General features: G+C 37.3%; 3 protein-coding genes across 4 annotated transcripts; 2 read left to right on the forward strand and 1 right to left on the reverse strand.

Annotated features, from left to right (window-relative positions):
* Positions 1-13,877: 13,877 nt before the first annotated feature.
* On the forward strand, positions 13,878-16,648 carry LOC145050573 (uncharacterized). The gene is made up of 4 exons (XM_078998800.1): positions 13,878-14,183; positions 14,273-14,620; positions 14,688-14,692; positions 16,594-16,648. The coding sequence occupies exons 1-4, from the start codon at positions 13,878-13,880 to the stop codon at positions 16,646-16,648; spliced, it is 714 nt and encodes a 237-aa protein (XP_078854926.1).
* A 9,556-nt stretch (positions 16,649-26,204) lies between these two features.
* LOC145051679 (guanine nucleotide-binding protein subunit gamma 3-like) lies at positions 26,205-27,778 on the forward strand. Of its 2 annotated transcripts, none has more exons than XM_078999534.1 (5): positions 26,205-26,517; positions 26,949-27,001; positions 27,068-27,112; positions 27,199-27,243; positions 27,513-27,778. In XM_078999534.1, the coding sequence occupies exons 1-5, from the start codon at positions 26,440-26,442 to the stop codon at positions 27,709-27,711; spliced, it is 420 nt and encodes a 139-aa protein (XP_078855660.1). In that variant the 5' UTR covers positions 26,205-26,439; the 3' UTR covers positions 27,712-27,778. The 2 variants fall into 2 exon arrangements, with proteins under 2 accessions (XP_078855660.1, XP_078855659.1); XM_078999533.1 differs by having other exon boundaries at positions 26,208-26,547.
* Positions 27,779-56,357: 28,579 nt separating this feature from the next.
* On the reverse strand, positions 56,358-58,099 carry LOC145051680 (flavanone 3-dioxygenase 3-like). The gene is made up of 3 exons (XM_078999535.1): positions 57,784-58,099; positions 57,237-57,484; positions 56,358-57,159 (listed from the first exon to the last, which is right to left on the reverse strand). The coding sequence occupies exons 1-3, from the start codon at positions 58,027-58,029 to the stop codon at positions 56,583-56,585; spliced, it is 1,071 nt and encodes a 356-aa protein (XP_078855661.1). The 5' UTR covers positions 58,030-58,099; the 3' UTR covers positions 56,358-56,582.
* Between the last annotated feature and the right edge of the window lie 13,990 nt (positions 58,100-72,089).

Consider the following 72,089-nt stretch of genomic DNA (forward strand, 5'->3'; position numbering starts at 1 on the left):
CTAGGTATTTTCGGCCCTCCCTAATAAGGGTGATCTAAGGGCCCAAAACCACAACTATCAAATAATTTCAAAACAGCCCCTGCACTTTTAATCCGTTCCTTTAATCCCGAAATTAATTCCAAATTAATTTCTGATTAAATATTAATTAATAATATGATTTCTAATTAATATATTATCCTTATAATATATTAATAAATCAATTTTATACACCAATTTATTATTTTAAAAAATAAACTTAGCCTCTATCTCCAATAGTCATCTTGTCTAGTTGCCAGTGTGAAGGCAACCCAAAAGGATCATGCTACTATCAAATTCAGTACATACCAATTGTAGTCATGGGCTCAGACACCTAATCCAAAAGTCACCCACTTGGATAAGTCTAATAAATATAATTGCAAGTATGACTTCAGAATCTGATCAACAATCATAGCTCTCAAAAGTCGTTGTCGAACTTTGACCTAGTCAATGATGCGTCCTTTAGATAAGGGATCATATAATCCTCCGTTATGCAAGATATCATGTAGAAAAGGACATAGAACATAATCATTCTCATTATCCAACAATTTGTTTCCCGATTTCTTATTTGTTTTTAATTGAACACGTCAATTCAGTCTTGACTGGGCCCGACACATAAGTCAACACAAAATCATCGAGGGGCCCAAGATATCACTTTTACCCTTTGAGATAAAAGGAATAGATAAACTTTGAATTATATTCTTGTACTATTTACTCATCAAATCTTACACAACAATATGTTATATAACATCAAGTTACTGATGTGTTTACGCATTATCAATGCACAACCAACTCATAAACAATAAATCTTATATCTTGGTTTAAAGATTATATGATATTATCGTCTCACAATTACTCATGATAAATTCCATGAAGTAATTCAAATGAGCGGGTGTAACGCTCGTGTTTATGAGCTAAGCATTAATGATGATGTAATAGTCTAGGTCAACCATTGTAACTTTTTGAAGTAATAAAGATGAATTATTTGAGTATTATGTGAATTTATATGCTTTATACTTAATTATGATAATATAATAAATTAAGAATGAAATAAGCATCAAAAATAAAATGTTAGATAAACTCGATATCTATGAAGAAAGTTGTAGTAGCCGTAACAAGGATTCCGAAGATATAAAGAACGCCAAAATCCGAGTTATAACGAAGAAATTATGGTCTGTCAAAGTTTTACGACAGAATCGACACGACGCTGTGTGACGTAAAAAGTGAATTTATGATAAAGTGTTTTTAGCCTTATCGATCTAAAACAAAAGCCGTAGTGTTCGATAAATTGAGAGCATGCATAAGAAGAATGTCCAAATCTAACTTCATACGAGGAAGTTATAAATTTTCTAAGATTTGGCATATCAGTGTGCAGCCCGAAATTCGAATTATAGATCAAGCGATTTTTAGCGGACACAACCTAAACGAGAATCAAAGATCTCGTCAATAGTAGTTCAACGGTAAAAAGACAGACAAAAACGGACGTCGTATGAAGAAGTTATGGATTTTTAAGGGACTTTTCCTGTCCAGGTCTGTTAAAAATACAACTTTAAAAATAAAGTCAAAATTAGCTGACAGAGTCTAAAATAAAGTTGTAGAGCACAATTTACCAACCACTACTAGAAAAACAGCCTTTTACGACGCTCATTGCGCGTCGTAAAAGGCTCAGATGACGCGCAAATGCGCGTCAAGGAAGGCCCTGTCATAAAGAGAGACGACGCGCTTTTGCGCGTCGTCTATAGATGACACGCATTTACGACGCTCATTTACGACATGCAATTACGACGCGCGCTTACGACACGCAATGCGTATCAAGGAAGGCCCTGTCATAAAGGAAGACGACACACATTCGCGTGTCGTAACCTTACGACGCGCATGTTAATGACACGTAATGCGTATCAAGAATCCCCTGTCAAGAAAGGCCATGTCATAAATGAAGATGACACACATTTTTGCGTATCATAATTTTAAATGTTTAAAAAAAATATTATTTATAGATTTACTTATTTTCACGTTAAATTTGTATTTAATGTTTCATAATAAAAATAAAATACTATATACAAAAAATACAATCCATTGCATAAAATTTGATGTCATACAATTCTATTTCTTACTATATATAAATTTGCATTCATCTAATCTACTTTGTGTTTCGTACTAACAATTGAAATGAAGAATGCAACACTTGCATTTGCAGCATCTTATCTCTTTCAACTTGAGCTTTCTTTTCCTCTTCTAACTCTAGAGCTATTCGCTTTCATCAACTCTGTAACACAACACAAAATCACTTGTCATTTTCATTCTACTTTTAAAATTAATTCTTATTAGGACATTCTACTTTTAAACCTACCAATCTAGCAAATTTTTGATCAAAGAATATAATTTATAATTTTTTTATGGAAATTATATTGCTATTTCTTGAATATAAGATGAAAACAAAGAGCATTGCATTATAAATACAAACCTTGCAGTTGTTATCATATTACTTACAAATGTGAAGAAGTAATCTTGTAGTTGTTCTATTAATTTGCTCTATAAGATCTGGCACTGAACCAACCTGATCATATTTTGAGAAATATGCTTCAGTTTTTGTTTTCACCAACAACATCAACAATCTCATCTCCCCCAGACACCACATCAAAAAAAAATATTCAGTTCCCAAATTTCCACACACCAATATGTATCCAACTTATAAATAATTAAACAACAAAAACAACACCCATAAACATCAAAATCCAAAAGGAAGACCAAAGCAAACCCAAATCAGTACTAAAAATACTGAGCAAATGCATGGGATGAAAAAATATTAACCTTAACAATACGATGCACCAACCAGCAAAGTCAAACCCAATTATACCAATGTCATCATAATACAAACCAATTTTCACGGGTACAATTAGGTATACTTATCAGAAGTATTTTTACCTTCGATTTTAAAAATAAAATATAATATTATTTTTGGATCAATTTACACAAACCTCATGAGTCTCGGTGGTAAACTCAAAGTTGGGCCCTTCAACAATGGCATCAATAGGGAATGCTTCTTGGCAAAATCCACAGTAGATACACTTTGCCATGTCAATATCATACCTACAATATGATTCACTCAATAAGAGAAAGATAGATAGAGAGAGAGAGTGTGTGTATGGTTTAACCTCGTTGTTCTACGGCTCCCATCTTCTCTCTCCTCAGCTTCAATAGTAATAGCTTGAGCTGGACACATCTAAAACACCAATAATAAAACAATTAAGAAAAAGTTGAATCAATCATTCCACAAGTAAAAAAATTACATCGGAATCAAAACGCTGCAAAGGGCTTATGGAATCAGCTCATTTCATTTGTGGTGCGAACAATAGCTTGGAATGCAGCTTTGCTGTTTTTTCCAGCAATACCCCCGAGAATCAGTAAAGGTGATGTCACCAAACTCTATATCAAAACAATCACAACAATTGAACTAAAGGGTAGTGCAACTGTGGTTGTGTATGCGATTGCAACCGTGTTTAGGAAGCAGAGGGTGGTGGCAGAGTAAAGCATCATACCGATGTATACAGAATAAAGGTTCCAAATACTTGAATCCTAGCAATGGTCCTCTTGAACATCCAGTCACAAACCTGGAAGAAATATTATAAAATTAAAAGCAAGCTAAAATTTTTAACTTGTAAGCAATATAGTATAAAAAAAGATTAATATGTCAAAGAATCCAAACTTACTTCAAAAACTTGTGTTGATTTTCCAATGAGAAGCTCTTGAGAATCTCCTAAAACATGTCAATGACATAATGCTCCTGTAAAGAAGAACACAATTACCATGTATATGTAGCTCAGTAGCAAGATAACAAGACTAGTGAGTTGGACATATTAGATGAACAAAAAATACAATTTCATCCTTGTTTAAAAAAATAAAAAAATAAAATAAAATTTTGAACTTACACGATGATAGCCACCAGCATAATTTGTGTTAGACCTTAAGTCATCTACATCGAATCCATCAACAGAACCTGATATGAGAAGCTGCAAAAACACACACACACACACACACACACACACACACATATATATATATATATATATATATATATATATATATGTACACTTAAAAGCAAGATTATGATATTACACTAAAAGAGGGAATAACAGATTTAAACTGAATGCTTAATTGATGCTACACTAAAGGAAGGATCTGAAAACCTGGAGTTCATTTTCATTAATCATGTCAATCTAATCTTTCTATATAAGTTGTTGAAATCCCCTTAAGAAATGAGAGCTTTGTAGACGAATCTGAAAACAGGTGATGCATAATATTACAACAAACTCCTTTATGCACAATAAGGAATGACAAAAATACCCTCATTTTCATCATTGAAAGTTAAGGAAAGACATAAAACCTGAGTATTGAGGCGATGATTGGCAACAAGATGAATAAATGTGATGACATTATCATTCACAACTCGTATATTCTTGCCACCTGGAATCAGCTCTTCTAATGTTTGCTCACCAAATTCATTATTAACAATAACAAAGTACAACTCCAACTCAGATAAATCACCCTCGTATCACTGCACATGACATTTAAAAAAAAAAGTTATATAAAAAGTTCAAGATAATCTTAACACAAGGAATTAAAAAGTTCAGATGATCTGTCATTTGACAAAAAGTTCATATTTTCTTATGTAAAGCTAAATAAAAGAGTCAAATGCAAGAAATAGCAATGAAATCTAATTTTTGTTTTTTTATTACAGCATCCTAATTTCATTTCTTTGTACTTTAAAAAATATAAAGCAGTTTTCACTTTTATAACTGAGTATGTTTTTTAAAGTACAATGTCTTTATAAGAAAAAAAATTAAAGTGTAGCACCTGTAATATAAAGAAATGAGAATAATATGATATATTTCTTGCATTTAGCCCAATAAAGAAAGCCACAAACCTTTAAAAATATATTATCAACCTTCAACAATGGAGTTGTGCCCACTGCCAGAAGTGGTAATAGCTCAAAAAATGCAGTGTACCTGTTAATTGTTATGTTAGCACACAAACAGAATATGTTTCAGAACACAACAAGGGCAGAATGGGAAAATTAAGAAATTATGAGGAAAATGGTTGGAGAAAGAAGTAAACATGCTTACTAAAATAAATGATTAATAATTAAGTGAAGCAAACGAAGTAAGAAGAAATAGGTAAATGAGGAAGGAACTTGAAATTACGCTTAGAATGCTTACAAGGAAAGAATTCTAAAGGCTTTAAGTAGTATAAAGAAAGTGCAGGGCATCCATAGGAGAATTTTCTGTGACAAATACGTGGAAAAAGACTCATAAGCATCACTGGTAGCTGAAATCAAGATCCATAAACATTTTAATAAATATATTTTTTGTATGTACTTTTTGTAATCTAATTTAATTCCTTGTAATTTTCTTCCTGTATTTTCTAAACTTTTGGGTTGTTCCTATTTTGCCCCTTTCAACCTCTTGCTATCATTGTAGTTTGTAACTTCATGATTGTCTATCAAAGTAGCACCACTTTGTCTTGTTTTACACAAATTGCAAAAGTAAGAATGTTAGATTTAAGAATTAAAGAACACTCCAGATGTTAAAAACTTAAAATGCATACCTTAATATCATGAAATGTTTCTTGTACTTATTGAAAATTTCAGTGTCATTACCAAATCCGAAATCAGAATAAGCCCTCACTATCTCTAACCTCTTTCCTTTAAGTCCACCAGATTTTAGGTGCTTTAGATAATCACCATGGGGGATATACTTTGAAGCTTTTCATGTTGCAACTTCATCATTTTTATCAAAACCCACAATTAGGGATGAGCATATGGACCGGGGAACCGGCCGGAACCAGAACCGGAACCGGTCGGGCCGGGACTGATACTATAATTTCGTCAATTTTTGGAACCGGGACCCGGTAAGAACCGGTCGTTGGAACCGGCCCAAAACCGGGAACCGGGCCGGATAGTCTTTAACAAAAAACCATGCATTTTTCATATTTTATTTTCTGTTTTACATACTATTCTTTTTCTGAGTTTATGCAATATAAAATGGTATCATATAAAGAAATAAAAACAAGTCAAAAAGTATTTAAATCTAAAACTAATTTAAACCATACGAAAGAAAAAAAAAAGTATTACAGAGAAATTATGGGGCAAATTAAACACATACAGGAAAACAACCCTCATTTTGCATGTTGAGGACCTCAATAGAGAAATTGTCCTCCTTTACATTAGAAATTTGTGTGTAATATATGTTTTTTTTGGAGATGAGTGTTGTCATCCGTTAAATTAAAAATAATACTAATTTAAAATAAGTTTATGAAACAAAACATGAGAATAAATTATGAAATTCTATGTTGCATACCAATCATCGACGTTTGTATTTAAGTGGGTATTGGGTAATATATTTGTCAAAAATCTATAGACCATTTATGAAACAATTAGTGAAAAAAAATGTGTACTAAACCAACAAAAACCGAGTATAAACCGAATCCGTAACCCAAAAATACATTGCTATTTCTCGAAGCCGGTTCCAAAATCGAAAACCCGGCAAAAACCGGACCCGGAACCAGAACCGGTAGAACCGCCGGGCCGGTTCGGTTCTTGATTTTGGCCGAAGCCAGTTCCCGGGTCGGGTCCAGGTCGGGCCGGTTCCGGCCGGTTCGGTCCATTTGCTCATGCCTACCCACAATGGCATCAAGGACATAAACAACATCAGTTACAGTCCTACATATTGGTCTATCAAGAGGGACAAAAACTGTTAGTAAAATCATTAAATCACCAGGACAAAAACTGTTAGTAAAATCATTAAATCCCAACAACAGAGTTAGCACATGAAGGACATAAGATTGATCCATCTGTTTCTGTACCCAGTGATACAGTTACCATGCTTGTTGCAACTGCTATAGTTGATCCAGTGCTTGAACCACATGGATCGTGGGTTGCTACATATGGATTCTGCACAAAATTCAACAACTTTTTCAAAGACGCATATACTCAAACACCTGGTGTGCTATAATGTTTTGATGGCAAAAAGTTATCATATGTGCAGTAAAACAATCAAATGACCATAAGTACTAAAGAAAGCTGAAGGTGGGAACCTACAATTGCTTGTTTAGTTTTGGCATTCCAACCACTGGGTGTAGTGGAGCTTCAGAAAAAGCCCACTCACTCAAGCTTGCTTTCCCGAGTATAATTGCCCCTGATTCTCTCAACTTCTACTGGGAAAGACGACATTAGAACCCTAGAATTGAGAAAAATGTGAGACCTTTGAGGTTTTTTTCGGAGAAGGAGACTTGGTTGAGATGGAGACGCCATGGATGGGAGAAAGGGGGGGGGGGTTCTAGAGAGCGATTGTAGAGGAAGATTACGGCATCATAGGCCAACAACCACCAGATCTCTTTCTCTCTTCTCGTTTTGGTGCTGGCGAGCTATTGTTGGCGATCCCTTTGGTGCAAGCGAAGGGGAGGTGTTTAGCGCCCTTGACGACCGGTGGCGACATCCACGGCGGTGACAGATACCAAATTGACAAAGGTGAGGTTTTGGAGAGGCATACAGTTGGTAGCCTGCGTATAGTTTGAAGCTCAAAACTCAGAAAGACAAAAGGAGAAGGGGAGAAAATAGTGAATCGATGGTGGTGAATGGTGATTAACGCTGATGATGTATAGTGGGCTGATTACTGGTGATGATTAACGAATTATTGGGAGAAACTCCACCAGCCATAAGGAAAACCCACCACCAAGTCTTCCGTCTCAATGTGATGTCAGGTTGACCGGAACCAAGCAAGAAGGCAGCTTTCATCAGAAAACGAAGTCATTTCGTAAATCACATTATATATATATATAGAGAGAGAGATTAGGGTTTTTTGGGTATTAGAGATTTTGTGATATTGCGATTTTGTTGTGGGAGGAAAGAGGATTGGTGATGATACTAGGGTTTTTTTGGGTATTAGAGTGAGAGAGATAGAAAAGAACAATGGAAATAAGGTGGATAACAATGGTGGCCTTTCAAAATTTTGGGATTTTCATTTCCCCCGGCTGCAAAAGAAGAGAACGCGCCTTTCATTATAAAAATATAAAGCGACATTTCTAGATGACGCCCATCTTTAAATAAGTGCCCTCCGTGTTTTTAATTTATTTTTGTTGGACATTAATTTTAAGGCACGCACAAAAGCGTGTCCATTATCCTTCAAATTCTAGAAGATATGACATTATTTTTAGGGCGCACGCTTTTGCGTATCGTAAATCACCGTGTGTCATTGTTTGCGCGTCATTAAAGGGCTATTTTCTAGTAGTGAACGCGTGGATATAAAGAATGTCGAAAATAAAGCTCGTATGCGAAAGTTATGAATTTTTGAAGTTCGAGGCACACATTATGAAGCTTATCTGAAGGAACCCCCCGCGCAGAAGATTACGCCTCGCGTTCGCGTGCTTGGCCTCGGAAGCTCCACGTCGCCCCAGTAGGCTTCGGACACGTATCCACCAGAACACACTGCGTTCCTCCGAGGAACGCGCTGCATAGACCAGGCCAGTTTCCCTATAAAATAGATGCAAGGCTGCCCGAATTTCTTTGCAATTTCCCTCTTTCTTTCACTCTGTTAGGGTTGAAGTCTTGTTGTAAGGAGTCGAAGTGTGTACTGTATTTCGTATGTAATATATTTACTAAGTCATTTTCATGTTCGAAGCGTCTTAGACTTAGTATTTTTTGTACTCTTAGTTTCCTATAAATAGGGACTGAACATAGAGTTAGAAGAAAAGTTTTTCCTGAATGTTGTCTAATTTTTTTCTCTTGTTCATTTGAGAGTAATAAGAGCTGAAACCGGATTCTATTTACATTCCGTGTTCTTAATTGATCTTTTACTTGTTTAACTCTGATTCTATTCGATTTCTTGTTACAATCCCTTTTCAATTGGTATCAGAGCAGGAACCAAACTGCAATGATCTGATTTTCATTTTGAATCATTTGTTTTTGAGTCATTTCTCGTCTCAAAAAGTTTCCGCGCTTTGGTTCTAAAAATCTCGTCTGATCTACAGATTTGATTAGATTCTGCATTTGAGTTGTATGATCGAGTGATCGATTACAAGCTTCTGATCAATTCATTTGATCAAATTTCAAATGCATCAAGTTTTCTAAATTTTCTCGTTTGTTCATCAATGGTGAACTTCAACTTGAATACAATGACTTCTTATTCTCATCTACTTGGATCATCAACAAAAATTCCAATGTTGATTCCAGAGTATTACGATCAATGGGCGAATTGTATGGAAGACTATCTGAATGGACTGGATGAGGAATTATGGAATTGCATCAAAGGAACAGTCCAACCTCCAACAAATGTTCAGAACATTGGTTCATCTACAACAACTTCTGTTGTTGAAAATCAATCCACAAGGCTGGAAAACAATGAGAAACATTGTATGAGAGAGTTGAGAGGTGTATTGCCACCTGTTTTTTACAACTACATCCGTGGTTGTAAAACTACTAAGGATATCTGGATCACTCTCAAGGAGAAGTATCAAGGGAGTGAGAAGATGAAGATCAATTCATTTAAGCAATGTTTGGTAGAGCTGAAAGAGTTCAGACAAAAGGAAAATGAAACAATTGAAAGTTATTATGATCGTCTGAATGAGCTGATTTACCGATGCAATAGGTATGGAATCACAAGGTCCTTAATGGAGTTCAATCTTACTTTTTTCATGGGACTTCATAAGGAGTGGAGGAGTGTGAGTATGATGATCAAAAATCAACGAAGTTTCGACTGTTCATCTCTAAATGATGTGTACAATCAGTTGAAAACACACAAAAGTGAAGTTTTAGAAATGATGGAAGAGGCGAAACAGGGCATAGGAGGACCTCTAGCTCTGGTTTCTAAAGTGTCTGTGGTGGAGACTGTTGAAAAAGAGGGTTCGGATGAAGAAGGTTTTCTCATGAACTCTGATGATAAAGCTATCGCTTGTTACTCGAACAATCAAGTTAAAAAAAATTCAAGAAGCCTTTTAATCCCAAAGGGAAGCAAAGTGATGGAAAAGGAAGCTTTGTGAAGTCTGGTGTGGATGAGAAGAAGAAATTCGAAAAGATTGAGAAGAATGATGAAAAAGGGAAAGAGTCCAAGACAGAGAAGAAACTGAAAGGTGATTCTGGAATAGATTGTCACTATTGCTACGGGGCCAATCATCTTGTGAATGATTATATGCTTCGTAAGAAAGATGAGAAGAAGAATAAAGTGAAGGACGAAGCGTACTACCCTGAGAAGCTTGAAGAGGTTCGTCCGAAGGCTAAGGGGATGTCGCTTGTGGCAAGAGGAGAAAATGAAGATGATGGTACTTATTAGATCTGATCATCTGGATCTGATGATGAAGAGATGAGGCATCCCACTCATGGTTCCATGTTTGCTAAGTTTGAGGATGGAGGAGAAGAAGTGACTGGTCGATGCTTCATGACGAAGTCAAGTGACAAATCTCCAATGACAACAAAGGTACGTTCTATTCTTGAGTCATTTAACATTCCTTTACAAGCATATGATTATGAAATAATTGCTTTTGATGATATTGTTGCTTACTTTGATGCTATTGTTGTGTCTGCTAGTAACGAAACAAAGAAACTTAATAATCAACTACTAGAGACACAAAAGTTACTTGACACGAAACAAAGCAGAGTAGAGTATCTAGAATTACAATTAAAGAATGTTAATACTAATAGAGAAAATCTAGATAAGGATGTTAGGATGTTACTTGCTCAACGAAACATCTATTGTAATTCAACTAAGCGGTTGTATGCAAAATTAACTGTTTTACATCATTCATCTGAGATTAGAAAAGAACAACATCGTAAGTTGTTACCTTTTCTTGTCTATGAGAGAGAAAAAGTTGACATCATCTTGTATGATTGTGAAAATACCATAGTTGATTTTAACAAAGTGCTAGATGATAGATATGCTTATGGTATTCTTAAGATAGATGAATTTCTAAATGTTGATGAACTTATTGAAATTGTGAATGAAAGTTTGACAAAAGATGAACAAGTGAAATTTTTGAAAAGAACTGAACATTCGAAACTTGACTCTCAATTCACTTTTGCTGATATTGATGATAACTCGGATAATATTAGTGAAATCGGTGAAATTGAAGAAGAGGAAAGTATTGATTGCTCTCAGTTAGCTATCATTAATGTCACATCTAAGATCAAAGGTAAAGAAATTGTTAATGATTTGATAGTTGAGGATGACATTGGAAAACCCTCTACTTCAAATGTTTGTGACTTTGATGATGTGGAGATACGAGACAGTCAAACAGATAGTAGTGATGATGAGGAGGACGAAGTCAAAGTTTCGTGTAATAATAAGTCAGAAAAGAATGTTTCTAATGAAACATTCATTCCAAGAGTTGTTGTTGAACAAGTTTATGGAGGAACTGAAAAGTTTAACAAAATGATGAATGAAAAAGGTGCTCACTATTTGGAAACTAATATTGTCGTGTATCCAAATTTTACATGCACAGATGAAGTAGTTTTTCCAAATCAAGTATTTGTCACTACTGGGAATGCTGAGAACATCAAGCCAGAGTTTAACAAATTAATTGAAGAAGACAAAAAAAGAACGACAGACGAATGATTCTTTTCGAATCAAAGCATTGTTGAAAACAACCTAACCAAGAATTTGTATGTTTTTCAAAGACAAAAATCAACACGAAAATGGGTTGTAAAATCGGAAAAAGAAAAAGAAGTTTTCAAACAAGAAACTGTTGAGACATCTCAAGTTGTAAAATTGAATTCACCAGAATATAAAACACTTATTGAAAATTTTTCAAAAGAAAACGGAGTTTCAAAAATAAAAGCACGAAAAGCAATTTTTTTGGCAAGTAGTGTTAAACGAAAAACAAACATTCAGATCAACAACGAAAACGAAAAATCCCACTCTATCAAAATCCAAAGTTTTGTCTAATTCACGATAACGAAAAATCAACAATTTTTCAAATTTAAACTCATCAATGATTTCTCAAACAACAAATCATCAAGAGACGTTTTTCAAAAGAAAACCACAAATACTTCTTATCATTATGCAACAAATGTAATAGACTCATTTCCTTCAACTAAGCATAAAAGTGATACAAACCAAAAGGTTGAAAATGTTCGAAAGATTGTCAAATCTCAAAACTTTAAAACAAGTCACAACCTTGTGAATGTTCGAAAATATGACAATGTTCAAAAATCAACACATTCTCAAACTAATGTCAAATTCAATCCACAAAAACCTAATTTTCCAAATCCATCAGTTCATAAAGCAACAAAGGTTATGAACTCAAAAGGTACTTCGGACTTGAAATCAATCAATCATTGGCTTGAAGGACAAGGGAAAAAGTTTTAAGTAGGAAAGTTTTCTCAACAACAGATTCGAAATACTTATGAAGAGTATTTGAATGAATCTTCAACACAAAGTTCATCTTCTCAAGATTCGAATATTCCAGTTTAGAGATGGAAACCAATCAACAAAGTTACACAAATTGAGAAGCCTAAGGTGGAATCAAATGAAAGTCCAAAACTATTGAAAAATTATGTTTCAATATCTTTAACTGATGATGTTGACTTAATTGATAGTGTAAAAACAAAAGTTTGAACTTGGGCTTTGAGTTTGAAATTTCATTCTTTGTTTCAAGCTAATAACCACGGACCCAAAAAACCTTGGGTACCTAAATTCTTTACTTAAATACAGGTATTGTGTGACGAGCAATATGATGAGAAATGGTATATTGATAGTGGTTGCTCTCGTCACATGACTAGAAGAAAGGAGAATTTAAGAGATTTTCGAAGTCTTGAAAATGCTAGAGTGGTGAAATTTGGAAATAATCATAAATGTCAAGTCAAAGGTTATGGCAAAGTAACAAATGGCCAATTCACAGTAAATCGAGTTGCTTATGTGGAAGGTCTTCAACATAATTTGATAAGTGTTTCGAAACTTGTTGTGGGCACTGGGAATCAAAAGTTGAAACGAATGAAGTGTTGTTAAAGTCGAAAAGATATGGAGATATGTTCACACTAGATATCAAACCAATTGTAGGCAAACCATATGTGTGTCTACTTTCGAAAGCTTCAAATGATGTCAGCTGGTTATCGCATAGGCGTTTACTACATCTTAATTTTCGAAAATTGAATAAGCTGGTTACAAAAGACTTAGTTCGTGGTTTATCTGTATTGAGATTTGACAATGATACTCTTTGTGCAGCTTGCGAACAAGGAAAACAACATCGTAAAAGACATCCAATCGTCATAGATTCAAAAATTATTGAACTGTTGGAACTTCTTCACATTGATCTTTGTGGACCATCAACTGTTGACACACTCAACAAGAAATGGTATATTTTGGTTATTATTGATGATTTTTCACGATTCACTTTGGTATATTTTCTCAGGTTAAAATTTGAAGTTGCTCAAACAATGATCAAATTTATCAAGAAAATAGAGATGAGTCTGAAAAAGAATGTTCGAAGAATCAAAAGTGATAATGGGTCTGAGTTTAAGAATAATGTGTTGGATTCGTTTCTAACGGAAAAATGGATTTCGCATAATTTCTCATCACCATATACACCTCAATAAAATGGTGTTGTCAAAAGGAGAAATAGATCATTGTGTGAAAAGGCAAGAACAATGTTGACATATGAGAATCTTCCTCAGTACCTATGGGCTGAAGTTGTATCAACAACATGCTTTACTCAGAATCGATCGTTTATTCATAGAAGATTTAATATCACTCCATATGAAATAATAAAAAATCGAAAACCTAATGTAAAATTCTTCCATGTTTGGTTGCAGGTGCTTCATTATGAATCTCAAAGATAATCTTTCAAAATTTCAAGCTACAGCTGATGAAGGAATATTTATGGGATATTCGAACAATTCGGTTGCATATAGAGTGTTAAAAAAACGAACACGAAAAATTGAAGAAATGTTTAATCTTACTTTTGATGACTATTATGTCAAACAAGTGGAAAGACAGTTTGAACAAAAACCAATTCTTAATGAATCAAATAATCAAACTAAAGATAATAACTCAATCGATTTTGATTATGATTTAATTTTTGGTGTCCCAGACAGGGTGGTTGATGCTGAAGTTAATGCTGATGATAATCAAATACCGAATCCTCGATACATACTGAAGATTCAACTTCGGATACTGTTACAAATGGTGAAAGAATGCTAAAGGTCTGACTGATGCCTTCTCTCCAACAGATGCTTCAATCAATGTGAAGTCTAAATAATTGTTTGGAATGGAAGTATACAAATATAACTTCAGGTGTTGAGGGGGAGCATCCTTTCGAGGGGGAGAAGAGTAGTATGAATGATAACTTCGAAGGGGAGCATCAAGATGATAATTATGTTGAAGGGGAGCATAATGAAACAGATACAATAAATCTTGATCAAAATGATGAATTTCATGAAATTAATGATAATATTTCTATTGCAGGATATGAAAATGAAGATATGTATGAAGATACACTATTGGAATTTGATCCAGCATATCCGCCACTTGAGAAATGGACGAAAAATCATCCAAAAGAGCAAGTTATAGGAAATCCACAAGATGGAGTTTTAACAAGAGCTCAAGTTCATGCGAAAAATGAGGTAATCAATATGAATCAAGAATTATGTTTGTTTAATGTTTTTATTTCTAAAATTGAGGTAAATACAGTTAAGGTTGCTATGGAACACTCAGATTGGGTTGTTGCAATGCAATCTGAACTTGCTGAATTCAAACGAAATAAGGTTTGGAGATTGATTCCAAAACCAAAAGACGTTTCGATTGTCGGGTTAAAATGGATTTTCAAAAGCAAAACCGACAAAAGAAGGCAATATCATTCGAAATAAAGCTAGGCTTGTAGTTAAAGGTTATTCGCAACAAGAAGGTATCGACTATGAAGAAACCTTTGCCCCTGTCGCAAGACTTGAGGCTGTTCGTATATTTTTAGCCTATGCAGATCATAAAGACTTTGATGTTTATCAAATGGATGTCAAATGTGCATTCTTGAATGGAGAGCTTGAAGAAACTGTGTATGTTGAACAACCACCAGGTTTTATTAACGAAGAATTTCCTAATCATGTGTACATCTTAGATAAGGATGTTTATGGGTTAAAACAAGCACCGAGAGCATGGTATGCAACACTTACCAATTTCTTTAAACAGTCAAAATTTAAAAGGATCAACTGACCCCACATTATTTCGTAAGAAAGTTGGGAATCATCTAATGCTTGTTCAAATTTATGTTGACGATATTATTTTTGGCTCTACTGACCCAGCTTTGTCTAGTGAATTTGAGAGTTTGATGAAATGAGCATGATGGGTAAAATCAACAATTTTCTTGGGTTAAATATTCGTCAAAGCAGAGAATGAATTTTCATTAACCAAGAAAAATATACGAAGAGTTTGCTTGAGAAGTTTGGAATGACGAATAGCACGAAGCTAAGAGTGCCAATGGCAGTTGGAACGAAATTAACACCTTCGTTAGATACACATGCTGTTGATCTTACTTTGTTCAGAAGCATGATAGGTTCTCTACTTTATTTAACTGCAAGTAGACCTGATATCATGTTTTCTGTGTGTAATTGTGCTAGGTATCAAGCGAATCCAAGAGAACCACATTTAGCGTCTGTGAAAAATATCTTCTGTTATCTCAAAGGAACAATTTAGTTAGGATTGTGGTATCCTTCGAAATTTGGATTTTTCATTCAAGCCTTTTCGGATTCAGATCTTGGTGGATGTACTCTTGATAGAAAAAGTACAAGTGAAAGATGTCAATTACTAGATGAGAAGGTTGTTAGTTGGCAATCGAAAAAGCAAACTTGTGTTGCAATTTCTACTGCTGAAGCTGAATACATTTATGTTGCTGCTTGTACTTCTCAAATCATCTGGATTCAAAGCCAATTGCGTGATTATGCAATTAATATGAAAAAGATTCCATTGTAGTGTGATTCACAAAGTGCTATACGCATTTTTCATAATCCAGTACAACATTCGAAAACAAAACATATTGCTCTTCGTTATCACTTCATAAAAGATCACGTTGAAGATGGAAATATTGAAGTTCATTTTGTAAAAACAATTGATCAACTTGTTGATATTTTCACAAAACCTCTTGATAAAAAATCTTTTATGAGAATTTTGGCAGGTTTGGGAATGTTAAATGCGAATCCTATACCATAATCAGTCATACAAAATTAACAAAGCATCTATTAGTGAAAAAGTGTCTATTTAGAGGCAAAATAATTCGTTTAGAAGCTGATCGTATTAACCATTCAGGGATTACTGTTCACATTCAGCGCTTCGACATGCTTCGTTTTCGTATATTTGAGCTGAAAATTTTCGTGTGTTTGGTATCATCTTTTAATTTCAATAGTTTGTCTTTTATTTTGAGAAAAACTGAAAAACCAAAAATATTTTCATTACTTTGTAATCATTTTCGAAAAATAAAAAATTCCAAAAAGATTTTCTTTTGTTGCATGTTTTATTCTTCGAAAAATTCAAAATCACAAAAGTATTTTTCTTTCTTTTCAAAAATATAATATCCAAAAAGATTTTTGTTACTTTGTTATTTTTTTAGGTATCATGGAAGTTTAGACGAAGAATTTTTCAAGGGTCATGCTTATGTTTCTTAGGGAATATATTTTCTTCAAACTATGCACTAGTTAAGATGTCCCTAGAAGCATGTTGCAGCATGTCGACTCAAGCCTCCAAAGACTCAATGTGTGTTTATGAAAGCCTTAATGAAAATTTTCATACGAAAGTTTCTTCCCAATCAGACTTACATTCACATTACTCACTGAGCTACCTTACTCTTCTCAAATGAGTTAAGAGTTTACTGTTAGGTCCATGTTTAACAGAGGTACATTCGAATCTTTCACCATCTTTTTCATCACAAAATTCTTAACACTTTTCACACACAAAGACACATGTTCAAGAGGTCATTGATCAAACCAATCATGACTTAAACATGTCAAAAATCTGTGTTAATGATCTTAAATCATGAGACCTTGATATAAGTGAAACCCAAATATACGAACTTATTAAGGAATTGACGGGGAACTACGTTCCAGATTCTTACGAAACACTTGTTTATGTACCAAAGTTTCGTATACTTCAAATCACATTCTTTCGTATGAGGGGTCTTGATCAAATGTTCGAAGTCCACGACATTTGTTTCCCAACATGATCCAGCTTAAATATTTTTCTTTGGATGTGATTTCCGTGTGAGTATCAATTCTTTTCTTTAGTCACTTTTACATAATATACCAAAGCAACTTGTCACTGACTACACTGGTCAAACAAGTAATTTCGATTACAATTACTCACCTTATGTTTAGGTTGATATGTAACGAAATTCATAAGCCACCCTTTGAAGCCTTGAAAAAGAAGTCGTTTGATACTTCTCTATAAGTATTCAATTGTAATTCACAGGAACATACACAATTTGTTGATTATCTCTCTTGATAATTAACGAAGCAACCTTTTCCTGGGGTTTAACTAACTTCGTGTCTAAATTTTAGACATCACATAATCCAAATTTTTGTTAATTTGCTTCTTATCTTTTTCTTTGGCACAAATCACTCACAAAATCCTTGAGGTTATAAGTAATACCAACTTAGTCTGAAGATTTCACAAGACTGGCAAATGACTTCGTTTCGAATCCCAAAAACGAAAGAGCCTAGCCTCCAGTCCGAAGGGTTTGATCTTATCCACTTTGTACTCACGAACAGTCTAAAGTTACCATTTGGCAACTTGGCCCTAGTTTCAAGGTACTTTATCAGACATGATGGTATAAAAGGCTACTGGTGCGAGTTTCAAGGAATGACGTGGCCTACTCATTAATGATAAACGGTTCAAATTATTTTGGGCTTACCTATAAAAGGAAAATCCTTTTCCTTTTATCATTACGCGTTCAAAAATTCACAGACAAACAAAGCCCTAATTTTTCCAAAAAGCTTTCAAGAACTCACAAATGGCTGATGTTCAGAACTCCAACACTGAAGTTATTGAATCTCAACCGTTGATGAAAATTCAAAGCACAAATTACCAAGTTGAGTCCAATGTTTCATTATATCTAGAAGACTTGAAGATGCTAATCGTTGCCCTAAAACGATCTGGATTAGCAACTGCTATGTTCAACTCATTTGCAGTTCTGATAACATGGTTGTCAATGGCTGCTTTAACTGCTTCTTATAGCAAGGCTACTGATGTTATTACTTTCAATCTGATTAATGAGAAGAAAGTTCGATTGACGAAGAAGATGTTCACTCAGTTTCTGGATATTCCTAACTCTCCACCATTCTTCAAGCCTACGTATCCACAAATCATACACATGTTCAACAAGATGGGTTACCAGCCCCCACTCGAGAAGATTAGTGATTTCAAGAAATCAGGACTTCCGTGTATGTGGAACTTTTTCTTTGGAATTTATCTTAGATGCCTGAAGGGAAGAAGTGTAGGTCTTGACAAGGGCAGATTGGAAGTTTATGCAATGGTAATGGGTCTTTACTATGATTTGAGTGTTGACTATGCCACTTAGTTGTGGAAGGAGTTTGGAAAAAGTTTGCAGAACACGAATATGGTAAAAGGGATTTCGTGTGCAAGGTACTGGAGCCTTGTTCTTAAAAAAGTGTATGAAAAAGAGGGAATCCAAGTCCCTGCTGATGAACCTACTGTTGAATTTGCTAAGTATCAATTTCCAAAAGTTGTGGAGGATGATGTGAATATTTTTCCAAGTGTAGCACGTATCCCTGATGCTATGCTAAAGAAGGTGAACCCTACTCGCAAGGTTCTTGTGAAATATTTGAAGACTATTAATCCAGATGTGGAAACAGGGGTTTTGCTAATAGTCGAAGCTAGAACTTCTAAACAATACAAGAAGTCGAAGGATGATGAAGCAGAGGTACCGGTTACAAGTACAAAAAAGTCATCATCCAAGTCTCCTAAAAACAAGTCTGGCAGTGATACGAAGCGGACAGAATAGGTTGGTGTTGTTAAGCCTTCAAAGGAGGTGATGTCATCGAGGTCGGGAGTATTGAAAAGATTAAGAAGATTATCTCACAAACGAAATTTTTCTGATGACTCACAAATAGTTCGTAAAGTTCAAATTAGTAGCAAATGAGTTATTGTTCGTGAGATCCCTGCTCCTGCTTCTCCATCATCTAAAAAACGAAAGGCTCAAGATGTAATCACTCATATATCAAAGAAGCAGAACAAACGAAAAATTGTTCTGCATGACGATTCGTCCGAAAACGAAGTGGTACCTGATACACCACCAATTTTGTCTTTTCCCATGGTAACTTCTGTTCCTATCATTTCATCCATTGCTCCTATTATTTCTATTGAACCCGCAACAACTATTCCACTCGAAATAGTGGTGACCAAGTTAATTCCTGAGGAGGTCCCTATTTCAAAGATCCCTGCTAACGTATCTGATACGGGAGGAAATGTTTCAATGAGTGTCGAAGTTACATAACCCATTTCTCTTTCAACTTCATTACCAATCATTTCATCATCATCCTTAGTTTCGTTACCACCATTTCTTCTTCCTACATCAACTGTCACCACATCACCAATCTTTGCCAATATCCTTAACCAACCTATCACAACTTTGTTTTCATCACAATCCACTAAACCGTAAAAGCCTCATTCCGATGATGAAATAGAAGGTGGAGGTTTCAGAGGGACATTTGAAGATTTGCACTTCGATTCAAAGGAAGAAGATATTCCTGATCATATGCTTATATCAGGAAAACAATTTAAAGTGCTAAATAGAAAGCTTAATTATATTCTTCAATTTCAAGCAGACTCGGGCTCAAAGCATTTGGTATCAGGAATTGAAGTTGATGTGATGCTAAAAGAAGTAGAGAATCCTTTGCAACATAAAATTGATGTCAATGATAAAAATAACGAACTTCGGATCAAGGCTCAGAATGATCTATATACCTCTTCGTTAAAGGAGCTTCGAAATGTTGCAAAAGAAAGGCATGTTCTCTTCGTACAAGATGTTGCGAAGAAGGTATGAGAGGACGTGAATTTTAAACTCGAAGAATTAAAGAAGGAATTTTCAAGTGAAATTCATCAAGTAAATGATTGTTATAATTCGATTCAAGAGAAAGTTGATATTATAGCGGGGGTAGTCACTAATTTTATTCAAACATTTCAAGCAGCTGTTCCAACATTCGAAGCCAAGGCAAATGAAGATAAAAATCAGTTTGTGAAACTAAATACTCTTCTTGCAGAATTAAAAGAAGTTGTCTCTATGCCTACTCCAACATCATTCTTAACTCCTGAGTTTCTTACTCAGAAGTTAAACCTTCTTGATCAAGTCCTCCAAAAGGCCGTTGCTCCTATCGAAGTTTTCTCAAATGTTACAACAACATGCCCCACCTGCTGTCACAGGGGTGCAAGGGGGAGAAAGGAGGGTGAGCAAAGGTTTGAAAAACGATAATAAGGGAGAAGGTATTGGAAAAACAAATGAAGATGCAAAGGTTGTAGGGAAGGTTTTGACTTCGCAAATTCCAATTTCATTACCTATCAACACTGATTCTATTTCAACAACAATTGTGACTACAAAACCACTTGCAAGACCTATTGTCAAAGGAATTGTAATTGGTTCATCAACTGAAGGAGGAAGCTCAAGTTCCTCAAAATTGAATCCTGATTTGAAAGATAAAGGGAAAGGTGTTTTAGTTGAAAAGTATAAAGAAGAAAAGAAAGCAGAAGTCGACGTTAAGATAGAACTTCGAAGGCATATTCAAAGTATCATGAGGCTAAGGGAAAGTGATCCTCTAGGCATGGAAAAGGGAGATCTGAAGAAACTATACAATTACGAATCTATAGATTCAAGGGTTGCATTCAATCACATGTATGCCTTTGAAAAGAAGCCAAAGAAGAGTTATTCCATTGCCAACACAGACATGAATCAACTTGATTTCCCTATTAACAAAATGATGTTCATAACTGCCCAGTACAAGATAAGTGAGAAGTTCAAAAATTCTGATGACTACACACACATGAAGATTTGTTTTCATGCTGTACTTGGAAAAGAACCTGAAGAAGCATGGTCTCTCGTCAAAATCAAGAAGGTGGTTGCAATAAAGAAAGATGTGATGTTCGAAAAAATGATACAAAACTTTAGGTATCATGTTGTTCGTGCGAATAATCAACAAGTCAACTTCAGTGTTGCTGATTTCCCAGTAATGAACATGAATGGTCTGATTCAAGTTGCATTAATCTTGAAGGAAATGGAAGCATCTCAAATCAAGGGTACAGACAAAGAAGTGTTCAGACTTGGTCTTGCTCACATTAAAATTTTTATTGACAATTATTATGATTGTCTGGCCCTGATGGATGAAGAGTTGGCTTCGAGTATGGAAAGGAAAGTAACTATTTCTATGTTGCCTTTGAAGCCACAACTTGAACTGAAGAAGTATGCAGATGGTGAGATATGCTTAAAACCATTTGGCATGGTGTTTGCAGGAAAAGATACAAAAGGGAAAGCCAAAAGATTCTTATTCCAAGTTGCTGAGATAGAAAGATATACAACTTCACAATATACAAATTTCATTATTCGTATGAATAGTTGTACGAAGAATAACGAACGCGACAAGACCAAGTTAAAGAAAGTGTTAACTTGGTATTCGGAAATCAGGAGGATGATGCACTTCGCTACTCAGATTCTCACGAATTGAGTAGTTCGACTCGTTTACAAAGGGGGAGTTTGTCAGGGTCGAAGTCTTGTTGTAAAGAGTCGAAGTGTGTACTGTATTTCGTATGTAATATATTTACTAAGTCATTTTCATGTTCGAAGCGTAGCTCTTAGACTTAGTATTTTTTGTACTCTCAGTTTCCTATAAATAGGGACTGAACATAGAGTTAGAAGAAAAGTTTTTCCTGAATGTTGTCTACTTTTGTACTCTTGTTCATTTGAGAGTAATAAGATCTGAAACCAGATTCTATTTACATTCCGTGTTCTTAATTTATCTTTTGCTTGTTTAACTCTGATTCTATTTGATTTCTCGTTACAATTCCTCTTCACACTCTCTACACTCTCTCAAACTTCCCCAAATCCACCAAAGCCTAGGGTACCTCCCTAGCACTAGAAGAAAGCCCCGGAAACCCTGAAGGCTCCAAGAAAAAGAGTTTTTCGATTTGAAACTCTGCCCCCGCAGAGCCCGGTTTTTAAGAAAACCTCTTGGTTTCATCAAAGAAGATTATTTTAAGAAGCGAAGTGATGTCCGAATCACCACCTTATAAAGTGAGTGATAGTTATTTTCATCTTACACAAAGATATGAAATATTTTATATAAATTACGTGCTATGTGTGCATATTTAGTTGAGATTTGTGCTAGATGAAAGATTTAAACTTCTTTGTTTTTCAGATCTAAACCGTATATGTATTTTGTTTTCAGATCTGAACATTTTCTTCAGATCTAGACTGTAGATGTATTTTGTTTTCAGATCTGAACCTTTTCTTCAGATCTAGACTGTAGATGTATTTTGTTTTCAGATCCGAACCTTTTCCTTCAGATCTAGATTATAAATGTATTTTTTTTTTAGATATGAACCTTTTCTTCAGATCTAAAACTATAGATGTATTTTATATCTACAAATATGTTATATAGAACATGGGTAGATAAATGATGAGGTATGAAAGATGATATAGATGAATATTGGTAGATGCACCTCAAGTTGTAGATGTTTTCGAACTACGATGTACTCTAAACATCCTAGCAGTTGCGCAAAAGGATAATATCGGTAGCTGCGCCTAATAGAGAGCGTCATAATCCTAGCAGTTGCGCCATAGGCAAAGATGGTCTTCGTGCCTTTTTATTAGGAGAATCATTAGGAATGAAAAAGTGAATGATAGATGATTCTTAGGGTAGATCCTTAAGAGTAAAGAAGATAATGAGGATGGGTAATTGGGTTGAATGTTTGATGTCTAAACATAATAACTATATTATTGTGGGTTGAAAACCCTATGTACTCACCAGGTTTCCCAACCTGACCCACTCAGTTTATTTGTATCACAGGTGTTGATATAAAGCTACACTACACTGAGAGATTAAAGAGATGTAGATCACTAGTGTAAATAAATGTAAGTTCTGTTTATGCTTATGGTTCTGTATTGACGATGACATCCCAAATTCTTTAAAATGAATAAAATACATTTCTTAGGAAATGATTTGATAACATATTTATCATGTTTTTCTGGAAACAAAATTCCGCAACACCTGATTTTAAAAATAAAGCATAAACAAATCGGTCTTTTCTAGTCGTGAAAATGTGGATGTCACAACGTGGGTTTAATCCAATACTCAAATCCTATTTCAGGAGTACTCATAAATGTTACAGCAAACTTTTGCTATGTTTAAGCACTTAGACAATCTACAAGCCAATTCATGACAATCTTAATTCACTACTTACTTCCAAAGTATGATTGACTGTGGATAATTTGAACAATCCAATTATTCAGGAAGTAAAACATGCAAAAGAGAAACAAGAGTAAACAATTGACACAAGATAGTAAACAATACTCATAAATAAATCTCCATTACTTAATCATCAAATGTCAATTACATTTATTTATTACAAGTTTCTAAAATATCTATCTAATCACTAAAACTAATATCGTCCTTCAGAACAATGCTCCTCGCATGCTGAACGTGCTTAATCCTACTCAGACCCTTTGTAAGGGGATCTGCAGGATTCTCTTCTGACGATACCCTCTTGACGATGAGGAGTCCTTCTACCCGATGTCTAATGAAGTGGTATTTTCTGTTGATATGTCAGGATTTGCCATGATCCCATGGTTCCTTGGTTAACGCAACCGCTCCTTCATTATCGCATAAAATCTCCATGGGCTCCTTTATGGTTGGTACAACTCCAAGGTCTCCAATGAAGTTTTTCAACCGTCTAGCCTCCTTTGACGCTTCACTCGCAACTATATACTCTGATTTGCATATTGAATCAGCTACGGTCTCCTGCTTGGAACTTTTCCATCCTCCACTAAGGGCAAACACCCAACTTGACTGAGAACATAAGTTGTATCGGTCGGTCTGAAAGCCGTCGTCACTATACCTTGTCACTCTCAAGTCATCACTGCCACCAAGCACAAGGACCCAATCCTTAGTCCTTCGCAGATACTTAAGAATGTTCTTAACTGCTATCTAGTGAGCTTTACATGGGTTCCCTTGATATCGACTGACCATGATCAAAGCAAAAGCCACATCAGGGTGAGTACATGTCATAGCATACATGATCGAGCCAACGGCAGAAGCATATGGAACTCGACTCATTTCTGCTATCTCTACATCGGTACTCGGACTTTAAGTCTTACTCAGTTTGGTATTGCTCTGGATAGGTAGCTCCCCTTTCTTGGAATTCTCCATGCTAAAACGTTTTAGCACTTTATCCAAGTAAGTACTTTGACTAAGTCCAAATAGTCTTCTACAGTTATTTCTCAAAATTCTTATCCCTAAAATATAAGCAGCTTCTCCTAGATCCTTCATAGTGAAACACTTTCCAAGCCAAGACTTAACCTCCTGTAAGGTTGGAACGTTGTTTCCTATGAACAATATATCATCGACATACAATACTAGAAAGCTAACTATACTCCCACTAGCTTTGACATATATACAAGACTCATCCTTACTCCTAGAGAAACCAAACTCTTTGACTTTCTCATCGAAGGAAAGATTCCATCTGCGAGAAGCTTGCTTCAATCCATAGATGGATTTCTCAAGCTTGCACACTCTATTGAGGTATTTAGCATCCACAAAACCTTCTGGCTGACACATGTAAACATCTTCAACCAACTTCCCATTAAGGAAAGCGGTTTTGACATCCATCTTCCAGATTTTATAATCATGAAACGCAGCTATGACTAACATAACCCTAATAGACTTGATCTTGGTTACTAGTAAGAATGTCTCATCATAGTCAACCCCTGGGATTTCATAATGACGAACCAACCCTAATGAAACCCTAATCTCGTTTATTATATAAACAACTCTTCCTTTTGGGAAGAGACACACACAAATTAGCTCTCATTTTCTTCAAACACTCATAGAATCTTTCTAGCAATTTGACTTATGATTTCTGTGCCTAGAATCGTAAGTGTCCACTTCGATTATCCTAGACTGGATTTCTTGCAACCCAAACATAGGGTAGAAATATCAATTCGGAAAGTGTTCTCACGATCCAAGTTGATATCCAAATCTCCACTAAAAACCCTATAATATCTAACACGATGCAGGTAGGGAGACTTCCAAACATGTTTAAGGCTTTTAGGACAAATGAGAAACAAATGGCTCCGATGAACTTCACCATTTATAGATCTAAGAAGGTGGAAACTTGGTTCCAAAATTCGAATTCCAAAAATCACTAGAATCCTTGAATATGTATTTTTATTGTTGCGAATCTTGTTTCAGAAACTAATTTCTAGATCTAAAGTGCAATGGCAGCGGGTTGCAGGTGGTTGAAGTTACAGTGGTACTGGTGGAGGAGCTCACCGGGAAGCAGAACAGAAAAGAAAAGGGACATGGGTTCCTATCCACTTCCATTTCTTGCTCCTTACAAATATTGTCGATGGTAGGGCATGAGAGTTTTATACGATGATCTAAAGAGAGAGAGAGAGAGAGAGAGAGAGGGAGAGAGAGAGAGAGAGAGAGAGAGAGAGAGAGAGAGAGAGAGAGAGAGAGAAAGAAGAAGAAGAAGAAGAATATTGTCGATGGTAGGGAATGAGAGTTTTATGCGACGATCTAGAGAGAGAAGAAGAAAAAGAATAAGAGAAGGGGTCGTTAGGGGAAGAAGGTGATAAGGGTTTGGTTAGGCCACCTCTTATAAAACAATTTCTTTATTACAAAAATAATCAATAAATATAAATTTATTACAAAAAGAAATTTGTAGGGAAAATATAATTTTTTAAGTGTAGTAGGACCAAGCGTACAACCTAAACAAAATCGTCCGAGTTAAAATTTTTTGTTAGAAATAGATTACCCCTAGGATTATTAGTGTAGTTTACCCTTTCTAAAAAATTAGCAATGTCGCACATGACCTCGAAATACATAGCATCCAGCACGTGCATCGATTTTTCGAGATTTAAAAAATAAAAAATAAATAAATAATTCAAAAATTCAAAGACCATGACACTTGGTTTCATACTTGTTGCCAATTTGAGATCAGTAAAATAATGGCGTTCGTACCCACCATCACTGACACAAATTCACTCACGCTCTTCCATTCCCACACGACGTCGCATAACAAGGCAGTTCCGGTGCAATCCTGAATCCTGTTTCTTCCTTCTCTTGTAGCTCTGTAAATGCACACAGGACTGTAAATGGAATAATGATGTGATTTTAAGCCCGAGTCAGTGAGTGGATCTTCATGTGATTCATTGTTATCCTCATCAGCATCAGTAATGCCGCTTGCTTCTTCTTCTCCGTTCGTTGGCTATGTCGATTTGTACGGGAAGCGCCGGCAAGCTGCTAGGGTTCAGGTGATTGAGAGAGAAATTGGCTTGCTTCAGGTCTCGCCTTGTACTATTCTTTCAAGTTAATCGTTCATCTTCATTGTTTAACGTAAAATGCATATGGATTTTGTTGCAATTTCAACACCATTTTGCTTCTACTCACTGCGTTTGTTGTAATTTCGTCAAACGTTAATCATATCTATTGTGAAGTTAAAAAGCTCAATAGGTAAAATGCAACACTTTAATACCTCAAAATTGAAGCAATTAACTTGAAATTGTTGGTGATGTGTTGATAAACCAATCTAATTGGTTCATTATCTCTCACATACAGTGATACAGATGCAACGATTTGCATGCTTGAATACGAAGCTTTAGTTAATCTAGTGAAGAAAGTATATAGAAATCATAGTAATTAGGTTTTAACCAACTGTTTCTTTTGAAAAATATGTTGAAAACAGGATGAGATCAAATCACTTGGAAGCATCGGACTTGCATCAAGCAGCTGCAAAGAGTATGTCTAATTCGATTTAATTCTTTTGTAATATCATATCTTTTGACCTAACAATACTACATGCAGGCTGGACGACTTTATAGATGCTACACCAGATCCACTAATAGCAATGTATGATTTGTTATTCATAAAATTTCTTTCATCAAATTTCATAGCGAGCTTTTGCCTTTTAATCATATTAATTTGCTTCGGAGCAGAAACCCGAAGAATGGTGGATCGAAGAACTTTTTGAAGATCCTCGGGTACGCTTTTTTGCACTGTTCGTTCATTTATTCCTTTAAATTGCCACCAAGGCCGCAAGGCGCATAACCACTCTCAACAGCCGAGTATATATACAAGTTTCAATTTTAATGTGGACTGAGTTTGTTACATGATATTTTTAGGATGGGAGTGGGACAGTGTGGGCCAACTTATAAGTTTGCTAGAAAAATAAATATTTTACAGTAATTATTTCAATTATTGGTGGAGTAATTAACAACTTGTATTGTTATGTTTCAAAATGTGAAAGCAGGAGAAAATTTAGTTGTTTGTCATGGATGTGTTGCTTTTGTGGGAGTTGTTGCGGATCACACATCTCGTGTTGTTGCGATGTAAAGAAATCATGTAGTTGGCGACTATGTAAGTGTTGCAAAATTTCGTGTAGGTGCAGCTTCGATTTATCATGTCCTAAATATTCGGTTTGTTGTTGTAACCTGTGCCCGTGTTTTTGAATGTTCCAAAGCTTCATGCGAGTTCCTATGATTCTTAATTGGCAATAAACAATATATTTTGCGAGCATCGTTCTTCTGAAATATTTATCGTAAAAAATTGTTGAAGATGTTCCCAACCTTTTTTATTGTGTGTTTATTTTTATATATAGATCCGAAAATAACAATACTAAGGAGTTATTATTTGATTATAACACCTCGTATTTATTTTGGAAACGTTTCTTCTTTATAATGGGTTTAGATAGCATTATGACACTTTGTAAGACTTCCCGATTAATACAAGGTATGTACAATCCAAGGAGTCGTGGAATGAATATGAATATCCGTTACTTACATTTAATACAAGGTATGTACAATCCACGGAGTCGTAGAATAAATATGAATATCTGTTAGTTACATGTAAAAACAAATATGTTAATGAAAAAATCCTATATTTTCCCTAAAAACAGGTTATCCATCCTAGAGGTACAGATGCAAGTTTAGAAATTCCATGATTACTATCAGTGTATTTATGAAAATAGTTTTATTACTCAAAATAAAACAATGAATAATAGAGTCCGTAAACCAAAATTAGTTTATACTTATTTGCGAGTCGTATAACCATACTTGATATGACCGATACCTTTATAACGTTCTTCAGGCGTTAAGCTAAATGACATTTGTTCACCCCAGACATGCATGTCTAACTGTAGCTAGCAGTTCAGGTGTGGGATTGTAAGTACCGAATAGATCTATTCACAAATCTCACGCTCTCCCTCCAGAAGACTCTGGTTATACTAAAGGGATTTATCCCTGTACACCTAAGGGTACAATATTGAAGTAGAGCCTCATAATTATGTATAATCTAGTTTACAAGCTAGAGACAGTATAAAACAATATTTATCCTTGAATAAATGTACTTTATACTCCCGAGAAAATATATAACATAAACTAAATCTGCCATAGTTTATACATATTCATACATGAAATCTGATTTGGTAGAAACTGCCTAGAGGGTATTCCCAAACTATACCCATTATAGTTTATTAGAGTTGTTTTGAAAAATGCTTGGTAAAAACCTTTCTGAAAGCTATGAAGTTAGATTTCCAAAATAAAAGTTTTCCTTATGCTCAACGTATTACCAAAAGGGATAAACTATCTGAATATGTTATTAAACGTGGAAATCGTTGGACTGTATTAATAAGTTTAAAACTTAATAAAATACTTTGAGTTTGGCTTGTATTCCCCCCTGAAAACATTAAAATACGGAAAATGTAAGGGTATGAACTCACCGTTTGACGCGTGATTCGAATGTAGGATCGTTAGGGATGTTGAGTGTCAAGTGCAACCTCGTGCACAAACGGACCCTATTTAACATATAACGATGTATGGACATAATTAGTGTATAATACAACTAATCATGATAAGCGACACCCTACGGGACTAGGAAACACTTGGTACAAGTGTTACAATCACATACGATTGTATGAAGGGAGTGTAAGGCCACGCAAAAGAGTGTGTGGTCGGAGTGTGTGGTCGGAGTGTGCGGTCGGAGTGTGCGGTCGCACACTCATGAAAACACGCAAAAATGGCGATTTAGGATCAGATCTAGTAACCCTGAGTGTTTGCGGTTCCATCCATGTAGTGTAACATGAGTTTTAAGGCCTAGATGGGCAATAAACTAGGGTGTGCGGCCACCAAGAAGGTGTGCGGCCGTACCCTTTCATGATCATGCTAAAGTGGTCGACTTTAAGGTGAATCAATGCTTAAATCATGAAGTGTTTCAAGTATAGCAAGCTAAAAGGATGGAATACTTACGTTTTTTCAGCCTTAGAAGTGTTTGTGGTTGGTTCAAGTAGAGAGAGAGAGAGAGAGAGAGAGAGAGGTGTACGGTTGAGGAGAGGGGAAATGAAGTGAAAATGAGCTTCATCTATATATAGATAATGGGTGTGCGGCCATACACTCGGGTGTGCGGCTATACACTCGGGTGTGCGACCACACATTCATGTGTGCATCCACACACTCGGGTGTGCGGCCACACACTCCTTTAGAGGGAGTGTTTGGCCTTTTTGCAACCCTAGATCTTAAACCAACCCATCCCTAAGTCAAAATTTGGTTGTACGAGGCTTTAGATCATCCAAACAGACTCACACAATGCTAAAAGATAGTTGAAACGAGTTTAACATTGATAGTATTGAATAGGTCAACAAGGTAGAAGTTCCAGGGTGTCACATCATCCCCCTGTTAAAGGGTATTTCATCCCGAAATTAAAGGATAAAGTACAAATCATGAACTTGGAAAGAGGTGAGGGTACTTCTGTTTCATTGAGTCCTCGCGCTCCTAAGTGAATTTAGGTCCCTGTTTGGCATTCCAGCGAACCTTCACTATCAGGATGCGACTCTGCGTCGTACGTTTGACTTCCCGGTCCATGATTTCAACAAGTTCTTCCACGAAACATAGACTTTCGTCTAGCTCAATCTCGTCGAGAGGAATCACAAGAGTTTCATCGGACAAACACTTCTTTAGGTTTGACACGTGGAAGACAGGATGGACGCTGCTGAGTTCTCGTGGTAATTGGAGTTTGTATGCTACGGGACCGATCCTAGCAAGGATCTCGAATGGTCCAATTTACCTTGGATTTAGCTTTCCATGCTTTCCAAAACATATCATGCCTTTCCAGAGTGATTTCAGGACTAGTGAGAGTATTGTCGTGGACTTGACTCTTGACTAGTTGCATGTTGCCCACCTTAGCCCAACACAGAGGGGATATATACTTACGACCATAGAGACTTCGTGCGGCGCAACCTTGATGCTGGAATGGTCTTCGTTGTTGCAAGAAAGCTCCACTAAGGGTAGATGAGTGTCCCATGACCTATCTACAATTGTCCGGATTGTTCTCTTACTTTGTCCATTTCTTTGTGGATGATACTCTTCGCATGAATACTTTCAGGTTTCGAAGAGAGGTGAATTTTCGAAGTTCGCATCTAGTTTGACGTTACGAGCGACGAGAGTTTCGCGATCGAACGATTTAAGACAAAAGGGTTTGGTATACATAGACTCAGTCGGACTAAGCGGGACGACGTCGTAGAATTGCACGTTAAGTTAGTTTGGAAGGATCGTTTTGTTAGGACATTGATGCCCTTGGATGAATGTCTCTGGTGTTTTTGTGTTTGATTCGAAATTGTAGGGTACCACGAGTACGAGGGTTATGATACTTCGAAATCATGAACTTTTTATGAAATGATTCTTACTAGATCTCCCTATAATTGCTTGGTGTATACAAGTCATGTATAATTACAACTGACCTTAGCGTTTTCACTAAACTATCATTATTTGCTCATTATGGTTTTAAATCTTATAAGGATTTTGTGATTTAATCCGGATGAGGAAGTAATCACAATTTCGAACAATTATCGGCGTTTTTCGAAAACGTACCAAAATATGGTAGGGTCCTTAGATGCTTCCTCAGTTTCTGAGGTCAGACTCCTCCTGTTTCCTCATTGTTCTTCTCTGTTGGGCAGTCTCTTTTGAAATGTCCTATACTTCCACAGAGGTAATAGGTTGGACTTGTCCCAACATTGGTAGTCGGAGTGATGAACTTGACTAGGGTTCTACAAACGCGGGAGGTGTGTCCCTTCTTGTTGCATCTGGTGCAATGCAGCACTCAGCAGACTCCATGATGATGGTAGTTGCATTTGCTGCAGTGCGGGAGATTTCCACAGTAGTGTATGGTTGGTGTGGGAACAACAGGGATGACTGGGGTACTAACTGTCCCAAATAGTTGCCTCTCAGTAGGTCTTTAGATTGAACAACTTCCTTTGAACTTTTGTTTTAGAAGGTTAGGTGTGTCCTTTCTAGTAGGCACTTGTTGTTGAGATTGGTTAACACCAAGATTCGGATTACCGTTAACACTTCCACCCACATTCGTGTTGTTAGCGTTAAGAACAGTTAGGGCGGCTGTCACCGCTGCTGTGACAGTAGCTTGGAACGTAGTTGAGTCCATCTGGAGGATTGGCATCTTACCTGTGGATTGGTTATGTTTCTTCGGAGGCATGATTCTGCTATATGTCAAGAAAAGAAGCTTGTAAACAACAATGGTTGCCCCTGGATGTATCCTAAATGTTTATCTATGCATTAAGATTTCCCATTTTTGCTATTTGACTCTCATTAATTCGACCCACATCCCCATGATGTGGTCCTAGAAAGAACAGATAAAGATTTGATCGCAATAAAGCTCGCATACAATAAACCTTTGAACTCCTTGTTGTTCAGCTCATTGCACTGGCTGGATAACTCTCATATTTTTGTCGGCTCTAGACGCTAAGGAGACTTAGCTATAAGAGTAGTTCTGGGGATCAAGTTGACACGGGATTCAACTTGACACTCGGAAGAAATCCATGGAATGTCTTTGGGGAAGACATCATGAAAGTTGCAGACTTCGAGGATGCTCTCGAGGTCTTTAACTTTTTGTGTCTCATCAGTCGCATGAGCCAGGAATGCATGGCATCCCTTTTGCAAATACTTCTGGGCTTTGGCGTAGGAAATGATACAAAGGTTCGAACAAATTTTATCACTATAACCAGTGAGGGCTTCGTCAGGGGGAAAGATTGAGACGAGTCGCCCTTTCGAATGCAAGGGACATCAGCACGATTTTGGGCTCAACAATCTCATGCCGATTATAACATCGTAGCTTTATGGAGACTGATATGAAATTGATGGGGAAAAGGAATGATCGTCTAAGTACATCCTACGATACCTGTCTTGAGGCCAAAACAATGATAGGACCTTGATAAAGTTGCTTAATTTGCATGCTATCGTTCTAAGGTATACTTTTGACGAAGATAATATTTAACTAGAATATGATTGTTGCCATCATAACTGAAACTGAGATTACACATATTTTGGAACCCTTGACCTAAAAGTAGGTCTAAGTCATTCTAACAGGGAAAAAGTCCTGGCAACATGAAGGACAGAGATGTTTACAGAAAAGAGCTACTTAGAACATAATTATGAAAGTTGTTCCTTAGACCGAAAAGGAAGGATGAGTAGAGTCTTCTCCTATCAGCGATGGGCACTCCTCGGATGGATCCTTAAGTTAGCCAGCTGGCGCTCCATGTCAAGCAGGAGACTCTCATATACTATTTGGCGTGCTCGGAGCTCCATGACCTCAACTCGAGTGGTAGCTAGCTCTTGTTGCCGAGCTTCATTGTCCCTCATAGTTCTCCCACGACCAACTTCGAGATTGTGAATGCGTTTTGTGTTGGCATCCGAGTCTGCCTCAAGCTCCATAGTTTGCTGAAGGGTTGCCACACTTAGCTCCACATTGCGAGCCACTCGACGGACTATGATCGAAAGGGATCTGTCTGTGGAGCCTCCCTCATTCACGTTGTAGAAGCGACGATCCCCTTCGTATGGGCGGGGTTGGCCTTGTTCGTGACTCCATCTATCCAAGCTTCCGACCCACATAGGCGTTGGGCCTTCGAACTCAAGTCGGGGGTTAGGATTTGGTATCGGGGCTACTGGAGGTAGGTTCTCGACTTCAGGTTCTGGGTCAGTGTAACATCCCGAAATATCAAGAGTAGAGTTGAAGGGCTAAAAGAGTAAATTGGGAAAGAGTGACTCGGCGAGTCCATGGATGGACTCGGCGAGTAGAGTCGCAATTTGGGTCGCGTGTTAAGTAGCCGACTCGGCGAGTCAATGAGGTGGACTCGGCGAGTAGGCGCTGAGTGGAGAAAACCCTAATTCTCGGGGTTGAGCCCTATATAAAGAACATTATGTTTTCCTCCCAGCCTCTTTATCACCCTTGAGTCCCAGAAACCCTAAAAGTCGTGGAGAAACACCATTGTTGAGCAAATTGGAGCTTGGAGAAGTGGTTGTTGAAGAGATCTTAGAGAAGAAGAGGCTTGGAGCAAGGGGCTTTGCTTGGAATTGAGTTTCATTGCAGTTGGGGTGTTCTTCTGAGGTAATATCTCGTTTTTGAGCTGCTATTTCCTTGATGCATCATTTTGGGGGTATTAGAGATTATATATTTGGATGTGTTGGAGTTTAAAGGTTAGATCTGAGGTTGCTACCTCAGATCTGGAATGGAGAAGAGTTAGAATGCATGAAAGTCCCTGTGTTGAGTGTTGGATGAAGCTATCATGTCCCAAACCTTAGCCCTAATGTGCAAAATGCATAGATCTCTTTGGATTCACGTAAAGTTTGCCACTTTACGTGATGGATGAGTTGTATGAGGCTAGATCTATGTTTTGGAGCAATTGCATGGCCTGGAATGCTTCTGTATGGATTCAGACCGGTGGTACTCGGCGAGTCACATGGGTGTACTCGACGAGTTGCTTGAAGATGAGCTGGAACTCGACGAGTTGGAAGAACAACTCGGCGAGTTGGATGAAGATGACCTGGAACTCGGCGAGTTGTATGAACAACTCGGCGAGTAGGTTGAAGATAGCCTTAGACTCGGCGAGTCTGTTCTTGGACTCGACGAGTCTTGTCGAAGAGTTCCAATATTTTCTTGTTGAGTCAAGAATCGGCGAGTCAAGGGATGACTCGGTGAGTTGTGGGCGAGTGGACTCAGAGTTGTTGGACTCAGCGAGTCTCGGGGTGACTCGGCGAGTTAGGTCGCGGATTGAGGGAAGTTCTGAGTATGGGGACTCGGCGAGTCATCGGGTTGACTCGGCGAGTAGAGTCAGTCAGGGGTTGACTTTGACCTTGTCTTTGACCAAGGGTTGACCAGTGGTTTCCAGGGGCATTTTGGTAATTGTTGATTATTGTTTTGAGTTCAGTGCATTGGTGGTTGTCCAGTGGTGGAGATCGTATCAGTGATCGGAGCAGCTTGGGTTATCTGTTCAGTCGGCAGTTTCGAGGTGAGTTATCCTCACTATATCAACAGGGTCTAAGGCACCAAGGCCGGCCCTTATCGGATTGAGATCTGGGTAGTTGTTGTTATGTTATTGCTTTGATATGTTTGCATCCTGAGAGCTAGGATGGTATATGTTAGAGACCTGATTGAGATCGGTATCCTGAGAGATAGGGTGATGCTATGCTAGTGACCTGTTAGGTCGGTATCCTGGTTAGGAAGGTGATATGTTATGTGATCTGTTTGATCTGCTTGTTGATTGTGAATTGCTATATTATTGTATGTATATGTGCACATGGTTGTTTGGACTGGAGTTGGGTTGAGGCGGGTCCTGCTTTGTGTTGCAGGCCAAGATACCCAGGGCGAACCGGTTGTTCCGAAGGCCCAGCGAGCGGTCCGGATAGGCTGTAGGCCCCAAGAGGGCGGACCAGACGTGCCGAGGCTCGGAGAGTGGACCAGGCAGACTGAAGGCCCGGTGTGGGCGGACCAGTCATACTGTAGACTCAGAGAGTGGACCAGGTGGATTGAAGGCTCGGTGCGGGCGGACCAATCACACTGCAGACTCGATGTATGTGGAGAGTGGACCAGGTGGACTGTAGGCCGGTACGGCGGACCAGTCACACAGTAGACCCGAAGTGCAGGGCTGTTTAGTAAACGGATATGTTATGGCATGTTATGCGTGTATGGTATTTGTGGTTGGTATTTTGGGGATATCTCACTAAGCTGTCGGGATTATAGTTGTGGTTTTATGTTTTTCAAGTTCTTCAAAAGATCGTGGCAAGGCGAAGGCGTGATTGTACCGCTCCTCATGATTTTGTAGTATTGTGATTTTGGGAACACGTTAAATGTTTTGTATTGAAAAACTTTTTGTAAATATTTAATGGAATCGAGATGTCTTTGAAAAATTTAAAATTGGTTGTATTTTCGGTCGTTACAAGTTGGTATCAGAGCCTTGGTTTGAGTGAATTGGAGGAACATTCGTGTGACTCCAGTCTCAAATCGAGGAGAGTTTTCAAAAGAGTATTTAAAATGGTTTTCAAAATGAGTAAGGGAGGACGCGGAGGTACGATCAGCCGGAGCCAATAAGTAACCCCAAAATACCATGCATGTTATTTGTTTTGAGCTCTGATAGAACAACATGCTAGTGATAGGCTAAGGATGTTCAGGATTTCATGATATGTTGCCTGATTTGTGATGCCTGTAGCCTAGGGTTCCTTATGGGGAATTTTCAGTGTTCCTCTAGTGGTGAGGGTTGAGCGTTGTTATGCATGTTTCTCTAGGGCGTTGTGGTAGTACTTCATACAAATATGGGTAGGTGTGGAAGGTAGTATGGGCCCGTACTACTGAAAGCACAGGACCCATACGCGTATCAGGGAAACCATGATCTCTAGGGTTGGGTTGGGAGAGTTGGATCCCAGGATGGTGGGAAGAGTCTGAGATTTTGTGTAGTGTTTCTTTTCAGTATGGAGACTCCGAGGCTTGATGAGAGTGGATCCAGATTAGGATCAGGAGCAGGAGAGGGAGTTCAGGGCGGATCGGTACCGCCTGAGGTTATCGGTCAGATGAACACGGGTGAGTTGGATGCGAGGATTCGTGAGATCCTGCGTGAGGAGATTGTTGAGTTGTTCCGGGCTGAGTTGCCAGAGCTGTTTGGGTCGATTAAGACCGCCATGGTTGAGTATTTCGATGAGCGCTATGCAGCTCTCACAGAGACGGCTGCCGCGGCGGCTACAACAGCTGTACCAGCGGCAGGGGGAGGAGCTAGTCGGGGCTTTCAGTATCGGGACTTCGATAATACGAAGCCTCCCACCTTTGATGGAGTTCAGGACCCGATTGTTGCTATGAGGTGGTTATCGGACGTGGAGGGGTTTTTCTTCACGTGTTCATGCCCTGCTGATCAGAGGGTGAGGTGTGCTCTGAACCTGTTGAGGCTCGGGGTGAAGGATTGGTGGAGATTAACCACGGGGTCATATTCGGATTTGCAGAGGGCTGCAGTTTCATGGGATCAGTTCAGGGAGATGTTCAGTACTCGTTATGTTCCGCAAGTTGAGAGGGAGAGATTGGCTCAGGAGTTCCTTGAGCTGAAGTAGGGTTCGGAGTCGGTGACTGAGATCACCAGGATGTTCACTGAGAGGGCGATGTTTTGCCCAAAGTTCGCTTCGGAGCAGGCTCAGATGTCTCGATATATGAGCATGCTCAAGAAGGACATCAGACAGTTTGTGTCTGCGCAGAGGTGCGAGACCTTGTTGGAGTTGCAGGAGGCCGCTAGGCGGCGTGAGTTAGAGATTGAGTTGCAGTTGTGTGAGCTGAGACAGGCTCCGGTGCAGTCGCAGCCGACGCTGAAACGGTCCATGACCGTTGATGTTAGAGTGGGGGATCTGAGCAACCACATTTGTGGGAAGTGTGGGAGGGGTCACACCGGAGTTTGTAGGTCCGGTGGTGCGTTCCGCAAGTGCGGAAAGGAGGGGCACTATGCGAGGGATTGTCGGCAGTTGGCGCCGGTTCGAGATTTGAGGATTTGTTATCATTGTCATCAGTTTGGACATTTGAGGGTCAATTGTCCACAACTTGCTGCAGGACCGGTGCAGGCTCCAGCACCGGCCACTTTGAGGATCACAGGTGGAGGTCAGGGTGGAGCGGAGCCCCCAAGGGCTCAGGGTCGTGCTTATCAGCTTGCGGCAGAGGAGGTCAGAGCAGTGCCGGATGCAGCTGCGGGTATGTTTCTTTCTTGATATCTTGTTATCTTGTGATTATTGTGGTGTATTGTTTATGTGCTGGTATTTTGTTTGGTTTTCGATGTGGTATTCGTCGTTTTGAGGGTTACGGTTTGGTTATGGGCTATTGTTTTGGGAAATTCGTTGGTTATCATCCATGAGAGTTATTAGTGGGAGCTTGGCATTGGTTTGAAGGCCAGGTAGCATCTGCTTTCTGAGGAATGGTTAGATGCAGATTGAGTTTCTTTCAAGCAGGATAATCAGTGTTGATGTGGGATCTTGTTAAGATTGTTATCCTTGTGGGAAGCAGTCTGCGTGTAAGTGTTTTCTTTGTGCGGAATTGTTCTGGGAGGTCGGTGATGGCGACCGATGGTTGTTAATCAGTGCTACAAGTGGGGGAGAATTGGGGAATTCTCCGGGAGATCGATGAGTATTTGAGGGTGCTTAGCTGTTGGGATTCAACAGTGTTCTGTCAGCCCAAAGTATAGGCTGATAGGAGCAAATGTCGGGCATGCGGGGCGGGATACGGACCTAGGGCATTTGATTGTGGAGGGCTTGGGAGCAGGCCGGGATCGAGCATTTGTGATTGAGACAGAGTTCGGAACCCTTAAAGGGCTAGAACAGTGCGCATAGGAGGATTTCCGGGAGTGATAGCTCGGAATGATGAGTGCTAGTTGAGCGGTCCGGATAGACTGAAGGCCGGTAGGCATACCAGTCAGGCCGAAGGCTCGGAGAACGGTCCAGCCAAACTGAAGGCACTGAGAGCGGTCCAGATTGGCTGAAGGTTCTGAGAGTGGTCCAGATTGGCTGAAGGCCTGGTGAGGCGGTCCAGTCATGCTGTAGACTCTGCAGGTATTGCTAGTCTGGTTGAGGAGATGGATTGAGTATGTTGCGATGTGTTAGCATCAGGAGGTCTGGCCCCGGGTATTGATCTTGATTAGTGGAGATGGTGCATGGAATTGAGAGTCCTTGCGAGCAGATTCAGAGCATGTGTGTTGCATGGATAGCGGTTACGCTATAAAAGGGTGGTGTAGCGTTGGGCGAGCACCGTGACACTTGTCGGAGTGACAACGTGGCCAAGTGGATTCCTTGGTAAAGGAAAAGAGGGAGGTGTGTAACTCCGAGAGGGAGTGCAAGTTCACGGAAGTGAAAGCGGCAGAGCAGAGTTATGATTATAAGTAATTCGAGTATGGTTTTTGAGCAGCGTGTTTGCGGCAGTGGAATAGAAGCTCATCCGGTTTGGGATGTCTGCTGAGGTTGCGGAGGAATTCCGCAGATGTAGAGCCAAGAGACTCGGAAGGGATGCAGGGAGAGAGTCTGGGCTCTCAGTGTGATTCTGATCAGGGTATTGGATATGTATCAGTGGTTCATCCTGGGGGATGCTGGAGGATGTCATTAGTGTATCAGGTTTTTTCAACCTGAGGGTGCTGGAGAAGGTTCAACATGTGTATGTGATTGCAAGAGGAGAACTCGTGGGAGTTGCTCTGAGATTGAGAATGGGTCTTTCCGTCGTCACGAAATGGATAGAGTGGGATTCGGATCGGGGATCCGATGGTTCTTGGCTTCTAGCCCTTATGGGTCGAGTGATTGTTGGGATTTGGGGCAGTGATGCTTCATGGGTAATTCTTGGTTGTTGAGTGTGATTATCAGAGGGTACAGTCGGTGCCCGGCTCGAGACGATGGTCAGGACACCATAGGGAAAGAGAAAGTGTGTTGAGCTTCGATGGGTATGCCTTGAAGGACTTGGTCCGGTTAAGGCCAGGTGGTGCGTTGTGGGAGTATCTTTGGGATTGAATTGTTGTAGGCTTCGAGGACGAAGCCTAATTTAAGTGGGGGAGAATTGTAACATCCCGAAATATCAAGAGTAGAGTTGAAGGGCTAAAAGAGTAAATTGGGAAAGAGTGACTCGGCGAGTCCATGGATGGACTCGGCGAGTAGAGTCGCGATTTGGGTCGCGTGTTAAGTAGCCGACTCGGCGAGTCAATGAGGTGGACTCGGCGAGTAGGCGTTGAGTGGAGAAAACCCTAATTCTCGGGGTTGAGCCCTATATAAAGAACATTATGTTTTCCTCCCAGCCTCTTTATCACCCTTGAGTCCCAGAAACCCTAAAAGTCATAGAGAAACACCATTGTTGAGCAAATTGGAGCTTGGAGAGGTGGTTGTTGAAGAGATCTTAGAGAAGAAGAAGCTTGGAGCAAGGGGCTTTGCTTGGAATTGAGTTTCATTGCAGTTGGGGCGTTCTTCTGAGGTAATATCTCGTTTTTGAGCTGCTATTTCCTTGATGCATCATTTTGGGGGTATTAGAGATTATATATTTGGATGTGTTGGAGTTTAAAGGTTAGATCTGAGGTTGCTACCTCAGATCTGGAATGGAGAAGAGTTAGAATGCATGAAAGTCCCTGTGTTGAGTGTTGGATGAAGCTATCATGTCCCAAACCTTAGCCCTAATGTGCAAAATGCATAGATCTCTTTGGATTCACGTAAAGTTTGCCACTTTATGTGATGGATGAGTTGTATGAGGCTAGATCTATGTTTTGGAGCAATTGCATGGCCTGGAATGCTTCTGTATGGATTCAGACCGGTGGTACTCGGCGAGTCACATGGGTGTACTCGACGAGTTGCTTGAAGATGAGCTGGAACTCGACGAGTTGGAAGAACAACTCGGCGAGTTGGATGAAGATGACCTGGAACTCGGCGAGTTGTATGAACAACTCGGCGAGTAGGTTGAAGATAGCCTTAGACTCGGCGAGTCTGTTCTTGGACTCGACGAGTCTTGTCGAAGAGTTCCAATATTTTCTGGTTGAGTCAAGAATCGGCGAGTCAAGGGATGACTCGGTGGGTTGTGGGCGAGTGGACTCAGAGTTGTTGGACTCAGCGAGTCTCGGGGTGACTCGGCGAGTTAGGTCGCGGATTGAGGGAAGTTCTGAGTATGGGGACTCGGCGAGTCATCGGGTTGACTCGGCGAGTAGAGTCAGTCAGGGGTTGACTTTGACCTTGTCTTTGACCAAGGGTTGACCAGTGGTTTCCAGGGGCATTTTGGTAATTGTTGATTATTGTTTTGAGTTCAGTGCATTGGTGGTTGTCCAGTGGTGGAGATCGTATCAGTGATCGGAGCAGCTTGGGTTATCTGTTCAGTCGGCAGTTTCGAGGTGAGTTATCCTCACTATATCAACAGGGTCTAAGGCACCAAGGTCGGCCCTTATCGGATTGAGATCTGGGTAGTTGTTGTTATGTTATTGCTTTGATATGTTTGCATCCTGAGAGCTAGGATGATATATGTTAGAGACCTGATTGAGATCGGTATCCTGAGAGATAGGGTGATGCTATGCTAGTGACCTGTTAGGTCGGTATCCTGGTTAGGAAGGTGATATGTTATGTGATCTGTTTGATCTGCTTGTTGATTGTGAATTGCTATATTATTGTATGTATATGTGCACATGGTTGTTTGGACTGGAGTTGGGTTGAGGCGGGTCCTGCTTTGTGTTGTAGGCCAAGATACCCAGGGCGGACCGGTTGTTCCGAAGGCCCAGCGAGCGGTCCGGATAGGCTGTAGGCCCCAAGAGGGCGGACCAGACGTGCCGAGGCTCGGAGAGTGGACCAGGCAGACTGAAGGCCCAGTGTGGGCGGACCAGTCATAATGTAGACTCAGAGAGTGGACCAGGTGGATTGAAGGCTCGGTTCGGGCGGACCAATCACACTGCAGACTCGATGTATGTGGAGAGTGGACCAGGTGGACTGTAGGCCGGTGCGGCGGACCAGTCACACAGTAGACCCGAAGTGCAGGGCTGTTTAGTGAACGGATATGTTATGGCATGTTATGCGTGTATGGTATTTGTGGTTGGTATTTTGGGGATATCTCACTAAGCTTTCGGGCTTACAGTTGTGGTTTTATGTTTTTCAGGTTCTTCAGGAGATCGTGGCAAGGCGAAGGCGTGATCGTACCGCTCCTCATGTTTTTGTAGTATTGTGATTCTGGGAACACGTTAAATGTTTTGTATTGAAAACCTTTTTGTAAAGATTTAATGGAATCGAGATGTCTTTGAAAAATTTAAAATTGGTTGTATTTTCGGTCGTTACAGTCGGCCTCTTCGGGGAATTGTTCTGCAAAGTCATCGTCCAAGGGAATTTCATGATTTTCTTCTAGATCTGTCTCGAGCCATCCAACATTTCCTTGGTTGGGAAAATACGGGTCGCCAGGGAGATGGAATCCGACCATGCTATCTACGCGAGATAAGGGGGTAAAGGGATAGTTATTAGGCATCGAATCTAATAATACTTCCAATGTATTATAGATTCATGATTGATTCTCGAGGGATGGATTCCTAGGTAAGTTTCTAGTTCGGTCGTTATAGCATCCTAAAATACTCTTATAGTATTTTAACCCTTATGTTTGACTCTAGAACTTTTCTGGTACCTAAGTAAGTTTTAGACTTGCTGCGACACCACAGTCACTCCCAAACACATGTTGGTCATGTCTTGAATGAATATATTTGATCAGGCTATATTGACCCTAGACATGATTACATAACTGCCCAGGTTTAACCGCGATGTCCAACATCCAAATATTTTTGTTTTGCTCTACTTATGACACTGGTTCGGGTACTTAGGTATACTTGTATACTTTTTTATAAAAATACTTATATTTTTGAAAGTGTAATTTTAGTTTAGAGCACTTAGGCCCCTTAATGTTTATAGTTGTATACCATGTATGGTTCAATATACTTAGTTCACTATAAACAAGAGCTCTGATACCAATCTGTCACACCCCAAAACTGGAGCGACGGAAACGTTCTGGGGCGGAGGACGTCATGCGTAGTATCACAACAATTGTATCATAGCAAGCATAGTAAACACAACCAAACATTGAATACATATATGAATAAGGTTTACGTTGTCTTAGTACATAGTTTTTTTCATATCCAAAGTAAAATAGAAAGACGTGACTCTAACGCTCCGACTTCTCCAATCTCCTGAAAGTACCTGTCTACTAATCCCCTGAGAATACAAGCAGTTTTGAAAGAATATCAGCATAAAGCTGGTGAGTTCATAATCATTAAGTTTTGGTGGAAAATGTTTCTTTGATCCTTTTGAAAAGTGTTCCTCAAGAAAATCCTATATTTTCTTATGAAGAGCGTGTTTGAAAACCCATTCCTTCCACGACTTGCCGATTAATACAAGGTATGTACAATCCAAGGAGTCGTGGAATGAATATGAATATCCGTTAGTTACATGTAAAAACAAATACGTTAATGAAAAGCCGAGTTATCCCGCAAAAATCCTATATTTTCCCTTAAAACATGTTATCCGTCCTAGAGGTAGAGATGCAAGTTTATAAATTCCATGATTACTATCAGTGTATTTATGAAAATAGTTTTATTACTCAAAATAAAACAATGAAGAGTAGAGTCCGTAAACCAAAATTAGTTTATACTTATTTGTGATTCGTATAACCATACTTGATATGACCGAGACCTTTATAACGTTTTCAGGCGTTAAGCTAAATGACATTTGTTCACCCCAGGCATGTTTGCCTAACTGTAGCTAGCAGTTCAGGTGTGGGATTGTCAGTCCCGAATAGATCTATTCACAAATCTCACGCTCTCCCTCCAAGAGACTCTAGTTATACTAAAAGGATTTATCCCTGTACACCTAAGGGTATAGTATTGAAGTAGAGCCTCACAATTCTGTATAATCTAGTTTACAAGCTAGAGACAGTATAAAACAATATTTATCCTTGAATAAATGTACTTTATACTCCTGAGAAAATATATAACATAAACTAAATCTGCCATAGTTTATACATATTCATACATGAAATCTGATTTGGTAGAAACTGCCTAGAGGGTTATCCCAAACTATACCCATTATAGCTTATTAGAGTTGTTATGAAAAATTCTTGGTAAAAACCTTTCTGAAAGCTATGAAGTTAGATTTCCAAAATAAAAGTTTTCCTTATGCTCAACATATTACCAAAAGGGATAAAATATATGAATATGTTATTAAACGTGGAAATCGTTGGGCTGTATTAATAAGTTTAAAACTTAATAAAATACTTTGAGTTTGGCTTGTATTTCCCCCTAAAAACATTAAAACACGGAAAATATAGGGGTATGAACTCATCGTTTGACATGTGATTCGAATGTAGGATCGTTAGGGGTGTTGAGTGTCAAGTGTAAACTCGAGCACAAACGGACCCTATTTAACATATAACGATGTATGGACATAATTAGTGTATAATACAACTAATCATGATAAGCGAGACTCTACGGGACTAGGAAACACTTGGGACAAGTGTTACAATCACATATGATTGTATGAAGGGAGTGTAAGGCCACACAAAAGAGTGTGTGGTCGGAGTGTGTGGTCAGAGTGTGCGGCCGCACACTCATGAACACACACGAAAATGGTTATTTAGGGTCAGATATAGTAACCCTGAGTGTTTGCGGTTCCATCCATGTAGTGTAACACGAGTTTTAAGGCCTATATAGGCAATAAAGTAGGGTGTGCGGCGACCAAGAAGGTGTGCGGCCGTACCCCTTCATGATCATGCTAAAGTGGTCGACTTTAAGGTGAATCAAGGCTCAAATCATGAAGTCTTTCAAGTATAGCAAGCTAAAAGGATGGAATACTTACGTTTTTAAAGCCTTAGAAGTGTTTGTGGTTGGTTCAAGCAGAGAGAGAGACAGAGAGAAAGGTGTGTACGGTTGAGGAGAGGGCAAATGAAGTGAAAATGAGCCTCATCTATATATATATATATATATATATATAATGGGTGTGCAACCACACACTCGGTTGTGCGGCCAGACACTCATGTGTGTGGCCACACACTCCTCTAGAGGGAGTGTTTGGCCTTTTTGCAACCCTAGATCTTAAACCAACCCATCCCTAAGTCAAAATTTGGTTGTACGAGGCTTTAGATCATCCAAACAGACTCAAACAATGCTAAAAGATAGCTGAAACAAGTTTAACATTGATAGTATTGAATATGCCAACAAGGTAGAAGTTCCGGGGTGTCACAATATTAGCTCTGCAGAAATCAACAACATAGTCTTTCAAAAAGTTGAGAGTTGAGGCATAAGTTCCAACTACTACATCGAAATCTTATCTGGTTCTAAGTTGAGAGTTGATCAGGATGATTTTCAGAATTTTGTTTTTAGCCCATTCACGGTCCAATAAGCAATCGATGATGAGGATGCCCCTATGACTAATGGGCAATTTAAACAGCTCAACAATAAGTTGGATTTGCTTTTGTACTCATCTATTGCCTCTTCTAACTATGAGTTTATGCTAAAGTCTCATCGAGCAACGGTTTATGCACATTTTCCCACTGAACACTTCACAAACATCTAATTTAAGGATTCAGAGGGGCAAGTCGCATTGAAGAAGAATTCACACTTGTTGATCTACCATGTATGAATCCGAATGATTGGATTTCTTTATTTTTGATTTTGTCGAAAGATGAAGTGAAGTATGAGCCAATCATTTCTCATCTGAAGAGAATGCTGATTTGCTACATTCATGAAGTTGCAAAATTGGATGTGGAAATCGCTTCCGTATTGAAGAAAAGGCCAGTTGCGAAACCTGAAGAAGATTCGACAAACTTTCAAAAGAGGAGGCTGGGTAAGATTAAGAAAGCATATTGGAGTGTGGTGTATCAAACAAAAGAGGGTGAAAAAGTTTAGAAATGTTTGTTCTTTTTATTAGACAAACATTTGTACTCCACTGCTGCATTGAACAACATCATGGGGTTAACTGTCGCATTCAAAGCAAATAATGATGTGGATATGAAATGCTTTAATGACATGATCAAATGGTATTTTGTGATCAGAAATACTTTGAATTTGATGACCAATTAAGTTGTTCAAGGTTCAGAAGGTACACCAATGAAGAATCTCCTTTCTTTATTTGACATAAAGGGGGAGATTGTTGGGCTATTTAATGTGTTGTGTCAAATTTTTGTACGTATATATTCTTATTTATAACAGATTGGGCCTGTCCATCTGGGTTTATGGTTTGCTAGGGTTAAACTATTTAATGTGCATGCATGTACCGTTCTACGATTATCGATTGTATTTTCCCTACTTAGCTTTTATAGAAAAAATCACGTTGAACTCTTCTAAAGCTATCTAATCTAAGCATTCAACACTATTTGTTTTTCATTGTTTGTGTTATTTTGTTCACACCGGTAATAGAATCTATCGATATAAGCTTTTATTGTTTCAACAGAACTGCGAGGAGCTCTTCTACATGTTGTGTGACAACCTGTTATTTTCGATATTGTAAAAGTCAAACTTGGGTCAACTAAAGTCAAACATGTCAAATAAAAGTCAAAATATTGTTTTGATTTAACTTATTATTATTAGAATAATCGACTCTATGTGTATAAACCATGTTTTATATTGTTGAGTAGTTAAGAAACAAAAACACCCAAAATCCGAGAAGGCTCGCAGGAACTGAAAACCCTTACAAGGGCTGTAAACCCTCAGATTGTAAACGTCTGAAGCTGCAAAGCCTCGGTTCGCGGCCGCAAACTGTTTTCAACCGCAAACTTCGGTCTCATCCTCTCGGTGCGCAAACCAACGAACATGTCCCATCAACACTTAATATCCTCACTTCTACACCTTCTAACCGAAATCTCAAGTTTTTCTCTCAAGTTCTTACACCGAAAAACCCTTATTTTCTCTCAAATATCATCCAAAATCCTTTGAATCTCCTTAGGATCTTAATAAGAGCACCACGTGTTCTTCATTTCTTCAAGCAATCACCTTCCTTTTTGGTGATCTTTGGGCCGAAAACTCTTGAATCTCCTTGATTTCACCAAGAACACCAAGATCTTCATGTGGCCGAAAACCCAAAAGGTTGGCCAAAAACTCATTGCATCCTTCTAAATAGCTTCTAACACTCTTATTTGTAAGTGAAACTTACAAATTAGGCTATTTCCTTAACATACTTTTCATTATATTCACTAATTCTATACATACATACATATATATATATATATATATATATATATATATATATATATATATATATATATTACGTGAAGTGCTATTAGGACTCGTTTTTGTCACGAGATCTAACTTGTGGAACAACATCCTATATCAAACCTTCAAACGAATCACTCACTTAAGGTGAGTACATACCCCTACAATTTACCTTTTTCAATATTTTTAGGGGGGATACAAACAAAACACAATAGAATTGTGTTAACACTTACATGTGAAAACAAACAAACAAAGAAATTCTTATGCTTATAAATGTTGTTAAAAACCATTTTCAAACTCTTTTTAAACAATTTTAGATTTCTGTTTATTATCAAAATCATATTCGTTTGTATATTTATGTATAATCATGTTTTAACGGACTTAGGACTATTGCTAATACCGTAACTCATGTTCCTTGTTTGGTTGTGGGCTTAGGGTAGGATCACTAGTCCAACTGTAGGCTAAATCATAATTATACATGCTAAATATATACATGAATATTAAATCTCATTTTCAAGAACATACTTAATTCAGTTTCATATGCTGGGAAAATGAGTCTTTTCTACAAATCACTTACAGTTCAAACAAACATACTAGTAAACTATAATAGGTATAGTTTAGAGATTAGTTCATACTATTTTCTTGATCATAGAAACATTACATGAATCAATACATACATACTATTACCTTTCATTACAATGTACACTATTCATCTACAAGAACAAGAAATATATACATGCGTAAACAAGTTAACTAGAATGTGAATTACTACTTCATGGTACTTAACAACATTCTTGCTAAGTCATGTCTTATAAGCTAAGTCTCCTGGAGGGAGAGCATGAGTTTGTGTATAGATCTATACGAGATTAACAATCCCGCACCTTGACTGTTAGCTACAGTTGGGACTGGTAGGTCTACGTGTGACAAATGTCATACCTTTTTCGACGCCTGAATACGTTGTGTTTTATACTAGTCAATTACGTATGGTTATAACCTCAATCACAATAAAACGTTAACAAAAACAATTAGGTTTAGAAGACAAACATTTCTTCAGTGGTTTTATTTTAAACAAAACTACTAAAAGATATTATCTTCTATCAGATACATACAGTGATGTTCACACTTGAACGAAGCATACTATTTTTCTAGTAAAGATAGTTTACAAATATGGAAAACACACAGTTATACTATGTCGAGTACAAACATACATTTATGCTATTTCAAGTACAGACATACATTTTACACTATTTCAAGAGAACAAAACATACAAACAATTGGGTCTTGGGTAAAAGACTACTTTTCATTTTAAGCAGAAAATATAGGATTTTCTGGGAAGTATACTATCATTTTCATGAAACAAATACAAACATTAGACACTAAATACTTATGAACTCAACAACTTAAATGTTGATACTCTCTTTCAAAATAACTTGTATTCTGAGGGAACCAGTAGACAGGTATACTAGCACAGATTTTGAGAAGACGGAGCATGTTCAAGACTCGTCTTTTATTTTTGCTATACATTTTTGGTGTCATACAACTATACAATGAGCACACATGTATTAATTATTTTATTAATGCAATGGATGTTGTTGCTTGTTTTACTATTGTGCATTGTTATGATACTATACATGACGCCCTCCACCCCTGAATGTTTCCGCTATCTCAGTTTGGGGATGTGACATGTTGTTTACAACTATGTTTGAGGATGCAAGACAGTGAAGAATATTTGGGATACTTTGAAGGAAAAGTATCAAGGGAATGAAAGAACCAAAGAGTGATCTGTGACGCTATGCTTGTCGGAATTGGCCGATTTTAAGCAAAAGGATAATGAGACTATTGAATCATATTAAGATAGGTTTAATGAGCTTATCTTCAAATGAAAAAGATATGGAGTTGTTCGTACAACCATGGAGTTAAATCTTACCTTGGTTTTGGGGTTGGGAAAGGAATGGAGAAATATTTATCTCATGATTAAGACTCAAGAGAATTTCGACACCCATTCTTTGTCGAATCTCTATAATATTCTGAAAGCACATGAGTCGGAAGTAAAGGACATTGTTAAAGAGAACAAAATGAATTTTAGAGGTCGAATGGTGTAACACCTTGATTTTTCTCGGTACGTTTAGTTAATTTAATTTAATTATTCTTGTAACCTTGGGTTAATTTATTTAACCAAGGTTTGATTTCTTATGTTATTGGACTCTTTTGATCATCTTGTAAACTCCTTTTATTGAAGTCCATGGGCTATGGGCCTATTTTCAAAGTCCATCTAGTAAATAGTACTTAATGTGTTAATTGAGTCATTTGGAACACACACAAGGAAAACACTCTAAACTCTACTCTCTCTCCCTCACACCGTCCTTCTCTCTCTCTCTCTCTCTCTCTCTCTTTGGGATCAAGAGCAGCCAAGGGGCTGTTGTTTGGAGCTTAATTCTTGTTCATTTCTAGCCTTGATTCATATTAGTATGAACCTCCTTATCATTTCTTACAACTTGATTCATAACCTTGTTCTAGTTTTATGATTTCATCTTCACTTCTACTCCTTCTTATTTGATTTGTATCTCTTTTGATATTTGCAAAGAATTGTATGTTATAAATCATATCAAGATCCTATCTTCACCCCATATATGGTGGATGATGGATCTAGGGGATTACATATTGCAAAAGATCATAGAAACCCTAAAAGGGAGAGTGGTGATTTTATGTGCTTTATGTTCATTTTCATGTTGATTATTATTACATTCTTGTGGAAAAATCAAATCCTAATGATACCTAACCCTTTTTAGTACCACCATGATCATGGGGAATAAATTGGGATGATGAACACATCTGAAAATGTGTTTCAAAGGGAGAAGGATGGATAAGCCAAAAAGGAATCACGGGTGGCTATGATTCTGTTTTCCATCAGATCTGTAGTCATTTTGTAAAACACATATCTTAAGCTCTAGAACTCAAACGGACCCCAAACCAGTGCCCAAAGTTCAAAAATTGAGTTGGATAACTTTCTTAAGCAGGCCAACATCACTGATAAGGAATTTATCCATGGGCAATAATGACATCTTTGCTGTTAGGTTTGATCCGGGTCTGTTCTGATATGTCATTTTGTTTTCATCATTTCTAAGGCTTGGAAAAGGGTCTAAAGTAATTCCAAGTTTCTATATGTTCCTTATATTATGAATTTAAGATCTGGAGCAGATGGGATGTTATTTCCAATTATAAATTGGTTAGAATGGATCCACACTCTAGATCAGTGGGCAGTCACCAGCTTTTGCAAGTGTTGTGATTGTCCACAATGTGAATTTTATATCCGGCGTTTGGGAGATGCTTTCCATTCAATTCCAACTCTGAGACTTTCATTTGTATGTCATTTACTTCTCTGAATTTTGGTTTGGACGAATTCTACTCAAAAGTTGGGTAGAATTGGCCAACATCACTTGACTGTCTTGTTGGAGACAGAAGTGATACACCTTTTTGTAAAATTCATATTTAATTCATCTTTTGGAGTAAGAAGGAGTTCTTTATAGTTCTAGAATCCTGAACAATCATAGTTTCCTATAAAATTTAGTTAAAGCTATGTTTCTGTTTTAGATTTCGAAGTAAATTCGTTTTAAACAGCAGGTCTGTTTTAGAGCTTGATGTGATTACTCTTTTCACAACTCATAGCTTCATTACTTCTCCTTTCTAACATTTAGTCCTTCTTAGGCGAGGTTTTGAAGTTTGCTCAAGCTTGGTAGCATTATTTGATTGTTAGCTATCCTTACTACTCACTCAAGGTGAGCTCTCTCACACTGTTGTATTGATGATTGTGTTTGCTAGTTAGCTCGTGTGTGATTATTTGAATTTATTATAAAAGCGTGCTATATAACTATTGTTTTAATTCATACATGTGCACTGTATGTAACTAATCATGGATATGGGGACACCACCAAAGGATACGGATTTACCGGTGCGGTGGGTAGGTAAGATCACCAACGTAATACTCATCGTGAGGTGTAGTGATTAGGGCCAAATGATACGGGATCCTCCCGGTGCGATTCAAACCTACAAGTCCTTCTTGTATTATAGGCATTGATTCGTTCTTTGCCCTTATTATACAATTATACTTGGAAAATGGATTAGGGTTAGTAAATATGAATGTTAGTACAATGACCTTGTTTGAATTCAATAAGCTTTGTGCTGACGGTTTCCCTTATAACTTTTCAGGCGTCAAGATTAAAGAGGCTAAGGCTTGACATGGAGCACCGGGACATCGCTACTAGTTATTTTTGTTGGGACCTTATTATTGTTATTTCTTCCGCACTTATTTTATATGATTGTTAAGTTTGATGGATTGTGTTATGACTTTTTCAGTTGTTTGATTTAATTTAAGATGAGTTTAAAAGTTTAAAAATTTTGCAAAAAAAAAAAATTTTGGTGTCACAAATGGCTCTAGGCTCCAACACAAATGCGAAAGAGAATGAGTCTGATGAAGAAGAAAAAGAAGGTGAAGAGGGTTTTCTAGTCAACTCTGATGATGAATTTGATGTCTACTATTCCAATAATAGGGTGAAAAAATTCTACAAGAAGCCAAATAGTTGGAATTTCAAGAACAATTCAGAGAAGAAGCCGATAAAAACACATGTGCAGGACAAAAAGGTGTTGAGAAAGTAGAGAAGAAGGAAGAAGAAAAGAAGATTCAGAAGAAGTTGAAAGGTGATTCTGGTTACAACCGCAACTATTGTAACAGATACAATCATCTTGTGAAGGACTGCATGTGAAGGAAGAAGGGGGAGAAGAAGGAGAAAGTAAAGGATGAGGATTACTACTCTATGAAACTAGAAGAACTTCCCACAAAGTCCAAGAATCTTTCATTGATGGCGAAGGGTGCTACTGATAATGGACATATCAAATTTGGTCCTCTGGCTCCAATAACAAGGAGATGCATCATCCAATACATGGAGTCTTGCTCCCAAAGTATGAAGAGGGTCAATCTGGAGGAAAGAGTTTGGTTGGTGATGATGATGAAGATGTTGATTAGGAAATCATGGAGAATGAGAAAGGAGAAGAGAGTGAAGAATAAGATGAAGAGCTATCTGGAAGCTGTTTTGTTACAACTGCACCAAAGTCGCCATTGACTGCAAAGGTACATGATCTTCTTGTTTCTTGTAATGTTCCTTTGAATTCTTATCATGTTATTTTATCTGACTTTGATGATACATGCTCTTACCTAAATGACACGTTGATCTCTATGAGTAGTGAAGCGAAGAAATTAATCTAAGTCTTTACTTTATGAAGCTCATAATTTGTTGGAGGAGAAGAATAGTAAGATAGAAGGCTTGGAGTTAAAAAATTAAAAACATTATGATTGATAGGGATTCAATTTGTATGGACACTAGCATGTTAGTAAAACAAAGAAACATTTACTGTAATATAGCTAAGCGTCTATATGGAAAGTTGATAGACCTTTATCATTCATCGGAAATATGTAAAGAACAACATTGGAAGCTACTCCCTTTATTACTTTCAAAAGAGAACTACTGGATGTGACTACTTTTGATTGCGAAAGTAAAGTAGCTAATTATGATACTATTCCTAATGATTCATATGCATATGGTTTGTGAATATTAATGATTGTTTAAATACCGATGAACTTGTTCATATTGTGAATGAGACTTTGACCAAAAATGAAAACAATCAAAATCCTAAAAAGGATTGAGAATTATAAACAAAGTACTCAATAAAATTTTGCTGATATCGAAGGTGATTCTGAAAGTATTAGTGAAATCAAGGAAGAGGAATGTGTTGATTGTTCAAAAATGTTTGTGATTAATGTCACTTCATTAGCGAAAAGTAATGAAAATGTTGATTCAAAAATGAATAATTTTTGTGAAGTAGCTTGAGAAATCTTCAGATCCTTGATGAACAGAGTATAAATGTTTATGAATTTGCTATATTAATGCTTCATTTGATTGTTCATACCTTCGATTCAACTCAAACCAAATATCTTGCTTTGTTTAAATAAACAAGACGCTATTAGCAATTTCTTTCGTTAACGAATTCAGAATCCATGAAATCACCATTGAATTGATTTGATTCCAATTTGGAAAGGAATTGGAATTTTTGTCTAGAGGACTAAGCGATAAATCAACAAAACACATCTTGTTCTTTGTAGAAAGGTCAAGTGTCATCGATTTTTTCCATGCAACAAAACTTGTGCCATTCAAGATTTTTGAGAAAAGAATTGTGCTTGGATTATTAGATAAACTGAGATCAAAAGGACTTGAAATCTCGATGTTAGATACATTAAATCCTACTGTAGGATCTAATGAACTAGCCTCAAAATTGACAATCGAAGTGAAAGAGAATCAAAGAAGAGGAGAAAAGAGTGAATGATCAAAGACTCTCCCTCTAAAATTATGCATGTAGAATAGAATGAAGATTAAAGAAAATAGATATGAAATGAAATCTTCATTTTATTCAATAACACAATAAATTCTATATATATATTAATCAGAAAGGAAAGAAAGTTAACAAATTTACAATTAACTTTAACTAACATTGATGACATGACTTCTTCTCTAATAAAACTATTAAACGTTCTTCTAATGAATAAAGTCAAACTTCTCATTGACTTTATAGTCCAATATAATGGCCGATAATAAGAATGTGCAACTAGACATGAACAAAGGGACATGTCATGGTAAAAAAACCTGAGACCAAATGATCTAAAATGAAACAGACCAAAAAAGGATCAGTCCAATCATCCGGGACCGGGACCGGTCCAAAAAAAGGAACAAACCATTCTCAGAACCAAAAAAAGACCGGATCATTCCGAGAGGTCTAAAAAAATGGAAGCGAAAATTTATATAAATTCTATTTTTGTGTTAATTACACATTTTTAATCACATTTACCTAACGTTTTCCCTTCTTTTTTTTTTATTAAATTTTAGTATATCATTTTTAATGAATCTTAATGTATCATTTTGGTGTTAATCATATATTTATTACCTGAAAATTCAAAATCGAAATATATTGAAATTCAACCTGAAAAAAACCTGAAACCCAACCGGAAAAGATGTATGCAAAACCGAAACTACTCTAAAAAAGACTTGATCAAAGAAAGACCTGTCCCAAAAAAAAGTCAGGATCAAAAAATTCCAACTCGAGACTATTTAGGACTCTCTACCGAACTGTTTCGATACTAGTCGTAGAAAACCAAATCGTTTTAAAATCGATCCAAGACCGACATAAGTGATAAGACCGCAAGTGTGCATATCTCTACGTGCAACTAGGGATGACAATTTATGACACGACACGACACGACAAAAATGCACGACACGAAACAAAATTGGGACGAAATTGAAATTTGAATTCGTGTTTGTGTTAACTGTAAAAAACACGATGTCGTGTCGTGGTGTGTTCGTGTTCAAAATTCAACACGAAATTGACACGATTTAGCAGTTCTTTATCGTGTTTTTCATGTTTGTCGTGTTTTTCATGTTATATTTGATAAAGTATTCATTAAATAAACTAGTTTTTAGTATATGATATAATTTTCGCGTCGTGTCGTGTCTGTCGTTTTTTAATTCGTTCATTTTCGTGTTAGTTAAAAAAAACACAACATCGTGTCGTGTCGTGTTCGTGTTACATAAAACATTGTCTGTGTCAACAGAAACACGAAACATGAAACTAGAGCACGATTTGCCACCCTATGTGCAACTGCAATATGCTCGCCCTCACAAGGCCCAAAAGTTTCAAAGACGCGAGAACGAAACCGAGATGAGGGAAACTATCAAACTAAGCATTAATTCCTGTAGAAAGACGCATTCCTCAATCTTCCATCCATCTATGGTGTCAAGTATCTAATCTACGTTGTTTATTTGTTTTCATTATTTTCTAATTTAGAAGTTACGATTGAGTGAAATCGACACTATCACTGCTTTCTTTATCGACGCAACTCATATTTGGATCCACCGCTGCTCTTCTTTGTCGTATCATGTAAGTTCCTCGACTTCGTTTCCTTTGCCTTTTCGTTTTTTCTTCCTTCCAATTTCCAGTTGATCGCTTAATATTTGGGATTTGAAAAGTGATTGGAAGTAAAACTGATGATGCCCGAATTGAGCTGTATTTTCATTTATATTATATCTACTTTCCCTTAAATTACCCGGTTAAGATCGAGAAAATTCTGGATGGTATTCTAAAACCTAATAGTTTTGCAAAGACTTATGGAGGACAACCAATAAAACAATTTTAATGGGCTTAATATAGATTATTTTCATTTTTTTTACTTGTTAATTTGTTTCTACAAAGGGAATATGATTTGTTAAGGTAATTAACTTTTCGGTATGTTTACATCTGGGTAACTATCTTTTTTTTTTGTACATATCTAGGCAACAAATTTGTTGGAAGTGTTCACATATGACCATTATGACCTACTATAGCAGGTTAAATTCTAGATGTGAACGCTTTTAACAAGTTCGTTACCTATATGTGTACAAAATAAATAGTTACCCAAATATAAACAAAACGAAAAGTAAAAATTAAATTACACAAATGGTCCCTATGGTTTAGGAGAATTTATGTTTTTGTTTCATAACTTATTTTTTTTAACTTGGATGGTCCCTACTGTTTATTTTTGTTACGCATTTGGTCCTGTTTTACCTAAAAAGACTATTGTGCCCTTATTAATTTATTTTTTAATTAATTTTCTTATTTATGTTTTTATTTTTTACATATTTAAAAAAATTAATAGACTACACATATTTGTATCTCCTCGGATGATTCATACTGTTTATTTTTAATTAATTTTTTTAAACTCGGATGGTCCTTACTGTTTATTTATGGTACGCGTTCGGTCTCTATCTTACCTAAAAAAACTATTTTTCCCTTATTAATTTTTTAATTAATTTTCTTATTTATGTATTTATTTTTTATATATTTAAAAAATTTAATATACCCCACATATCTATATCTTCTCAACATAAACCTGAAACCACATTTGAGAAATTTAATTTCGGTCTTACTGGTCACCATCTCATCTCTCATCCTCCAAAATTTATATTTCTTTTCCAGCTTTAGTAACATCGACGTCTTCACCATCCTTCTTTTTTAGTACTTCAACTTTGGCGAACCAACACCATAACCTACTGTCTCTTCATCTTTAGTGCGTTGTGGTGTTGATTCGACGGAGTTGAAGGACTGAAAAAAGAAGTGATGATGAAGACGTCGATATCATTAAAGATGGAAAACAAATAGAAGTTGAGAATGATGAGAGATGGGATGGTGAGGAGATACAAATATGTGAGGTCTACTAATTTTTCTTAAATATATAAAACATAAGTACATGAACAAGAAAATTAATTAAAAAAATAAATTAATAAGGGCACAATAGTCTTTTTAGGTAAGACAGAGACTAAGCTCGTAAGAAAATTAAACAGTAAAGACCATCCGAGTTAAAAAAATAAATTAATTAAAAAAAACAGTAGGAATCATCCGAGGAGATACAAATATGTGTGGGCTATTAATGTTTTTAAATATGTAAAAAAATAAATACATAAATAAGAAAATTAATTAAAAAATAAATTAATAAGGGCACAATAGTCTTTTTAGGTATGAAAGGGACCAAACGCACAACAAAAATAAACAGTAGAGACCATCCAAGTTAAAAAAATAAGTTAGGGATCAAAAACATAAATTCCCTCAAACCACAGGGACCATTCGTGTAATTTAATTTTTACTTTTCGTTTTGTTTATATTTGGCTAACTATTTTTTTATATATTTAGGTAACGAACTTATTGAAAGCGTTCACATCTAGGACTTAACCTGCTATAACAGGTCATAATGGTCATATATGAACACTTTCAACAAGTTTATTACCTGGATATATAAAAAAATGATAATTATTTAGACGTGAACATACCAAAAAATTAATTACCTTAATGATATTCCCTTCTAGAAATGGTTTCATTTCTCCATTGATAGTAAAGGCACCGCATTTGGGCTTTTAACTTTTGAAACATCTATATGCTAAACTTCAATTATAAATTTATATGAATTCTAGATTATCGGATAAAAATTACAATTAGGTTAAATAATATTGGAAGTAGAACAACATATTTAAGCTTTTCGTATATAGTAATCTTATAATGTTCATTATTTTCATAGATCGGACAAACATATTTAACGTACAAAACAAGGGAAAGGTTAGCCTATAATTTTGTCTTTTTTACACATTTAGGCGTACACTTAATAAAAGTAGAGGGCCTATATATTGTGGGCCCACACCACACCCTGAATCATATAACTTCTGTAAGCTTCATCATGATAAATCTTCCTTCGAATTTCGATGCTTGTTTATATCATGCTTCATGGATTTTTAACATGTCGAGGTAGGTATCTTCTTCTGATACAGATTTAACAGAGATGTGATCAAGAAATCCACTGAAGCTCCCTTCTTTGTAGGCAATGGGGTGTTGCTCATCAATTAGCTCAGGTGCTGGTCCTACTTTTTTCTCCATGGGCATACTATGAATACTAGCAATTGACAGGCGCTGTTTATGCGTGTCAAGAATGGCTCTATGACGTATACTCTTGTATCTTCCATTACTCAACACTTCAAATTGATCTCCCAACTGAACTATTAGGGCACCATGAACAAATGGAACCGCGCGCCATTTTTTATCTTGGTCCATAATTTGAAGTCCTTGCTGGCTTTGATTTAAGATGGTGAGGGTTCCATAATCCGTGTGTGGTGGCATCCCTAGTGCAAGATCTGGTTCCGGGCAGGCCGGGTAGCAGTTGACAGCCATGACTTGTGAACCTTCTTCTATGTCATCATGTAAGTAATCCGCATTCAGTCCTAAGCTTTCCATGATCACTTCCATTAATTGCTTCTGTAATGTGTTTGCCGCCTTTGCATAGCTTCCCATCTTCTCTCTGTGTAAAAAAAAAAAATAAAGTGATCAAAGTCGTGCTTAATTAATTGTATCCAAATTGGTAAAACAATTAATTACCTGTAACTTGGAGGATCCGATGGCCATAGATGGATCCATTCTGATATCGGATTAGCATAATGCTTGATGAAGTCTCTCCAAAACAGCACCTTGTCTATCACATGATTCATACTGGTGCCATATCTAACAGGGGCGTGAACATCGGCAGAAGCAAAACACATCTTCTTGTCGCTTGGCAACCTAAAGAATTCTTTAGCAGAGTCTATTGCATCTTTCATGACCCAACTAGGAATTCCATGGTTTATTACCTTCAAATACACACTTTTTTTTTATCGGGAACAATAAAATCTCAAAATACAATTAATTGCATGCACAGTAAAATAGGATAGAACAAGTTTTAATTAATTACTACTTGGGCGTGCATTTGATTGGGAATGCAACTCATGTTGATGACAAAGTTTTTACCACTCAAAAGGGTTGGATAAAGATTTCCTCTTGAGTATGTGTCTGTGCAAAAGACTGTGAATGTGACGCCCTCTTTATCGAAAATAGTTGTAGAAAGCTCGTTCCATCTACTCCCGTGTTGCAAATGCAGCCTAATAGATACCTGAAAGAACCCAAGTTTCTTGCAGGCAGCACCAACTTCATTGATTAGTTTGGGCATGTGAGCAGGGTGGTTGAGTATGGAAAGGTCGATGATTGGAAATTCAGTAGATATGTGATCAAGAAGGCTATGGTTTGATCGTTGAAAAGAAGGAAGAACATATTGTTGGGGAATTTTTTTTGGACTTTTTAGGGTAAGTGAGGTGACACTGGTAAATGAACTATCCGATACATTTCCCTTTGCTTCCATTCTCTCCGTCGCTCCTTTATTGGAAGTTTGGGATAAAAAAAAAAAAAGGTCATGAATCCTTTGTATTTATAGGCTAAAAGATTGAAATGACCACATTTATTTATATTAATTAAAGTTTGTGGTTATCTCATATATATGTACCAAGTACTTTGAATGCACAGCACAATGTATATTCTTATGTATTTAAAGGAACGTGGAAAGAAGAATAAAAGAAAACTTGAAGTAACAGAAAAGAACTCCAAAATCCAAACTTATCTTGAAAGAAGAATAGAAGCCATATAGCACATACGTAGTAAAATCCAAACTTATCTTGAAAGAAGAATAGAAACCATAGCACATACGTGTACTACATGAGTAATTTATTTGAAAACAAAACTTTCTAATATAATAAGCAATCGTTACTCCATTAGTGACATAATTTTCAGTGCCATCGGTCTTCATTAAAGTTGTTAAATATAGTCGCAAACTATTGGCGTCATTTGTAAGTATTGATAGCCATGGTGCATTAAAAGACAAAATTTTACCTTCACTTGAATCAAGATTCCTTTTAGGTTTATGTTATTCCGAGAGATTTGCATAAGAACTATAAAATAAAAGGAAAATGACTTGTGAGGGTAATTATTTTTTCGTTTTTTTCACGTTTAAGCAACTTTTTTTTTTTACACATTTGACTATTTAACTTGTTACATGTGCTCCCATATTACCATTGTCATCTCATATAACAGGTGTCAATGATAATATGTGAATACATTTAACAAATTAAATGTTCAAATGTAAAAATAAAATTATATGAATGTGAACAATATTTTTTTTACAAATTTCTTAAGACTATTTATAATTTCTTATAACATTTTAAAGATATTTTTTCCTATAGGTTTTTCTAATACAATGTTTTAAACTTTATATATATATATATATATATATATATATATATATATATATATATATATATATATATATACTTTCATATAATTTTAATGCAAGTGTTTTTAAACCAAATATTTTATAAAATAACATTTTTACATAAATAATGTAATCTTTTAGAACATTTATAAAAAAAATTAAATATTTTTTAGAGTATGTATGAAACTTTATTATCAAATTAATAGAACAATTCTTTTTCTTTATAAAACTTGTTAGAATTTTGTGGAATTTTATTTTAAAAAATGGAAATTCCCAAAATATGACAAGTGGAAAATAATAATTCTAAAACTCCCACAAAATTACATGTGACAAAACTCTTGAGAATTTGACAAGTGGAAAAAAACATTCATTTATTAGAAATGATATTTTAAAATTTTCTTACAAGTTTTAAACTTTTTTTTTATTTACATTTTCATACAATTTATTTTATAACTTTCATACAATTATCTCTAAATTTTTTTTACAACAATTTTAAAGTGTTTCACAGATTTTGTATGGCAACTTAATATTTTTTTATAACATTTTAAAATACTTTCGTTAACTATTAGTTTAAAATGTTGTATTAAGAAAATTAAAAGTTTATAAACTTCTAACTAAAAAGTATTAAAAAGTTTAATAATTTTAAAATATTTACATTATATAGATTTTTTTATTTGCTAAGTAATATTTTCTTTTTATTTTTCAAAAGACTCTCCATACTTATTGTTACATATTTAATTTATTTAATTTTATTGTTAGTTACTATTTACTTTAAAAATATTGTATATGTATATAAACAAAAGAATACAATTATAAGAGGCTATATAAAATATTTCACAAAGCAAAAATATATTTATTAATTAAAATATAAAGTTTAGAATTGATCAATATTTAATTGATATTTAGGAAATTATAGATATTTTAAAAATAATGTTTGAAAAAAAATAATACAAACAAATATGAAAAATAAAATCACTATTAAAAGTGGAGAAACTAACTTATCATAGTAATTAATTTTCGTTTTGTTCTAGTGTAGGCCACTTTTTTTTGTATACATTCAACCATAATTTGTGAACACATATAAAAATTTAAATTGTTAAATGTGTATAAAAATAAAGAAGTTGCCTAAATGTGAAGAAAATGACAAAAATGATTCTCTGGTAAGTCATTTTCCTGTATCCCTAAAATAAAACTATGATAAAATACAAAGACGCCATTGCATGCAAGTGCAAAACCAAACTAAACATTAAAATGACTATTCTACCATTATTTTCTTTTAAATGTTACTTAAAAGAAATGTATTTGCACTATCACTTGTTGAAAACAATTCTTTTGGAGGGAAATATGAATATTTTTATTAACACCATATAACTTAAATTTTGAGAGATTAACATTTTCTTTGTTGACTTGTTTCTGGGGTGATTTAAGTTTGGTGTAATTTTTTAAAAACCAACTTTTAGTTGAACCGGTCTAGTGACTACTTTTTGGTTCAACCGATTTGACATCCAATTCAACCCGATTTTTAGAATTTATATGTATTGTTTATTTCTTTCACTCTCTCTCTCTCTCTCACACACACACACACACACTCTCTCTCTCTTTGTGTATGTATATATATATATATATATGTGTGTGTGTGTGTGTGTGTGTAACATATCCCAAATTTAAAGGCCAAAAATTTCATTTTTAATTACGTCATTTTAAAACCAACAGTGTAATAAAACATCTATAATATTATGTCATGTCAAAACCAAAGTAGAAATAATCAAACATGTTATCATAAAACAATATCAGAGTGTAATCTCAAAGATCTCATGTGCGGAAAACCATAGTGTGATGCGCTGCGATCAAACTGTCTCATTTCCTTTGAAAACGAGTACCTGAAACCAAAGCTGTAAACTGTAAGCACAAAGCTTAGTGAATTCCCCCATCATACCACATACCATACATACTGTCAGGCATTTCTGGGGTGCCCGACTTACCCGGTACGGCCATTTTGGGGTGCCGACCTACCTGTGTCAAGCCATTCTAGGGTGCTGACTACCCATGTCAAGCCATTATGGGGTGCTGACTACCCATGTCAAACCATTCTGGGGTGCTGACTACCCTTTGGTCCTAACGACCGAACCTCGGGGACTATTTCACCCCTACTACTACTATTATCACATATCATAACGTAACAGATTATCAGACATATCTGGGGTGTCTGAACTACCATTTGGTCCTAACAACCGAACTTGGGGACTATTCCCCTCCTACTACCACTATCACATATAACATATCATGCCAGCATATAAACATATCATCACATACTGTCAGACATATCTGGGGTGTCTGACCTACCCTTCGGTCCTAACAACCGAACTCTACTACTATCACATATAACATATCATGCCAGCATATAACATATCAGGTAGTAGTAAACCTAGATGATATCACAAAGATAATCATCTAACATACAACTCCTACTAGTGGGCCAGCATTGTGACCTTAGACCCACCGCTACTGGAAGGTAACTCACCTCACATTGTTGAAGTCCCGAAGACACAATCCCACACTTGCTGAAGTCCCGCAGACTCGACCCCAACTGCTGGCTGACAGATTCCCGAACTGTCAACACCAAAATAACACCCAATTAATAATTGGGTCCCAATACATAACCATAAGTATATTCTTTGGGTAATTACTACATTACCCCTAACTTGGCTTATTCAAGCCCAAGGCCCAATCCATAGGCCCAAAGTCAATTAGAAATCAAAGCCCAACACATGGCCTAATTTTCCAAATTGGGCCTAGGCCTATACATGGTCTCATTCTAAGGCCCAACACCATAAAATCATTAAGGCCCAAACTATGGCCCATCTAAGGCCCAATTTTCCAAATTGGGCCCAAGCCCCTTACATGGGCCTTACCCAGGCCCATTAAATTATTCTAGTTCATTGGCTTGACTTTGGATGACCCATTAATTACCCAACCCTCAAGGCCCAAAAGAAAGGTCCAACAATAAACCCAAGTGAAATTAGGGTTTCACATAAAATGATGATTAGGGTTAAGTTTCCTACTTAACCCATTAAGTCCATTATCGCTTAGATTAATCTTTGCCAAAGTTTATTATTTAATATCTCAAGTTATTAAATAATTTCTGTGTGTCCCGATTAATTCCCCCAAATTAGGGTTTCATGGCATTAGGGTTTTCCAAACCCTAATTAGGGTCTCCAACCCAATACTAGCCCATTAATTAATTTGTTGGGCTTTTAGATCAATTAGGGCTTTATTGGGCCTATTAATCTCACTAGAATATTATTAAGCCCATTAAGGTTTCATTAGGGTCCATTAAGGTTTTATTAAGTCCATTAAGTCTTATTGGGCCCATTAAAGCTCCTTTGAGCCCATTAGGGTTTCAAGCATCCCCAATCGAGTCGACTCACAAGACAAGCACACCGCCACCCGACACGGCGGCCGGTGGCGGCAATCACCACCTCACGGTGGTGGTTATGGTTTCTTTCTCATTATTCCATTTCCTTTTACAATTTACAATGAAATACCAAAGCACACACACACACCCTAACTAATGTAAATACACATACATGGCGGTGTATGGTGGCAGCCACCACCTTGCGGTGGTGGTGATGTGTTTTCCAACCAAATAAACACCCACACACACATATTTTCTTGAAAACGGATCCTTCCGTTGATCTAGCGGCGTATGGCGGCGGTAGAACCCTCGGAGAGGCGGCAGTGGTGGTGGTTCACGATGACAGCCACAACAGTTCAAGTAGCCACAACGGTGGCTACCAGCGGCGGCTAACGGGAGGAGATGAGGTGGCGTAGCAGCAACGAACCGGAAAAAGTGAGACTTCGCGACGACAGTAAACACGTTCCAGCTCCTCCGGCGAAGGCAGGAGCGATATAAGAACGACAGTTGGCATCTCCCGACGGTCTTCAATGTTTCCGGTGATGAGGACCATCTTGGTCGTGCTAGGCGATCGGAAAGAAAACGAACAAGGTGAGTGGTGGCGGCGTCGGAGACGAAGGGGAGGCATAAGGGTGGCAGCGGCGCCGGAAGTGGAAGGGAAGTTGGCGGTTGCTCTTGAGCTAGGGTTAGGGTTTCTAATACACTTAACATATATATGGAGGCTGCATGAGGCGTACCGTGTTCCACCAAACTTCTACCCATTTTAACAACATCGGCCCCTCCCCACCAGATCTTTTTCGATTTAAACCCAAATGTTACCTTTTAGCCCCCAACATTAAAATCTATTACAACTTAGGTGCATAATTTACCAATTTAACCCCCGCTTCCATAATTCTTCACAAATTCGGTTTCTAATTTACCAAACAGCCCTTTAGCCCCAAAATCTCTTCAAATGAAGTCCAAGAAGTTACCATTTAGTCCCTGACTTCATTAATAATTACCTATTAAGTCCATATTTTCACTTTTAAACCCCAATCTCTTAAAGTGTGACGATTAGCTCCACGAGACCATCACCACGCATATATAGATATTTATTTTAGGGCTACCATTCGTTCATTAATTTATTTATTTATCTAATAAATAAACAGGGTATTACAGTGTGTGTATGTGTGTGAGTTCTATAGATAACCAAATATCACACTGTAACTACATAACCACTTCCATCACCGTTAGACTAAATTGAGGACAAAAGGGTATCACTACAAGAAAAAAAAGGGAAATAGCAGCGTGTGACATCCCCAATTTCACGGCCAGAAAAGACCGATTTGTTTATGCTTTGTTTTATAAATCAGAGTGATCGTTTAAAGAAAACGGTTGCGGAATTTGTTCCCAAAATAAAATATGATAACCATTTATCAAAACATTTCTCAAAGAGAATGTATTTTCATTAAATAATAAAACCTCGGGATGTCATGTTCCGATACAGACCAAAAGCATAAACAATATAAAATAGACCTTACAACAGTTATTTATAACTACTGATCTATAATCCAAAACCTCTCGTCAAGTCCACCAACTTATACTCTTGTGTCATTACCTGTAATGCAAAGAAAACTGAGTGGGTCAGGCTTGGGAGCCTGGTGAGCATATAGGGTTTTCAACCCACAATAATACAATTATTATATTTAATCATTAAACAAACAACCCAATTACCCATCCCCATTATATTCTTTACTCTTAAGGTTTTACCCTAAGAATCAACTATCCTTTATTCATTCATTCCTAAGGATTGACCTAAGGAATTGGCACGAAGTCCATTGCTGCCAAAGTTTATCTATCAGGTACTAAATCCATAGTTATCAGAGGCTAACTCCATAGTCGTCGGGGTTTACTCAAGCGGCGCTAACTCTATAGTCACCAAGGTTCACTTAACAGTAGGCGCAAACTCCATAGTCACCAAGGTTTATACAATAGGCACGAAGTCACATCGTCACCAAGGTTTACTCGATAGGCACTAAGTCGCATAGTCGCCAGGGTTTACTTAATAGGCATGAAGTCACATCGTCACCAAGTTTTACTCGATAGGCACTAAGTCGCATAGTCGCCAGGGTTTACTTAATAGGCACGAAGTCACATCGTCACCAAGTTTTACTCGATAGGCGCTAACTCCATAGTCACCAAGGTTTATCTAACAATAAGCGCTAACTCCATAGTCACCAACTATTCCATCTACCCTTGTTCTACCCAACATTTTTGTAGATATAAATACTTACACAGTTTAAATCATTTAACACTTGTATAAAACATCAATTCCATGCCCATTTCAAATAGACAAATAATATATAGCACATAGCACGTATTTCATAGCTAATACTTTATATTTATGTGTTAGAAGAAAGTAACCACACACTGACACATATAAACAACAATATATATACACATATCACGTCTTTTATAAAATACTTCATATCTATGTGTAAGATGAAAGTGACTATACACTCACTTGATCAAAAGATGATCGGACAGCACTATAGGTCTAAGAGTAGTATTCTTCGGTGAAACCAGGATATCTTCACACACCGGGCTTCTCGGGGGCAGAGCTTCGGCTCGGAAACTCTTTTCTTCTCGGGATCTTCGGGGCTTCGGGACTTGCTTCGGGTCTCGGGGTTGATACCGGGGCTTCGGGGGGGTTAAAATAGGGCTTAGAGGGTGTATCGGGAGTGGGAGAGAAGGGATGGAGCAACCATAGTCGGCTGACCCTTCAAATCTATTTATAGGGCAAATTTGGCCCTTGCCACGTCGTGGCAACCTTTTTCCACGTCGTGGGCTTGGTCGTCATTGCATGCGTCATTGCAAGTTGCATCTAGGGGAATCCCGGAGGTGTAAGGAGACTTGCCACGTCGTGGCACTGCTTGCCACGTCGTGGTCTCTGACAGTTTTGGGGTTTCGCGCCCCGAACTTCAGAAATTCATAACTTTCGCATACGAAATCCATTTTCGACGTTCTTTATATCGCTGCGAAGGTGAGATTATGCTCTACAACTCTCGTTTAGACTCCATTGGCTAATTTTGACTTTATTTTTAATATATTATAATTATATTACTTATATATTATTTTTAGTAGGCCGGGATAGGAAAACTCCGTTATAAACTCATAACTCCTTCGTCTAACGTCCGTTTTTGTCTATCTTTCCGTTGTTGCACTACTATTGATGAGATCTTCAATTCTCATTTAGATCACTAAGGATAGATATCTATCAACCTTAAATTCACTATTTACGTCGCGCTGGGTCACGCTAGGTCGTGTCGATTCTGTCGCAAAACTTCGACAGGTCATAACTTCTTCGTTATAACTCGGATTTTGGCGTTCTTTATATGCACGGAAACCTTGTGACATATACTACAACTTGGTTAAGATTAATCCTTCTAAATAATCTTCCATCAAAAAGTCATTTTTGATGCTTGTCGTCTCTAAATTGACTAGCCCTAATCTACGGGCGTTACACAGCGACAGAAGTCACTGGTAAAAGTTAGAGATGTCGTTGGTAAAGGCAATAGCGACGACATGTTGCCGGTAAAAAGTTATCAGTAGTGCTCTGTCGCTATTGCCCGAAAGCACTTACTTTCACATAAATACATAATAACATCTTACTTATACAAAATACACAAATAGTCACAAACATACACCAAATTCACATACATATATCAAATCTCTATAGCTTCATTCATCGATGATATTTATAACTTAAGTTATCATATAACCTTATGAAAAACGTTATTGATTTACAAGAGTGTTTTCACTTAGTTTTCACATATTAGACCATATCCTAACATAATATAATGTCATATCTCGATTTGAAAATAAATATGCTAACATAATATAACGTGATATCTCGATTTGAAAATAAGTTATTTATGCATAAACATGTAGTACATTTACTCTTAATATTACATTGTTAATGATGATAATTGATAAATTTATGAGTTGGTTAAAATTTGAACTAGAATGCCAGTGGATTTAATTAAAGCTTCCCCCATGTGAATTTTCAAGACCACAATCTCCATATTTTGTATAAATCTTTATTTGAAATAATGCTCTTTAATATTCCAAACTATAAAAATTTCAACTATTCTACTTTCTTTCAAATAAACAAAATAAGTGTGCAACAAAATTATTAAGTTTTTATAAATTCTAAACAACAAGTTTTATGTTTAACCACATATTCTAAACAACCACATACACACCAAAAACATATATTTTCACATACATACACCCAAATTGAAATACATATATCAAATACACACATATTTTGCAATTAATTTCGAAAATCATAGTAAGTAGAACATGAAATCAGTAGTTGGTGCAGTGGTGGTGGTAGTCGTCGCCGCTCACAGCAACAACCGACGGTGGGGTTATGACAGTGGAGGAAAAACCTTCTTGATTTTTTCTCTTGCAATAAATTACAAACAGAAGTGGAAATCAACATTAAATTAGAAAGGAAATGAGAAATGAGGAAGGAATACACAAACTGACAGGGCTACAGATGTTGTGGCAAGTGCGACAAGATCCACGAGGGGGCATGCAGGGCAGGTAGTTCGGGCTGCTTTAAGTGCAGCCGAACTGGTCATGTCAGCAGAGACTGTACTGCTATCATCACCACCACGACAATATCTGATCCGATTTACTTTCAGTGCAATCAGAGGGGCCATAAGAGATCCTAGTGTCTGAGTTTAGCAGCAGCAGGACAGGTGGCGGCACTCGCTCCTGCTACATTGATGATTACCGATGGCCGTCAGGCCAGACAAAGGTGTCTGCGGCGAAGAGCAGAGCCTTCCAGCCGACAACATAGGAGGCACATGCAGCTCCCGATGTTGTGACGGGTATGTATCTTCTCCTTATCTCTTTATTTATATTGATTTATTGTTTATGTTTATGTGTTTCATTATAGGATCGTTCCTTGTGAACGATATATCTGCTATGGTATTATTTGATTTGGGGGCTACCCAGTCTTTTGTATCGCTTGCGCTCAGCAAGCGATCTATAGGAGCTCCAGGAGAGCTGGACTGTCCACTTGATGTAGAGATAACGGATGATAGGACCACTCGGGTTGCGAGGGTTCACCGGGGATGTACATTGAGTTGTTCGATGAGCAGTTTTTCGTGGATTTAGTCCCCATTCACCTGCGAAGGAATAAGGTTATCGTGGGTATGGACTGGTTGAGCCCCAATGGGGCACTGATCAACTGCGAGCAGCAACTAGTAGGAGTTCGGACCCCAAGTGGGGGAGGCTTGGTGATTTAGGGTGAGAGGCCACAGTGTGGACCAACTTTGTGTTCAGCCGCGAGGGCGAGACGCTACCTACAACAGGGTTGCGCATGTTATGTCACCTATGTCATAGATACCCAGGATAATGGTAAGGCGAATGTGGATGATGTACCGATCGTACGGGAGTACCCAGACGTATTCTCAGAGGATTTGCATGGGGTACCTCCGAAGAGGCAAGTAGAGTTCAGAATTGACCTTGTTCCTGGTACGGCTCCAATAGCCAAGGCACCATATCGGTTGACTTCTCCCGAGATGCAAAAGTTGTCTACACAGCTGCAGGAGACGTTAGACAAGGGATTTATCAGGCCGAGCAGTTCGACATGGGGAGCCCTGATATTGTTTGTGAAGAAGAAGGACGGGTCACATCGTATTTGTATAGATTACCGAGAGTTAAATAAGGTAACGGTGAAGAACCGTTATCCCCTCCCGAGGATTGACGATCTATTCGACCAACTTCAGGGTGCACCTTGGTTCTTCAAGATTAATCTGCGATCGGGTTATCACTAGATGCAAGTCAAGGATGAGGATGTACAGAAGACAACCTTTCGGACTCGATATGGTCATTACGAGTTCGTGGTGATGTCGTTTGGGCTCACCAATGCTCCTTCCCCGTTCATGGATTTCATGAAACGCATATGCAGACCGATATTGGATCAGTCTGTGACAATCTTTATTGATGACATCCATGTTTACTCCAAGATGCAGGAGCAGCATGAGGAGCACCTGAGGGAGGTGCTAGAGACATTGAGGAGGGAGAGACTTTTCGAAAAGTTCTCCAAGTGTGAGTTCTAGTTATGCGAGGTGCAGTTTCTGGTCGATCCAGACAAGCTAGAGGCCGTGATGCAGTGGTAGGTTCCGAGGTCTTCATCTGAGATTCGAAGTTTTCTTAGTCTAGCGGGTTATTATCGAAGATTCATCCAGGATTTCTCCAAGATTGTTGTCCCACTGACCCGGCTGATCAAGAAGTCGGTGACTTTTCGTTGGGGGCCTGAGCAGCAGGCAGCTTTTGTAACGCCCGTAGATCCGGGCTAGTCAATTTAGAGATAATAGGGGTCGAAAATGAATTTTTGGCAAAAGATTATTTATAATAAATAGTCTTAACCAATTTGTAGAATATGTCTCAAGGTTTCCGTACATATAAAGAACGCCGAAATCCGAGTTATAACGAAAAAGTTATGGCTCGTCGAAGTTTTACGGCAAAACCGACACGACACCGGGAAGCGTAAATAGTAAATTTACGATGGAGTGACTTTTAGCCTTAGAAATCTAAAGCAAAGTTGTAGTATACGTTAAACCGAGAACATCCATAAAAAGAACGCCCAAATCTGACTTCGTATGAGGAAGTTATTATTTTTCTAAGATTCGGCTTAGTAGTGCACGACCCGAAACTCAAATTTTAGTTCGAGCAGTTTTTGGCTTACGCGACCTAAATGAGAGTTGAAGATCTCATTAATAGGAACTCAACGGTAAAAATATAGACAAAAACGGAGTCCGTATGAAGGAGTTACGAATTCTTCGCGGTCATTTAACAGTCTAAACGCCTCCTACTGTTAAATTTGAGATCGGTCAAGAATTAGCCGACATAGTCTAAATGAAAGTTGTAGATATTGATTTTACCTACGCTTTGAAGAAAAGAACGTCGAAAACGGAGCTCGTATGTGAGAGTTATGATTTTTCTAAGTTTGAAGGTTGATACGCGATAGGGGGTGACATGGCACCACCAGAATTGGACACGTGGCACCACCAGAAGGCTGCCACATGCCCCAAGTCGGCAAGTAGGTCCTCCTACTCGGCGAGTCCATCAGGAATTCACCCTATAAATAGAGGTGTCGTGTCTTGCCATTTCTTCACACCTCTCAAACCTTCTTTCTCTCTCTACACTCTCTCTCTCTAAGCTCCCTAACCCTCCTAAAAGCCTAGGTAAACCCCCTAGCATCCGAAGGAAGTCCCGAGGCTCCCGGAGTCCCGAGAAAAGAGTCTTTCGGCTCGGGAACGCTGCTCCAGCGAAGCCCGGTTTTTGCGAAAAACCCGCTGTAAGTGAGCTACGCCTACGCTATTTTTAATATAGCTTCTAATTAATTATAGCAATATTATTAGGACCTTAAAATAATTATTTGGGCTATTATTATGAGTTATATTGAGTGTTATTTAACTCTTATATAATAGTAATAATATGGGTGTTCACGGGGCGGTTCGGTTCGGATAGTAATAAAATTGTGAACCGTAACCACTGGGCGGGTACCTTATGCGTACTAACCGAAACCGAACCGTATTGACAAAAAAACTGAACCGAACCGAACCGTATGAAAGCGGGTAACTACAGTTCGGTTCACGGGTACCCGGTAAAATATAAAAAATTAAATTCAATTGAAACTACAAACTCCATTTTAGTTATCTCTTTCTTAAAATTAGTAACTCAAAGAGTTTAAAAAAACATAATGAAGTTTAAAAAATGTAATTAAATTCAAATATCATATATTATAATTATATAATAAATACAATAATAAAAATAACAAGAAAATCAAATGAATTTAGAATTACAAAATTGGAGTTGCCGGTATGGTTTTTTGTTTAGCTTATTAGACTCGTAGATCAATCAAAACAAAACTAATGAAATAATTTTTTTTAACTATATATATATATATATATATATATATATATATATATATATATATATATAATCAAACGGCTTGGTTCGGTTATCCGCGGATACCTAAATATGAAAACCAAAAACCGACCCGTTGATATCCGGTTTTTTCGGTTTCGGTTTTCTTCGGTTTCGATTTTTTCAGTTTCGGATTGACCGGTTTGGCTCGGTTTTTCGGTTAGGCGGTTTTTTGCACACCCCTAAGTAATAATAGCTAGACTATTAATTAGTCGTGGTTAACGTTAGACTAAACTCTAGTGGTAATGATACTAGGTTTTGTCAAGGGATAATTAATTTAAGAGTAACGAAGTGCTGTCCGAGTGCCGACTTACCACCTTACCAGGTGAGTGCATAGTCCCTTTCATGAACATGATTTTAATACAAGTATTGATTGAAGTATTAATTATATGTTTATGTGCGAGTTAATTGATGTTGCCTGAAATACGTGTTAAAGAACATACCTGATTATATATGATAATTTAGGATAAAGAGTAAACCTAAATTAATTATGAGGAATATTGGGTAGTATTTTCTTACGAGTACAAGTGAGTTATACTCAGAGAATAGAACTTTAGTATATTTCATTTATCCGAGAGCATGGATTAGACATAGCCATTGTCCCTAGTCCGAGAGTATGGATTGGACATAGTCAACTATCATTAATCCGGGGGCATGGATTAAGACATAGTCAGTTGTCCTTAGTCCGGGAGTATGGATTAATACATAGTCATTCGTCCCTAGTCTGAGAGTATGGATTAGGCATAATCATTCGTCATTAATCCGAGAGTATGGATTAGTCATTCGTCCCTAGTCCGAGAGTATGGATTAGGCATAATCATTCGTCATTAATCCGAGAGTATGGATTAGTCATTCGTCCCTAGTCCGAGAGTATGGATTAGGCATAACCATTCGTCATTAATCTGAGAGTATGGATTAGGTAAAACGGTTAATCTTAGGTTTGAGAGTAAGGATAGTCTCGTTGTGAGGATCGACGGGGTGGGATAAGAGTTGCTTACAAATATATGGTGAAATTGTATGTTTTGTGAGTTCTAAATTATATATATATATATATATATATATATATATATATATATATATATATATATATATGATATAACATTGTGGGATTGAAATCCCTAAGTACTTACCAGGTTTCCCAACTTGACCCACTCATTTCATTTATATCACAGGTGTCGATATGAAGTGACATTACACTGAGAGATTAAGGAGATATAGATCACTAGTGTAAATGAATGTAAGTTCTGTTTATGCTTATGTTTCTGTATTGACGATGACATCCCAAACATTTTAAAATGAATAAAATATGTTTCTTTGAAAATGTTTTGATAACGTATTTATCGTGTTTTTTGGGAACAAATTCCGCAACATTTTTATGAAAAGAAGTACTCTGATTTTTAACAAAGCATAAAAAAATCGGTCTTTTATGGCCGTGGAAAATGGGAATGTCACAACTTTCGTGACTCTCAGACAACGGTTGTGTGAGGCACCGATTCTGACTCTACCGGAGGGCGTTGATGATTTCGTGGTTTATTGTGACACTTCGTTCACTTGCATGGGTGCAGTGCTGATGCAGCAGGGTCGCGTGATTGCGTACGCTTCGAGGCAGTTGAAGCCTCATGAGGCGAATTACCCGACACACGATTTGGAGTTGGGAGCTGTGGTTTTCGCCCTCAAGATTTGGCAGCACTACCTCTATGGGGTTCGTTGTACCATTTACACGGACTACAAGAGTCTGAGGTATTTGATGGAC

Source organism: Lactuca serriola, chromosome 5 (assembly GCF_051521515.1).
Source record: "Lactuca serriola cultivar US96UC23 chromosome 5, Lser_US96UC23_V15, whole genome shotgun sequence".
In the NCBI taxonomy this organism is placed as follows: domain Eukaryota; kingdom Viridiplantae; phylum Streptophyta; class Magnoliopsida; order Asterales; family Asteraceae; genus Lactuca; species Lactuca serriola.

Excerpts from the sequence above, each read along its gene's own strand:
- LOC145051680 (XM_078999535.1), bottom strand. The coding sequence starts at position 58,029 with ATGGAAGCAAAGGGAAATGTATCGGATAGTTCATTTACCAGTGTCACC. Across the intron at positions 57,485-57,783 it reads AGAAACTTGGGTTCTTTCAG|GTAATAAACCATGGAATTCC; the intron begins GTATCTATTAGG and ends GTGTATTTGAAG. Across the intron at positions 57,160-57,236 it reads TCGGATCCTCCAAGTTACAG|AGAGAAGATGGGAAGCTATG; the intron begins GTAATTAATTGT and ends TTTTTTACACAG.
- LOC145051679 (XM_078999533.1), top strand. The coding sequence starts at position 26,440 with ATGCCGCTTGCTTCTTCTTCTCCGTTCGTTGGCTATGTCGATTTGTAC. Across the intron at positions 27,113-27,198 it reads CCAGATCCACTAATAGCAAT|AAACCCGAAGAATGGTGGAT; the intron begins GTATGATTTGTT and ends GCTTCGGAGCAG. Across the intron at positions 27,244-27,512 it reads AACTTTTTGAAGATCCTCGG|GAGAAAATTTAGTTGTTTGT; the intron begins GTACGCTTTTTT and ends ATGTGAAAGCAG.
- LOC145050573 (XM_078998800.1), top strand. The coding sequence starts at position 13,878 with ATGGGATATTCGAACAATTCGGTTGCATATAGAGTGTTAAAAAAACGA. Across the intron at positions 14,184-14,272 it reads TTCGGATACTGTTACAAATG|TATACAAATATAACTTCAGG; the intron begins GTGAAAGAATGC and ends TTGGAATGGAAG.